This window comes from Cyprinus carpio, chromosome B16, assembly GCF_018340385.1.
Source record: "Cyprinus carpio isolate SPL01 chromosome B16, ASM1834038v1, whole genome shotgun sequence".
Taxonomy (NCBI): Eukaryota; Metazoa; Chordata; class Actinopteri; order Cypriniformes; family Cyprinidae; genus Cyprinus; species Cyprinus carpio.
The window spans coordinates 9,033,937-9,106,025 of NC_056612.1; the positions used below are offsets into that span (position 1 = coordinate 9,033,937).

Sequence of the window (72,089 nt, forward strand, 5' to 3'; positions counted from 1 at the left end):
AGACTGATTCACAAGTATGACTGGAGCAGGACATTTCTCAGTGGTAAGTGTAAGTGTTGACAAGTTTGTGGTAATTATGAGATGTGATCAAACAAATTTACTCTCACAGTGTAGAAACATCGTCTTCTCGAAATGATGTTAACCACATAGAAACTTTACTGTTTGTAGGCGGGCAAGTTGGCAACCTAAAACGTGGGCGGACATTATGCAAATGTGCTACTTCGTGACGTAGAGCCGTAACAGAATAAGATTCAAATTCCTGACGACTCGTTTCGGCAATTGCGAGTCGACTCTTTTTTTTTTGACAGATAATATCTTTATCTATCGTGCACTGTCGGTGTCACAACTTTGCAGATAGTTTATGTTCACATACAGCTACATGACACACTGCATGAAAGGAAATAGTTGAAAAGGCATAATAGGGGCACTTTAAGATTTGTTCATATTCAGTCACAGTTTTGTTTGTGCATGAATCAGTGTTTTTGAATGAATCGGTTTAGTATGGAAGCTCGTTTCTGCCAGTGAATAAAAAATTGATAAAAACTTTTTATCTCACAATTCTAACTTTTTTTCCCCCCAATTGCAAGTTAGAATTGCACAATTTGTATCACGCAATTCTGAGAAAAAAGTCACAATTGCGAGAAAAAGGTCACAATTTCTTTCTTGACTTTTTCTCAGAATTGAGATATAAACTCACAATTCCGAGTTATAAAGTCAGAATGTAGAGACAAACTCAGTTCTGAGAAATGAAGTGAGAACTGTGAGAAATAAACTCGGAATTCTGACTTTTTTATTTCAGTTGTGAGTTTATATCTCAAAATTCTGAGAAAGTCAGAATTGCGAGGAAAAAAGTCTGAATAAAAGTCGCAATTTCCTTTTTTGTTTTTTTATTCATTGGCAGAAATGGGCTTCCATAGTTTAGAGATCCATTCATATACATCGTCTGTCACCATGTTGTTTAATAATGATTCAAACTGCAGAAAGTTTCATTGGAAAATCCCATTGGTGTTGAACTAAATATTGGCTGCATTCGCATTAAGACAGGAATCCAATGTTTCTGTAACTTCTGAGGTGCCTTCATGATTGTATCATTGATATCCTTCACTGCCTGTGATATCCCACAATCCTGTGTGCACAGGGCAGTTGGTTGTAAAAATACATAAGGTGACTCATGGAGGGATTAAAAGGATTAAATTATGACTCAATTTCTCCCAAGAAATAAGCATTGTGGCCATGGAATATCTGCCTGGTTATGACTAAAGCTCACCTACATTCTGGTAAGGTCATTTGATGTCATGAAACCAGAGTCCTAGGAGTTCTCACACAAATACACATCCTGTGAAGTCATAACAAAAAAAAACTCTGAATTTGGTTTCGGTGTGAAGGTTCACTGATTTTGGCTCCAGGTACGGCTGGCGGGGATATCTCAGATGTGGAAATGAGTTATAGAAACACTAAAATATCAGCAACTACAGAGCTGGCCCTGATTCAGTCTTACATTCACAAACGCAACATTGCTGGTGCTAACGGCCTTGGATTGCCCGACAGTGCTGGTATTTCTTCTGTTGTTGAGTCAGACATGGCTTTGTTCCCTTGGACACACAGTCTCAACATAAACAAAATCATGTGGCATATATGCTGCACTGAGAGCCTGGGAACTAAATCCACTGTTTTCATCTATTCTGACATATCTTAGATATAATACTGTCATGAGACCTAAATTAAATGAAAGATATTTACTAAATTAATAGAGCAAAGTATGAGTTGCAAAAGCAAAATGGGTCAGTGAAAAGAGAAGTAAAATAAAACAACCTCAAACTATATAGGGAAATGCACAATATTATTATTAAATTAAAGAGTTCAAATTAATTTACAATTTAAAATCACAAATAAATTGTAAAAGCCTAAAGAAAATAGTTGTGGATTAGATTTACAAATATTAGAAACTCCAATAAATTATTACACAGTTGATTACATTCACAGTGCAATTCACCAGTGACTCAAGACTGAATACAATGGTTCAACACCAAATTCATAATTTATTCTACTTTAATCTGTCTGCGATGAAGTGATGAATTCAAGGATACACAAAAGCTTCTAGTCAAAACCATGTAATGTTAACAGTTGATGAGGATCTCTTGTGCCCAGACGAGCTTCAGGATAATTTTTTTTTTAAATCAAGTTTTCTTCCTTATTCTAACATTAAAGGGAGTTTCCCCTTAATACAAGGAAAACAGAAGGAAAGGACATCTGATGCCGTCATTTCAAGAATGCTTGATTGTCTTTTTAAGATCTGCTATGAAATAAGATCTTTGTATGACATTTACTGAAACTAATGTTGCAAACAGTGCTTCTGAATAGTGGCATAGCCTATATGTATAGGTCCAAATGGCCCAAATAATTACTGCTGATATGCAGAACAGCACTGTGTGATAATGCTTTTACACAACAGTTCAATCATATATGGTACTGAATTACATTTTAGACACATTGGCAGTTTTTACCTATTTTTTACTCCACAAAGAAAACAGTTGTCTCACTAAGTGTCTCATAGCAACATTCAAGTACAGCTAAAATTAGTCAACATTATTGAGATAACGATTGTAATTTTACAAAAGTAATATAATTGTTTGACATTTTTAAAAGCTCAAGTGATTAACTTGTTTTTTTTTTACATTAAGATATGTCTAACCCTTTATTTTAACTGATTACAAAAGCTGAAAAATAATCAACGATTACTTGATTAATCATTCTAGTAATCGTTGGATTAATGGATTATCAAAATAATCATTTGTTGCAGTCCTACATTCAAGCAACCTTCAATAAATACATGAATGTTTAGTATTAAGATTTGTTCATATTCAGTCACAGTTTTGTTTCTGCATGAATCAGTGTTTTTGGATGAATCGGTTTAGTATGGAAGCCCGTTTCAATAAGTTCTTTCAATAAGTTCTGTTCCCCTACTATTCCCTATAGTCTGTTTTGAGGTCTCATAGGGATAAATTCACCCCATTGTGTTTGCGTATGACAAAGCCTTTCTAGTCTGCTGTGATTCAGATGATCCCGTGTTTAAACCTAATGAAAACCAACAGAATTTGGTTTTCTTTTCTTTTTTTTTTTTTTTTGAGAAATGTTGAAACACATTTGTTTTGGTGCAATTCTAAGAAATAACACTGTTGTGAGTCAGTGAAGTCACAAGTCAGTGATCTATAGACATGTAAAAACCATTAGAAAGTGAGTGGTAAGGGCTGTGTGACATCTGTGTGAGTCAGTAAAAATGTAGAAAACAACAGATTTCAGTTTTTGCTTACAATTAAAAGGAACGGGAAAACACTTGATATTTTTCCTGGATACAGTCCCAGCCTTTATACTTTTCAGAAGTTTATTTTAGGCCTTTTCTGCAAAGCAACACAACAGATATTGTGAATACAAACAAGTATTTATGCTCCAAAACAGAACAAAACCAAAAGAATAACAGGGTTTCATCCACTGTTTGAGTGATAAGTTAAAGTTGATGCAGAATACAACATGGAACAGAAAAAAATAAAAATGCACAGAGTCTTCTGATAAACACAGATTTATAAAGCACACATACTCCTGCAAATAAACATATGGTCATTTGTTTATAGGTTTCCACAAATTAATCAGTGCAATTAAGACAAAATAGAACTGTTGTCAATCTAAATGTCTACACAAGCATATTGAATAAGAGCATTATATTTTATTCCATAGAAGTATTCGATACATTTTTAGACCTTTGAGCATAAATATTGTCAAATCCATCTGATAATTCTTCAAATGATTGAATACACAGAGAAAATCCAAAATCACATCTTAAGATGGTCTGTTTGAAGGGAATGGTGAATTCAAAAACATGATCCATGAATGAAAGATAAGCATTATAAGTGCCAAGACACCAAAAAAAGCTGATACATAAGGTGTCAAAATAGATTTAAATTAATGCAATAATGTAATAGGCTATGAGTAGCAGAAGTCATTAAGCATTCATGTCTCTGTCTGTACTGCCTGAGAAATCAAGGGGGGAACTCTAATGTTGTAAAAGAAGCTTGAAAATCACACTACCAGTTCTTCAATGATGCTTTGAGATCTGCAGATATCATTTGTAATCTGCTGTTTGCTGGTCTCAAAACCGATCAGCTTTATAAATCACATTCTAACGATCAGAGCTAAAGCTCCTATACACCAGCTACGATCATCAACAACTTCAAAAACATTAAAATTCAAGTTTAAGAGTACTCAAACTGAATAGCATTTGTAGTAATATTTTGCTTCTGGCCTACAGAATAGAATTTGCACAAAATACTGCATACGTCTGTTAATATTATTTTCTGTTCTTCTGAGAGTTACAAAAATAGATTTTATTTCTTCAGCAGGTAAATAATATATTTAGATCTAGATTGCATACACTATATGTAACTGTGTGTGTGGTGTCACAATTTGCAAATGAAATGTGCCTGTGTGTGTGTTCAATGAGTGGTCAGCGTCTGTATATCCGTGTCAGAGCCGAACAGCTCTTTGTATAGCGGAGGGAAGAGAGAATGCACCGTGAGAGGGTAGAGCTGCCGGAACCATCGCAGTTTCTCAATATGCAGCGCACACAGAGACTTCAGCACTGGGACTCTTTGATACAGCTAGGAACATACAAAACCACAACATTAAAGCCGATATATTTCTTTATTTAATTCCTTCAACCATTAATTTTCCTCCAGCTCTCTTACCTTATGCAGTAGACTCTCCTGATTGTCTCTGTGCAGAATGTGATTAAGGGCGAGCTCCAAATCTCTCCTGGCTCTCTGCACTCGATCTCTGTCCTCCAGACACGGTCGATCTACTCAAAATGGAGAGAAATAATGAGAGATTAAGGCCATTCTACTTTAAAGTCAGAGTTTCTGCAGTAATGTGGTTTTGCTGTGCTCACCTGCATTGAGGAGGACCAGTGCAGTGAAAACTGCCATCTGCTGTTCAGTCAGTCTCAGCGCACACAGATTGTGAGCAAAGTCAAAAACAGCAGCTATCAGATCACCACATGCTGGAGAACAAACACAGACATTCAAAAACAGTTTCAGTTGCATTGCCATTACCTTCTGGAAGGTAAAAAATGACTGTTAATAAAAATGAATAAGTCGCAATGTCAGTGAGTAATTATTCCTTGTGAGAAGGGAGTGTAATCGTATAGAATGTGTACTTGCATATATAATATTAATGGAATAAAAAGGCAACTTAAGTATACTTGAAGTACACTTTCATGACTGTTTCTTAACACACTTAACTACACCTTTGAAAAGCACACTTTGTAGAAATGTCAAATAAAAAAGGTACACTTATTCTGATGGGTGACTAACATACTAAAGCGTTTTATAGTTAAAGTTAATACTTTTTAAATATACTAAATTGCGACTTCATTATACAAAAGTAATCCAAATTAAAAATATATTTAACATACAAGTTTCAATAGAAATTACATTAAAATATATTTGAGTTTACCATAAATCTTTGACAGTATATTTGGCAGTACACTTTAACCACATTTCAAAGGCAATATAATTATGTAATTACATATAGAGAAGTATTTTAGTACTACTTAGGTTGGTCAAAAATTAGGACCTTGTTACACATATTACATGTACTTACTTTTAGAATAACAATAAATTATGCATAATTGGATGCAAGTAACCCTAAGACAAACCCTTATCCTAATTTTAACCACATGTGACCCTGGACCACAAAACCAGTCACGGGTATATTTGTAGCAGTAGCCAAAAATACATTGTACGGCTCAAAATGATCCATTTTTCCTTTATGCCAAAAATCATAAGGATATAAAGTGAAGATCATGTTCCATGAAGATATTCCTTCCATAAATATATCAAAACTTAATTTTTGGTTAGTGCTATGCATTGCTAAGGACTTAATTTGAACAACTTTAAAGGCAATTTCTCAATATTTAGATTTTTTTTGCATTCTCAGATTCTAGATTTTCAAATTGTTGTATCTTGGCCAAATATTGTCTTATCCTAACAAACCATACATCAATGGAAAGCTTATTTATTATAAGTGTAACCTAAATTTAAACTTCATGTATGTACGTAACTACAACTTAATTTAATTGAAATGAACATGCCTTTAAGTTCCCAAAAACATTTTATCCAGTTTGCAATAGGTATATCCTTTTAAAATATATTATTTGTTATTAGTACTTCGTACGTATTAGTATTATTCACAAGATATTAGACAAATATGATTCAATTCAGGTTTTTAAAAATATTTTGACAAAAATGCTCTTACACTGGAAGTCTATGGGGCGGTCGCTGTAAATCAAAATATTCTTTTAACTCACCGAGGGATTTGAAAAGTTCTGTTCCTGCAAATTTGCCATCAAAGAATACTGTGTTGTTTTCTGTGTTAAACATCCTACTCATCCGGACCAGAACCACTTCCATGGACCCTAATAAGAATGAGAGAAAGGGTACGCACAGAAGAAGGCAGAGAGGAGAGAGCAACATACACAGAATTATAGAAACAGGAGAAGACAAAGCCAGAAAAGTGAAACAGGACAGAGAGATGAGAATGGAGATATTAACCTTGTAAACCTTACCAGCCGTAACTAATTAACTAGTATGTTGTACGGACAGCTATATCTCACCACTCTTGAGGAGAGCAATTTGATCATTCTGACAGAGCTGGCGGAATCCTGGGATACGTTTAGCAAACTCCACCACGTACTGAACAGCATCTGTCAACCGCACTGCACAGTGCTGCCACATCTCATCCACCGACTGCAGAGAGGGGAAGAAGAGATGGAGAAAGTGAGAAGGGGCACATTTTTGGGTTTCTCAGCAGCGGAAGTCAACATAGTTGGGTTAACTTGCAGAGCAGTGAATGGGATTCCCATTTTTTCAAATAGCAAAAGAAAAACTCCACGATTGTTTTTTCACGACTTTAAATAAAAGTGAAAAAAACCGACAGAGATTGACAACGGCAGTCAGAGGAGAGAACGATGTCAAATTTACCGTCCCTCCCATAGGCGCTGCATTAGAAACACCCTCGCATTAGCGTAAACTAGTTTTTTTGTAATGTGATGCAAAGATAATATAATACAAAGAATAGTGTTATAAAGTACATGCATTTAAAAAAACTACAAATATGAAAAACTTTCGAGGTTTTACGACACAGATGACCATTTAATGCGTCATCACAGTCCACTGAGATTTTAATTAATTAAATCACAAAGAGGAATGTTTGACTAATGACACACAGTTTCACATTGTCATCAGTTACAGCTGTGCTAGTTACATAAGAGTAGAGAACATGTACTTTGCTCTGGTAAGCGTGGATCTCCTCCCTGCTAAAAACCTTCCATCTGAGAGCCTGCAGCTCCTCCGGTCGATACTGAGTCGTCTCTCTGTGGGAACGCACGATACTTGCAGAGAGCTCCTCTGTCAACAAACACAAAGAGAGACGTTAATCCAAAAGCTAAACAGTACAACACCACTTAGTACAACTCCTAAAGGTGTGATCACTTAATCGTAATGTGAGCACACTTTAACTCTGTTAAAGAGATAGTTCACCCAAAAATGAAAATTCTGTCATTAATTACTCACCCTCATGTCATTCTAAACCCGTAAGCTCTATGTTCATCTTCAGAACACAAATTAAGATATTTTTGATGCATTCCGAGAGCTCTCTGAGCCTCCCATAGACAGCAAGGTTACTATCACGATCAAGGCATGGAAACGTAGCAAGGAGATCGCTAAAATAATCCATGTGACATCGGAGGTTCAACCGTAATTTTACGAAGCTACGAGAATACTTTTTGTACGCAAAGAAAACAAAAATAACGACTTTATTCAACAATTCATCTTCTCCGCATCACTCTATAGCGCAATTTTGGAGAGTATCACACACGCAAACAACTTATGCAATGTATGTATGCGGATACGTTGTTTTCATTCAGATCAAAGCGTAAACAGTATATCCGCGCTATATAAAATTGCGCTATATAAAATAAAATTGCGCTATAGAGTGATGCGGAGAAGACGAATTGTTGAATAAAGTCGTTATTTTTGTTTTCTTTGCGTACAAAAAAAAAACTATTCTCTTCACAAATAAAAATTACGAACCAAGCCTCCGATGTCACATGGATTATTTTAACAATCTCCTAGCTACGTTTCCATGCCTTGATCGTGGTAGTACCCTTGCTGTCTATGGGAGGATCAGAGAGCTCTCGGAATGCATCAAAAATATCTTAATTTGTGTTCTGAAGATGAACAAAGATTTTACGGGTTTGGAACGACATGAGGGTGAGTAATTAATGACAGAATTTTCATTTTTGGATTAACTATCCCTCTAAACCACTTTATAACACCACATAGCTCTCATGAATCGTGTGGTTCTCACCTATGTGCAGAGATGTTGGGTAAGAAAAGAACGAGCTCTCAGGGTCAAAAGGACGAATACCCATTTCACTGCCGCTCATGTTCAGAATAGCCTCTGGTGTAGACCTTGTGGAGTCAAATCCTGAAAGAGAGAAAGAGAAAACTATACACCACAATATCATCTGAGATAAAAAGTACTTCCTACAGTGGAGAATTTCTCACCTCTCCCAGCTGACAAGCTGTTGCTCTCACCTCTCCTGTGGGAGCCCCTGTAGGCCAGACTCTGAGCCTGGGCCTCGCCTATGCGACACTCCAGGTATGGATGCATCTCTGGAGGGCAGCCTTGCAGTTCAGGCTCTACAGAGTAAGGGTAAGCTGGAGGTAGAGGTGGGATGAGATGTGATGACTGTTCTCTGGGCTCTTTGCTGGATCGGTAGGCTGGAAGAGGCTGGGGCTCTTGGACTGAGTTGGCCTGAAGACGCTGCTGCTGCCGGTGTCTCTCAACTTCTGCAAACAGAGAGTCTCTCTGGCGCTTAGACATCCGGCCAAACTTCACCGCTGAGGGAGATGAGAAAACATCACAAAAAATATGGAATTAATCATTCTATATAATCCATTCAAGCATTCTTCTATCCATCCTTTCTTACCATCACGGCTCATTCCCTGAGCGACACATTTTTTGAGACGGCAGCTCTGGCAGCGGTTACGGCTGGCACGGTCAATAGGACAGTTGCTCTGTCTGGAGCAGGAGTACTGCACACTGGAGGACTGACTTCTGCGGAAGAAGCCCTGTAGAGGCAGAAGGTGTTGGACAGTGGGTTGGTGGGGTGTAGAACAATTAGGGGGAAGTGTACTAAAGAAGCAGAATTACAATGAATATTTGACATTCTTTTTCTTACCTTGCAGCCCTCACAAGTGATAACTCCATAATGAACCCCTGAAGACTTATCTCCACAGATCTTACATGGGATCACCTCAATCTGAGCTATAGACACAAACAGAACAATAACAACAAAAACCTAAATGAATGAATGAAATGAATGAGGCATCTATATAGGCATTAAAGTCTTGATCATGTGTTTTAACATAAATGTGTTGAGCTGTCACATCTGATTTAAATAATTCCCAATGCTATTAATCAGATTATAATTCTAGCCAGCAGAGGGCAGCACAGCCCAGATCAAATAATTGTTATTACCTATAGCCTACATTATTTTTTTTTTTTATGAAAATTTAATTTTATATTTATTTTTGTTGATGAACACGTTCTTTCAGCAAGGATGCATTTAACTGATCAAAAGTGACAGTTTAAAGATATTTATAATGTTGCAAACTATTTTTATTTCAAATAAATGCTGTTATGTTGAACTTGCTGTTATTTATTTATTCAAGAATGCTGAAAAAACAGCTCAAATGTTTTAACATACATTGATAATAACAAGAAATGTTTCTTGAGCACCAGATATCACCAGCATATTAGAATGATTTCTGAAGGATCCTGTGCCACTGAAGACTGGAGTAATAGCTGCTTTGAAAATATATTAAAATGAAAGAGTTGAAACTATAATCATATGTCACAATACAGCTGTTTTCATTGTATTTTAGATCAAATAAATGTAGCCTTGGTGAACATAGGTGACTTGTAAAATATTAAAAAATTGTATCAAACTTTAATGTTTGAATGATAGTATATAAACATATTTTAAAAAGTAAAGTGATTATATATTTTTACTTAACCCAAAAATAACTCAACCATGTATCAATAATGACATTCAAATAAAGCACAGACATACCAACATTTTAAGTGGTTTAAGATGTGTGTTGATGCTTTAAGATGTTAAAATCAGTACAGTATATTGTGATGGATGAGTAGACTGATTAATATGAAGAAATGAAACACTGGATGGCTGGTTCTTTTTGTAGTATGTCCTTAAGTGAGTTGGCTGTTAAATACACACTCACAGTGTACAAGTGTACAAGTGCAAATACACAGAAGTATAAATACACAAAGCTGCTGAAACACAAACACACACTGGTTTTGTAACAGACTAAAGATAATTCCTAAAAGCCACATTAAGAAATCCTAATCTAATGAACAGAGGGAGAGAAAGGATGGGGGAGGGTGAATGAAAGGAAAGAGAGAGGTATGAATGACGTGTAGCTCTACTGTTGTGCTGTGAACACAAACACATATGAACGTCCCTAGTAAAAAAAAAGTAATGTATTTAAAATACATTTATTTTATACTAAGTATAGTTCAAATCTATTAACCTATATACTGCTTGAGAATTACTGACATTAAAATTATAATTAAACTTTATTTGGCGTACTTCTTGTGCACAGTGCACATTTCTTAATATTAAGCCTAAAATGTGTTTTAATGTCATTATTGTATGATCTTTGAACAATATCCATCTTTAAATGCAAGATATTTAAAGTATGCCTGTAATAGCTCAACTTCGGCACAATATATAAATATACAGTTCATCTTTAGTTGGACTTCAGCACTACTTCCGCACAATTAAAGTGCATTAAGCACAAAATTAGTTATTCTAATAAGCAATTTAGCAGACTTTAAGTATTCCAGTTTAGTAAACTAAAAGTACAAATGCAGGGTATTTTTATTAAGTACATAATATGTAAATGTATTTGTAGTATAGTTAGCATGAAATAAATGTATTTCAAATAAATTTTAGTACATTTATTTTTCACTAGGGATATATGCATATTTTTGTCATGTTAGGAACTTGGTGTCTATTTGTATACTAGGTTAATTATATTTTCTTTCCCCCAAAACATGATTTAATAAGTTTATTATGTTTTTTTCTTCACAGCGACTGTTGGGTTTTGTCAGGTCCCTGAAATGTAGCTGATTTCAGGTTTTATACTGGGGACATTTAGTCTGAAAATGTAGACACAGAAATGCACAGCATTAAAAGTGAAATTACAGTGTATTTAACAATAATATCAGAAACCATATGCAAAGGGACAGGTCTTAAAATACATTAGTGTTTAAAACTGCGATGTAACAAAAATAGTGGCAGATTTTTTTCTTTTGTATTACCCGAGTGAAACAGATTATCAAAAAGAAAACCATGTACAACGGGGACTTCCTTCCACATTGTTGAGTGGATGGAGGCGGATCTGAATGCAAGCTTCTGATTAATTATAAGAAAGGGATGGTGTTAAAAAAATATGAATGAAAAGAATTTTGCAGAAGTCCAGCGCATGTCACCAGCATATGTTCCAGATCATATATTTTGATTAAAAATTATGCATCGATGAATTGTTTATAATAAGATCAATAATATGCATTTTGAAAAAAAAGATTTTTTGGTTCATGTTCACTTGTATGTTCTGGTCTGGAGTCTTGTCATTTAGTGGTTTTGTTGCATTTCTGTCATGTTTGCAAGTCCCAAATTTGAAACTCAAAATGTATGTGTTCTGTTCATTAGTGTGTGTGTGTGAGTTTTCAGTCAAAATGACAGTAAGTCTAACCTACTTATTTCTTGGAATCCCGCAATGTGTGTGTGGCTAAGTGATGTGGTCAAGCATGCACACACACACATACACACGCACACACACACACACACACACACACACACACACACACACACATACACACACACACACACACACACACACACACACTATGAACACATAAAGGTGGGAGTAAACGTAGAGAAGGAAGTGAATGAGAGAATGATACAAGGTTAAAGTTCATAAGTACAAAGATACATTCCACTGAGGCTTATTACAAAATAAAATAAAATGCAATCATAAAATGATGTAAAAAGGTTTTAATTGAGAGCTGAACTAATGGGATTACACTTGAAATTGTTAACCAAGGGTCATATTTAATCCTAGCTTAATGTAATGCTCTGAGTGGATTATGTGCGATAGTGAGAGTTTTTACACAACATCTCAACTTACATTTGTAGAAAAGATATTTCATTGTCTAGAAGCATCAACACATTTCATTAATATATTGAATATATGAAAGGATCGTAACAATGCAGGTCAGATTTGCTGTTTGTGTGGCGGTTCAGTGGTGTTCTGCTGTTCACGTGCACAATCTTTTTGTCAGCAGTTTCTTAAAACAGCAACAATTTTATCTCATGTGAATTTAGTGTGGTTCACTTTGTGTTTTGAGCATTGTGTGGTTTGCTTATATACTGCATAGTTCCAATGCAGCACAGCAACATCAGGTTTATGCTGCTTCTGCAAAATATTTGTCTTTTATGCAAGTCCATTTTAGGACTAGAAACTTAAAATCAGCTAAAACAACTACATTTAAATATTTCTTTTTTTCATTATTAAATTGTGTTTAAATATTCATTTTAATTCTAATTATTTAGGTACATATTTTAATTTATGAAGAGTCTGTAAAGTAAAAAAAACGGTATGTGTATATATATATATATATATATATATATATATATATATATATATATATATATATATATATATATATATATATATATATATATATATTTATATATATATATATATTTATATATATATATATATATATATATATTTATATATATATTAAAGTGGTCTTTTGTGAATGAATGACAAATGAATGAACGATCAAACAATCTGGGCAAAAATAAAATAAAATAAAATAAAATAAAATAAAATAAAATAAAATAAAATAAATAAAATAAAATAAAATAAAATAAAATAATAAAAAAATCTCTTCCAATTCCCACGTTTTCACATTTTTCATACTTTATCTTGCATTACTAATTCACAACTATATCACAGCTGATGCCCTTCAAAATCACCCTTGTGAAATGCTGCTTAACTCAGGGTTATCTTGATGTTAAAGAAGATGTTTACTGGTTAGGTATAGTGTAAAAAGCCTATAACAATATTGGGTTCTCATCTGGGCCATGTCATTGTGCTGAAATGATCATCTAAAAAATCTGAAAAAAGGTGATCTGAGGTAAAGTGGAAGCCTGTGTCAGCCTGACCTTTTCATGTTAGAAATTCAAGCTTCTTTTGACGAGTTTTCCCACCTGGTCTATCAAAGCCCTTACAGTGGGTGAATCAAAGAAGGGCATTTTTTCTCACAAAAACAACAAAATCAAATAACACGTCACAAGAAAACAGGGAGATTCACTGTGACTGACTGAGACGGGGAATATTGAGTGTGAGGAGGTGGACATGAAGGTGTCAACCTCAGAGTCTTTTTAAGTGGTTTACTGGCTTCTCTTTCACTCTGACTTTCCCTCTTTCATGCATTATCTTGCTCTTTCTTTCCCTCTCTCTGTCTCGCTCACAAAGGAAGCGACTGCCAGTAATACGCTCTTTCATCTGTGTTTTTACTGCCAGGAATGTCCATCCCCCTCTTCACCCCGCCCCTTTCTTTCTCATCCTCTCTTCTCCCAATCCCGCATTCTCCCAAAAGATGTTGAGTGGAAATATTAATCTGATACAGCACTACATCACAAGAAATCTAAACATCTCATATTTCTTGTCTGAAATTGAATGCAACATTTGTCATGCAATATCATGCACATTTACACTGTTATTGTAAGTGATTTAATTAACCTTGTAAAGTCTGGCATATGAAATAACAGTCAGAATGAATAAAAAATCAGTTAATTGAACCTTTAGAAAAAAACAGGCTCATATAATATGATTAAGAAGAATATGGAGCTCACACCTGAAGATAAATTTTTTTTTATCTTTTTCTCTCAGAGGCCAACTAAGAGAAAAACAATGGTATCACATGCTGATATTATATGGGGAAAAAGTATGGTTTATTTCTAATGGCTTGTAATGTAAATCAACAGCAGACTACTTGCATAAAACGCATCTAAATATCAAATAAATATACAAATAAATGCTCATCAAAAGCCAAAAAAATCTGTTTATAATGTTTAATATCATATTTGATACATTTCAACATGTATGGATACAAATATCTAAGTTTCTTCAGCCCAGTGAGGATTCATTTAGAAATATTACTAATATAAAAGCTATTTCACAGCTTTTTACTTAATAAAAAGATGGCATGTAGATGTGTACAACAGGTTTTTCAGCAAAGTTTTTATCATGTTGATCATTAAGAGACCTAAATGGGTTATATATAAGAGACTTTATAGGGTTATATACATCTAAATGTATTAATCCAATATTTATCTATCATATTTATATATGAAACATCGTTTGTGTGTGTGCATGTTTCTGTGTCAGTGTGTTTATGTCAGTGTGTCAAGGTGTGTCTTGATTTAGAGCACAAAAGGAAACTCCCTGCAGCAGTTTTTGCAAGAGTGTGGGTCTCATGTCAGGAGTGTGTGTGTCTGGAGGAAAGGTGTCAATGTGGGTTGACATCCTATCTACTGCATGCGACATTTGCAGATGCGATTTAAAAACTGCCATGTTTGCTTGTGGGCGCTAAATTCTGCAGCCAGATTTTTGAGCCAGTCAATAACCTAAATGCCATACAGTATGACTAATAACTCTGGAGCTAGGTGAATGACAGCATCACACCCCAGAAATGCACATATGTGATAGGATGATCTTTTCCATATGCAAATGCGTGTAAAGTACAAGCCTAGTTTACATTATAAATAATAGTTTAACCCTCTGGAGTCTAAGGGTATTTTTGGGGCCTGGAGAAGTTTTGTCATGCCCTGACATTTGTGCTTTTTTCAGTTTCTTATAAATATCTAAATGGCTAAAGTCTAATCTCACTGTAATCAGCACAAACTAGCCTATAATATATGTGAGCAGCCATGTATGTACATGATTGTGTTTTGAGAGAAAAAAAAATGTTATGCGTGGTTAGTGAAAAAACTAAAAATGTTAAATCACTTGAATAAGGCAATAAAAACACATACAGAAAATTGGTTCCAGATATTTTGAGAACTGGAGCTTGTAGCCTAGAATTTTTTGTTTTCTAAATGATGTGAAAATCATCTGTGTTTATCACTTACAGAAAACAATATATTGATTTAAATTTCTAAGACACTTTTTGTTGGTAAAAAGTCATAGCGAGTAGGCGGTCACTATCATGAATTCACACCTGAGAAGACAAAGGCCTGCATAATGATGAGCTGCATAATGAGCCATTCAGTCAGCTGTGTCACTGAGAGGGATGAGTTACAAGAAAGAATGTGAGGACAAAATAAAATCTATATAATTTTATGTTTGTAGTTTATTTAGAATATATTTAATTATCCCACAACCTAATTTAATATTCACTTGTGAGTGCAGTTAAACAGTTTATTAGGAAAAATCAAAGCTGACTTTCAAACTGAATTTTTTGCATCATTACTCCAGTGACACAATCCTTCAGAAATCCTTTTAACACATTTATTTTTCTACAAAAAAACATTTATGTTATTATTATCATCATCATCATTATTATTATTATTATGTTTATTATTATTATTATTAATGTTGAAAAGAGCTGAGAATTTTTTTTTTTAGGTTTTTTTAGGGGGGTAAATTGAAAGAACAGCAATGATTGTTACATTTGTTACAGTTACATTTATGGTACATTTATTATTACATCAAGCTTTTGAATGGTATAGTACTGTATATTGTTATTGAAACTTCATAATATTTCACTTGATTATACATTTAGTCAGGAATTATAGTTTGGAAAAAGTCTTTGGAAAAAAAGTCTAACTAGTAAAATGTTTACACGTTATGTGAAAACTAGTACAAGTATATAAATAAATAAAAAGAGACTTACTCATGTTTATGATCTCTGCTGAATAAAGTGCTTCATTCTTTTTTCTGAGGAAATCCAAATCTCAAATCCTCAACCACATCACATCTTTTTGGGGTTGAATTATGTCTTATTCCTCTCATCGCGATAAAATAATAAAAACTTGAAGAACAGTCTCACTGCGTTGTCTTCTGTTGTTGGGGCGTATTCAAAAGCCGCGCGCTTCAGTGAAACATTTGAATCTCAAAAGCGCGCTCGGCGCCTTTCCGGGGGCGTGGTCGCATTTGGCTAGAAGATAATGAAGGGAGACGTGAAAAACGGACATCGCGTTGTTTTCAAATAAAAAAAACTATCACAAAAAAATAAACCTCAGCAGCACTTGTTTAGTTTAAAAGTAGCATGTCAGGCTTTCTCATAGATATTCTCTCTCATGTCTCTTCGTGAGTATTCACTGCGTTACAGTTCATTTTAATGACGCATTTGTCCCTCTGAAGATCAGCGCAGACAAAGGCTGCAGACAGCACTCCTTGTTTGTTATCTTTATTTTATAAGTGCACAAAGTTTTGTTGTTATTATGTCTGTATACAAAAAAAAAAGTAGGCACCCTTTACAGATTCGATTGATGTATTGCACTTAATCTGTAGCGATCAAAAATGAACTGAAAGTGTAATTTAAGTTCTTTTCGGGGTTATCAGGAGAAAATACCCAAAAATGAAATACTTAATCGACTCCAGAGGGTTAACATTCAAATACATTGCGTACGGAGCCCCACACATGACATGCAAGAAAAAAGAAATAAATTGTGCGCACGATTTACTAATTCGTTCCCTCAATGTACTAAAACGTGCACACGATTACTATTGCGTTCCCTCGATTTGCAAAATCGTGCACACGATTTAGCAAATCGAGGGAACGAATTAGCAAATTGAGGGAACGAATTAGCAAATTGAGGGAACGAATTAGTAAATCGAGGGAACGCAATAGTAATCATATGCACGTTTTAGTACATTGAGGGAACGAATTAGTAAATCGTGCGCACGATTTAGCAAATCGAGGGAACGAAATCGTGCGCACAATTTATAAATCGAGTGAACGAAATAGTAAATCGAGGGAACGCAATAGTAATCATGTGCACATTTTAGTACATTGAGGGAACGAATTAGTAAATCGTGTGCACGATTTAGCCTACTATTTTTTCCTGCATTCCATGTGCGGGGCTCCGTAATTGCAAACATGGAAACATTTGGATTTGTGCCGAATGAAATGTGAGCAATAACCTCCAAATAAATCCAGTCAAACCCACGCTCACGCCGTCTCGTATGGACACATGCACTGTCACGATCTAATGCACTGCAAATGCCGGATTTTTAAAAACAAATAGGCCTACCGGAAAGCAAAAATTCAAAATCTGACATTTTCCGGAACAGGACCAAGCAGCATCAAATTAAGTACTTGTCATAATAATCACATAAAAATGTTTGATGTGAGCAACAGTGTGTTTTACCGCAGCAGCACCGATGGAAGCGGTTCACTGACTGCGTAGCACAGCCACACGCGCCACAGTTATGTTTGGGATAATTTTATTTTAAATGCCATAATGTCAGTTGAAAACATTGCAATTGTGTTTTAAAATACAACAACAAGCACCACGAAACCATTTAAAGAGGCGCCTTCAGCGGTCTCAGTGCCGGGACAGAAAACAGTCAACAAAGTAAAAGGATCTCAAACGTATGGCGCACTCTCTTCATTTTATCAAATGATCTTAATCACATCTATTCAATTTTTAATCCTGCTACTAGCATTTTATTCAGATTAAACCCCCTTAAATCAAGTGAGAAAGGTTTTTTTTTTTTTTTTTGAGTGGCTTTTGCACATCCTGTCATGCCGCTGCAATAGACACGTTTTGCAGCATTAAGGTTAACGATTAATCGATTAATTGATCATTAATTTAAACGACGATCGATCATGGAAATGATCGATAATTGACATCCCTACATGCTACTCAACATTTTTAACATCTTCATTTCTTCACTAATGAGGCCTCTCTCATACACAAGGCCTGTAATAAAAAAAACAACAACAAAAAAAAAACAATCTCTTCCTGGGTTCCTTGCTTGTGTTTAAAATACACTGATACCAACATGTTCCCTTGCACACACCAATTCCAAATTAAGAGAAATATCTGCATAGAAACAAAAAGCTATCTCTCTGAAACCACATGCTGATAAAGAGAACAGTTTTCTTCTTCTCTTCTCTGCTATCTGTTCACCTAAACCACACGCTAACACTGACTAAAAAAAGCCTTCATGTTTCTCATCTCCTCTACTCAAATTGATGAAAAGAAAATGAAAAAAGACAGGATTAGCCCTAAATTCTGTATGAGAATTATTACAGAGGTTTACAGAAAAATCTGACTCACAATCTAATGAATTAGACAATATTAGGCCAGTAAAAATACAGTTTTTTGTTGTTGTATTTTTTTTTTACATTAGATTAATAGCACATGTGATATTTGCTAATGTAAAATAAAAGTAGAATTAACACAAATGACAACTTATTAGCAATCTTTAATCCCAGAGGTACTTACCACAGCTGAAGATCACAATAAAGTATTGATGTATCCATTAAAATATATTTCTCCAAAATTAAGCCAAATGTTCGCAATGGATAAAAACTGACTTGAACAAATTTCTAAGCTGCATTATTTGAACTAAAACTGAACAAAGTAAAGTTTTCTTTCGAATTGTACTTAAATTTGCACAATAACTGTGAGAGACTAAATGTATATCTCTCAGATCATACAGGTTTCCAGAAATGAAGATACTATCTCACCTATATATATATATTGCTGCTTGACTGTAAGTAAGATGCAAGCTGAGATATGTCGTAAATGATTATCTCTGATGTACCACTGATAGAGAAAAATTACATAAAACTATACCGCAACTTCAGTATTTAGGTCTGAAAATGCCACTGTAAATGGTGCAGGTCCTCCTACTTTTTAGGATTTTTTTTTTTACATTTTATAGTGTGTAAAAATATACAGAATACTCAAAATTTGTTATAGACTCTCTTCAACTTAAACAAAAATCACAAACATATAATTTCTCAAGTTTACTTTTTGTTGATAATTTTTTTCATTTCTCTTTATTACTGAGAGATTTTTTCTCCATTTTAACATGCAAGTTTTGGAATCTCTGTAAGATACTCCATTAAATATATATATATATATATATATATATCTATATATATATATATATATATATATATATATATATATATATATATATATATATATATATATCCTCACACTTCTGTTTACACACAAAATAAAAACAGCAAAAACAAGCATAAAAAGGAGTTTCTGACAGGTTGGATTTATGATGACAGTGACAGTGTATGTTGTTTTACCATATTCTCTAGATGCAATAGCTGTTCTCAGGACCACAACGGTTTAATGAAATGTTTAATTTGGACAAAGAAAGCAGAAAACGTACATAGAATCCCCAAAGACTCATCTTAAGTCCCGTAGCATATGCATCTAGCGGTTCTGTTTGTTCTACTCTTGAAACAGCATTCTGCACTGTAAACTAGTGAAAACCTCAAGGTTCCACTAACGGAAATCCTCGAGTTGAATGCAAGAGTGCTGTGACAGGACAAAAAAAAAAAAAAGAGTCACCAAGAGAAAGAATGAAAGAGAGAAAAAGAGAGAACCTGGAAACATCAAGAGCTTATAGCTTTCAAAGAAACAACTCATAAGACAAACTGAGGAATTCTGCAAAATCCTTATTTAACTTAACACAGCACATTTGTTTAATGCACATCTAACTGAATAATATATCTAATGCTAAGACTTGCCAATAGAAAAATTATATATTCACTGAAGTATGAGTTTAGTTTTATATTGTTTCTATAACAGCTAAATTTTTTTATTAAAAAAATTACATGCTTTAATAAATGATTAATCTTTACGTTTTGTAATTATACTGGTTGTGAAACCATTTAAAAATTAGAAAAGAACAAAAATTTGAATGTGTATTAAAGTATAATTAACGTAAGCTATTTCTGAAAGAAATATCTGTGTTTCTCAAATAAAACATGAATTAGTAATTAAAGGATTACATCTCTAAAAATAATTCACAAAGCAGCACAGCCACAAAAACATCTTTTGTCACAGGAAAGTGCTAGAAGATAAGATAAAATAAGCTGAGTTTGATAAGACATTTGTGCTTAGCATGCGGTTTCAGACACACACACACACACGCACACAAACATACATACACATTTATCCATACACGCATACACACAAACATATATATGCATTTAAATAAATCTTAGGTCTGGTCTGAATGGAAAAGCTTTGTGAATCGAGGGGGAAAGAATACCTCTTTGATTTTTAAGAGTTTAGTCACTGAATGTATAAGTCATGATTTCAGAGTCTTTGAAGATTTAAAGACATTTAAGAACAAGAGTGAAAGAAGGAGTGAAACCCCCACACAAAAAAAGCGGTAAATTTATACACATATAAGTGTGCTGAGCACATTTACGAGTTTCAACTTTCCTTTCGTTACATTCAGTTTCATAAGGTCTATATGAAAACAGATCAGATATGATTTTAAATTTTTTATATATATATAAAATATATATAAAATTCAAAAAGTCAGTTCTTAAACTTTTGTTCTTTTTGATTGCATTGTTTTACTTGGTAACAGCGGAGAAAAAACAAGCCAAAATGTAGGTGATGGAAAAACAGCATTCAAACAAAAGCTCTGCACGCACACCTGTGCACATACACACATATGTGTGTGCCGACATACACACAGACTCACACACAGGGACTGAACGGGTGACCACAGCGCAGAATAGAGCAGTCTTGCAGCTGGTGAAGTGTTCATTGGCAGTAAATTCAAAAAGTATGTGTGTGTGCAGTTAGAATCTAGTGCAACGTTGCAAAATGCCTCACTCTGCATGTTTTCTAAATGTGCGTATAAAACCAAAAAGTGTATTCAATAAAATCCACCAATTTTCTTTCCAGTTCCGTTCATCGGATCAAGATCAAAACCGCTATCCCGGAAGGTCTCTCTGCTCGTACCTTCCTCTCTGCCTCAGTCTGACTGACTAAAGCAGTGCTTCTTTCTGTCTTTCTTTTTACGGAATTAAAACAGGACCTTTTAGGCCTTTTGTGCATTAGAACCATAGTGAACTGTCCACATAAATTTCAGATAGCTTCTGATTCTGTTCTTAAATAAGGCTAATTTTAACAACATATCATCAAAATTTATTCTTTAAAGAAATGCTTAAACATTAGCTTTTAATAAAATATAAACAAAGTATATAATATATTAGCAGTCTGGACATTTTCAGTGTTTTTTAAAAAATACTAAAGTTATTCAAATATAAAGTAACATATGGAGGTATGGGAATTATGTGGTGACTAAAATATTAAATAAAATCAACTATCTTTTATTTCACTTTCTTCAACTTTGCTGCTCATTCTCTCAACCAACTACACGAGGTGCATCCTGGGATGTTTTTTCAACAGTTTATGTTTTATTAAAATTAAAAAATTGAGCTCATGCTAAGAACTTACTAAGACATGGTTTACATCTATCCAGTATTTAAGCATTTTATTAAGATTATGAGAAACAAATGAATTTTCACGCGATCGTTCACAATAGAAAATGTCAGTTTTAAATGAAAATCAGTGCAAGAGGTAAGACAGACTCAGTTGTGGTTGGAATCTGGAATTCTTATACGGTGCCTTAAATACTTTCTATAATCACACTAAAAAAAAGCTTTCAGCAGGGTGTTGGACTCCAGCGAGAGCTTCAGTGCAAACTGGCATCAGATAATGCAAAGTGATGAGATACAGCACAGCTGAGTGCAGCAAGTCCTGCTTGAATTGTAGCAATTTTGATGAGCAGATATTTAACCACATAAGTGATGTGGGCTGCTACGGAAAATTCAGTTTTAGGGGACTGTACAAAAATGCCTATTTGAGAGTCATTTCTGAATAATGTCCACAACCACAAGCCTCACAAACAAATGTCATCCGATACTTTCGGGGTCCTCAGTTTTGTCTGTGTGGGTTTCAGGACAAAGTAAACAAATATAGAGGGCGAATTAAAGATCGTCTTTAATAGCAGTCACTCTGTGTTAATTCCGTTTAGGCCAAACACAATGACTCAAATCTGAGGATGTTAAATTCAGAGAGTTTCTGAAAGCGAGACTTTATCTTGCAGTGTTTGTATTATTAATGAGATAATCTGCACGTTAAACCCTTTATCTGTAGTCATGTAATCATATCTATAGTTGTGGTACTAATCATAACAGCCACAAAGCACAAGATAAACTAATAATCAATTTATCTGACCATTAAACAATATTGTGGCTTGCCATGTTTGTGACTGAACTGATTACTTATCTGCATTACCTGTCACTGTCTCTGTTGTTCAATTATTGTGAGTTTATGGATCTATATTATGTTTATATCTATAAAAAAAATCTAAATAATTATCTGCCTTATTTTTGTTGAAAAGCACTGCGCAAAACTGTGGAACTGATAAATTCATAATTAATTTAGGATATATTCGCATAATTGAGTAGACTGCAAGAGTTACAAACATAGTGTTTTTTTGTATGTTTGAACAGCTTTGCATAGAAAAGTCCTGTTATTTCAAATCATTTATAAGACTTTGTTCAGATTCAAAGAAAGAACCAAGTTAAAAAAGGATACTTTCTACATCAGTTTCCAATGTGATTATTCAGTTTTTCATGATTTTAGACTAAACTAATGTTTTGCCTTAGGCTCAAAGGTGAATTGGAAATGAAAATGACATATTTGATGTTGAATGTGTGAAAATCCCTATTACTAAACTCACTCTCAAAGTGAGAACAGCTAGAGTCACACACCCACGCCGGACCACTTCACACTTCACACACACATACACACACACACACACACACACACACACACACACACACACACACACACACACACACACACACAAGTCTGCTGTTAAATCCATCAATAAATTACATAAGGTAAAAGCAAACATAAACCAAATATGAAAAATAGAATTAGAATGAAAGTAGCTGCATGGCAAATATTTACGAATTAATTAAAGTGAATTCAACTTTCCTTCACAATCTTCTTATCAAGTCAATCTGAACATTTAAGAACATTTTAAATTATAAAAGGCACATACATTCTCTTAAAAAAACGTTGATTCTTATGCTGTGCATCAGGTTCATCAGGTAATGCAATGGTATTTTAAAAGAAATTATAAATAAAAGTCCTGATTTCAAAATCAAAGCACATCAGATCTACACTGCTTTCTGAATTCCCCCAAAATCCTGCATATCATCCCACCCCATCCTTCAAGATGTCCATGATGTGCATCATCCATCTCTGAAGTCTCGGACAAGTTAATATGGCGGAATGAGTCGCGTACAACTCCAAACAACTCTGAAAAGGTCAAACGGAGAGCCTGAAAGCAATGGATATATAATCACTACGTCCTAAACTCGAGTTTGATGAGCGAAACGGAAGAGTAAAATAGACACAAAAGTGATTCGCAAGTTAAAAGTTGCTCTAACCAAAATGAAACCCATTACTTTCAAAGACACAAGGATGCATCCAATGTGATGTAAACAAACATTTGTCACACACCCACACAAACATCAGTAAAAATACATACTTATTAGGCCAAACACAAAACATAAACGCCTACCTCGCATCATCTTCACAGCATGTGTGAACTGCTGTCTTTCTCTGGTGAAGCTATACTTCAGAATCACTCAATATGATTGACAGCTCTGTCTCACAGTTAATCAAACTTCTGAACAGATGATGCTGTCGCAGGGTGGGAGATGACTGAGAGATTAGGTGGTTTTCAGCCGGTAGGTGACAGAGAGAGAGAGAGCATTTGTGTGTGTTTCTATCCGCGAGTGACAAAGAGGGAGAGGGTCTGTCCCTTTCAAACTGTAAGGTACACCTCTCTCTGTCGCACACACATGATGTCTCTTCGAAATAACTTTATGTGCTGTTTCTCTGTCCGTCTATAGGTGGACTCTACTTTCTCTTTTCATTTCAGCAGTGTGAGCAGCTCACCTCTGTATGTTTGGCTTCATTGCATCCTGAATTCCTCACTCTATCCCTTTCCTCTAGAGCACCCACAACTAAAAACTCCCAAATAGTATCAAACCATCCTGAATAATTTCTGTTCTTCGGATTGTGCTTTCAGGGAAAAAAAGGTACAAAAGCTGTCACTGGGACGGTAACCTTTCGAAATGTACACTTTTAGACTTTTTTTGGTTACACTTTATTTTAAGGTGTCCTTGTTACAGTGTAATAATACATTTAAGTACTGAGTAATTTTAATTAACTACATGTACTTACAATAGGGTTAGGATTAGGGTTTGTCTTAGGGTTACTTGCATGCAATTATGCATCATTTATTGCTATTATAATATTAAGTACATGTAATGTGTAACGGACACCTTGAAGTGTTACCCTTTTTTTCTATTCTTTAAGGGTGCATATTAGTACATTGAAGGTACATAATATTAGTACCTAAATGTTACATATTACTGTCTTTTGAAAGGATACTGCCCCTCCTTTCTCTACTTGATTAAAGGAAAAAGCAGCATTTAAATGGTAAAGTATTGAGTTGATGGCTATTAGGAAGCGTTCAGAAAGGATGTGAGGCTGGTCTGATAGGTGGTAGAGGGTATTGGTGTAAACAAGCAGGTTAAGGTCGTCATGTGATATTGTTGCCGCAGCATATGGCAGAGAGTTGTTATTGCTTGTCATTATGAATCATGGTCCAACCACGCTCCGTGTGTTTTCTAATCCACCTACAGTCACATTCAAATAAAGCCAGTACACTAATATGATATGAAACAAACTCACTTTTTTTTTCCTTTAAGGGTTTCCTAATATTTTTATCAAGTTAATTTGATTGAGAAAATATTTATAAAAGGACCTTAAAAGATCAAATGACCAAGTGGACATTGCCACCAAGTTCAAATTTAAATGCAAAAACAAAAAATTAAAGGAGATAAGGAAGGAAAGAAAGAGCAGAAGACTTACACAATTCACGCTTGTTATCAAATACAAAAGCGGGAAGAGTTTTAAACAGCATCTTTTCACCAACATACTCTCAGATCTTATCTTCATTCAGATGCACACACCCATAGCGGTGCACACCTGTGCGTGCGTGTCTACGGTAGCTTTGCTCATGTTTAAACCTACAGCTTTTGCGGCTGACGTAAAAATATATGTGGATACAGGTGCATTGTGCTTGTGTGTTTGTTCTTTACAGGTGTAATAATGCACCGCTTTGCTACACTGATACAGGCCCCCCTCCCTGTAACCACAATGGAGGGGTTCTCTGATATGCAAAAAACAACATGCAGAGGGGGTTAAACAAGCCACCTTTCAAAGCACGCACACACTAGCAAACTGCTATTGTGCTTGACTACACAGCATACTTGTACAGCTACACAGAGTGAACAGACAATGTATAACTGAATGGTTGAGATTCTCAGTTGTACTTACTTAGATGGGATTTCTTGTGCACTGGACTTCCTAAAGAAGGGCACAAAACAATAGTTAGTTAGGCAATTAATATGTTTCATGTAATTACATATGTTCTAAATATGTTAAATAAAAAATTCAACATAATCGTGATGTAGCATGAAATGTAACTAGCTGTAAACACATCAAATGTCTCTCTGTCTTGAAATATTAATTTAGGCCTGTCACTTTATCAGACTCTATTGAAAAGACGAGATCACACCACAATGTCAAAATTTTGACATTATCTGATTTTTTTTTAACGTAAATTCATTTATTTTAATTAATTATTAAAATAAAATGATTTCATTTTAATTCACGAAAATGAGCTGTGTCCTACTTGTTGCATTTGTTAAGCTTTCAACCTTGTTAATCTATAAATCATAATTATCAAGGAAATATTTTTTTCTTATACAAGTTTATCAATAACTACAAACCAAAATTTGACAGACCAACTGAGTGACAGCTTAATTTATAGTAAATTAAAATTAACAACTTGTAACTCCTTCAGATTTTTATTTTATTAGATTTAATTACATTTAAATGTAATTTAAATTTAGATTTAATTTAGATTTAAATTTGGTGTTTATTTAATGTCGATTGCTAAAAATAACATGTCTCAAATTTGTTAACAGCAATTAAAAAAAAAAAAAGAAAAGAAAAAAAAAATATTTTAATACAATTTTTAGTTTAACCTATTGAAGTTAAAGGGATAGACCACACAAAAATGAAAATTCTGTCATCATTTATTTATCAAGTTATTCCAAACCTGTGAGTTAGTTTCTTCCATGGAACACAAAAAATATTTTTTGATTTGGTTGGCAACCAAACTTGGTCCCCATATGGAAAAAAAAATACTATAGAATTTCATTGGGGACCAGCAACTGATAGGTTACCCACGTTCTTCAAAATATCATATTTTGTGTTTAGCAAAAGAAAGAAATGATCTCTTTAATAATTAACATTTTTAAGCACGTTTAAGAAAACTCAACATTTCTAAGAGTACTAGGGCTTAGTTAGGACCCTATTCATGGAAAGTGTCAGTGTTATTCACACACCTACTGTACACATACTGAACAACTAAAACTGTAAAATGTATGCGTGTATCTACACCAACATGTGTACACAAACACACATCACATGCATGCTTTTACAGGCATGAAAGCACAAACACACATCATCATTCACATGAAAAGCCCCCATTAACCCCCATCCCAGCCCACACACGAGCACAAACAGCAATCTCCGTTGCCTGACGTTTGACCACACTTTGAGAAAGTTCAGATTTGATGCTGTGTTGGCCGTTTCCGATGGGTATTTTTAGCAGTGTGTCTGTCTGAAGACAGGGCAGGTACGATAACCATCACTGGGAAGAAGACTTGGCCTCTCTCTCTTACTTTCTCTGTCTGTCTCTCACTCCGGCTGTCTCTCTCCCTCTTTGAAGGGCTTTGTGGCTTTTTGAAAAAGTCACTTTTGCTTATGTAGCGGAACACACACAAATAGGTTCCTGGTGACTTGCAGACGTACTCGGAAACAAAGACTCTCAAAGCAGGTATTTCACAACTCTGTCTCACGATTTGCCTAATAGCAAAAAAAAAAAAAAAAATGACCAAAGCTGTTTCCGGTATGATTTTTCGGTCAGTAGGATGCTCAGTTATGTGGATTTTCTCAAATTCTACAACAAAAATGCATTAATTTTTGAGTGTGTTTATGTTTATAGGCATGGTTCATCGTTTGATGGCAGATTAAATGATTCTCTGTGGCACCTGAATGATCAGGGTGATATAAGGCACCATGGTAACGGATCTAAATGCAGTTGGATAACCCAGACAAACCCAGATTACACTACTTATCCATTCATTCTGGCCAACTAGCACAGCTTGACCATGCAGCTATTACAGGACCAGAGACAAAGAAAGAAAGATTTTGTGTGCTTGAGTTAACGTCCTTTGAGAACAAACAATCACACATATTCAGAACTCACTATCACTACGTGTTTAGCATGATCGCTAAAATAGCATTTTAAAACATCAGGGATGCACCAATGTATCTGCCGATTTTTTTTTATTTTAAAGCCAGCGGCATATCAGAAATACACTCTTAAAAATAAAGGTGCTTCACAATGCCAAAGAAGAACTTTTTGTCTAAATGGTTCCGTAAAGAACCTTTAACATCTGAAGAACCTTTCTGTTTCACAAAAGGTTCTTTGTGGCTAAAGAAGGTTCTTCAGATTATAAAAAGGTAAGAAAGAGGTGATTGTTTAAAGAACCTTTGACTGAATGTTTCTTTGTGGAACCAAAAATGGTTCTTCTATGGCATCGGTGTGAAGAACCTTTTGAAGCAACTTGATTTTAAAGAGTGTAGCATGAAAACAACAAAACAGACACTCTGAAAAACACACAGATAGAGCAAACTGACATGTGGGCCTCTGTTATCAGTGCCTGACGTAAACTTATCATCTTGCTTGCATGGAACAACACTTGTCAGTAGGGATGGGTACAGAAACTTGGTATTTAATCGGTCCCCGGGCTAAATTATGAAAGACCGCAGTATCGTTAAGCTCTGATGTTAATGGTTCTGCTGTCGGTACTGGAGAAATTAAGAAAACACATACATTTGGTATTGCTATATAGATATTATCTTGCAAATTCTATCTCACCAGAGTTGCCAGCTGTTTTTATATGCAATAATATTCAAACATTTGTCTGATGCAATTTTGCTATTCGGCTATATGAAGCTACGAGCTTCAGCAAGCGCAAAATGAAAGCTCTGTTTGATTATGATAGAAGAGAACTAAACATTCAAACATCTTGTATGAGAGCTTGGAAAGTATTCACTTAAACACAGTTTTTGTCTTAAGGGAAAAGAACAGTTGGAAAAAATCTGATGTATTGTCTTAAAGTGACATGGCTTGGGCCATCAATGAGCTCGTTTACATGCACGTTATTAAGCCGATTATGCTTAATAATCCGAAAAATTTTGCACGGCATGTAAATGCAATAACCCGCTTTCTGTCGGCTTATTGAAGTGCGCATGTGTGATATGTGACAGGAACGCATTGTTAGTGCAGTAAAGAAAAAAGGAATATATATCACAAAAGCAGACTTTTTCAGTCACAATGCTGCATTTATAACTGCATGAGAGGATAATATACAAGCTGTAAGTTTCCCGACATGTTGGAAGTTGACATGCTACAAGCTTAATTTAACATCACAACTAATAAATGTATTGAATACTCTGAGTCAGATATGCAATTGATTATATTTTGACGTCACTACAGGGAAATAACCTGATTTATTAGTGAAGTCATGTAAATGCAGCTTATTTGTGTTGTCAGGTTACTGATGTACATGTAAATGGGAAAAACTGGTTATTTTAATAAACTGATATTTGTGAGTTATCAGCTTACTGGTGTGCATGTAAATGTGCTCATTGTTACACAAACAACAAAATGCAAAGGGAAAATCACTCAAAGCTCTTAATCGGAAAAACAACTGCTGTAATAAACATTAATTTATCAAAACATACAGTGAAAACTATGCAGTGTTAATTTACATTTACATACTTTTAGATTTATTTTGTAGGCTTTTACTTACCTGAACAGTAATGTTAGTAGACCTTCACTGAAAAATGAAATCACTGTTTATTTAATTTAATTTGTATATTTGTTTTATTCTATTTGTCAGTTTGATTTACTTTGTTTCTTTGTTCATGTTCTTACTGTATCTTATGTATATAAAGCACTAAAAATGTCTGCACACTGGTGCATTTACAAATGTTTTATATTCATTTAATGAAAGATTTATTTTATATTTCAGAATAAAAAGCAATGTTAATTCAGCTCTTAATTTGTCATAATATATATATATATATATATATATATATATATATATATATATATATATATATATATATATATATATATATATACATACTTATACTGTATATATATATATATATATATATATATATATATTTTGTAATTGCATTCGATGTCTTTGCAGTTAAAGTTTTTTTATGTGAAAGAAGCCGTTTTTTTTTTCTTTATTTTTCTACTTTCAATATTAAATAAAAAACGAATGAACGAAGGATACACAGATTTTGGTACAAAAAATCCTGGTTGGTACCAAACTGGTAACAAAAACTATTTAAACTCTAATAGAAAATAAAAATGTAAAATTATATTTCAATTATATGTCAATTATATTTGTTAAGTAAATACAGTAATACATTAAACCAGTGGTTCTCAAACCTGTCCTGCAGTACCCCCTGCCCTGCACATTTTGTATGTCTCCCTCAATTATCACACCTCATTCAACTCATCAGCTCATTAGTGGAGACTGCAAGACCTGAAGCGGGTGTGTCAGATATAGAGAGACATACAAAGCGTGAAGTGCTGGGGGTACTTCATGGAGAGGTTTGAGAACCACTGCATTAAACCAACAAAACATCAACTATTTTTAAAAGTAAACACTGCTCTTAAAATCTGTATTTGTACTCCAAGTTTTAATGCACAAATCTATTTAGACATGTCATAATTTTTGTCCAGTTCATTGCTACGATGATCAGTGTGTCACACTATTTAGGATTTGCGGGCATGCAGTACTAGTCTGAACTCGCGCTGAACAAAAACATCCGCTTTGATAGGTATGAAATGGATTCTTACTAACTTAAACACATCTAATTGGCCACTGTATTCATGCTCTTGACATAAATGTCTGTGATTGGCTGCAGTGTTCAATGCAAGTGTTCGAACACAGCACCTACTGTTACATTTTTTAGTTTCAGTATCAACTTGGTACTTTCAACAAAACTACCCCTGGCAAAAGATTGCCATCAAACATTAGAATAACTAAAGAAATTCCAGTGTCAACCTCTAAAGACTTGCTCAGAGAGTAAATGGCTGGTCAATCACTCTTGGTGACAAAACAAATGCACTTGTACAGATGTTTTCTTCAACGTTCACATGAAGCACAGGTTGTGGAAATCTCCTCAACCACCTGGATGATGCAATGGCACCCATAATGCCCTAGAAAAGACAGAGTGTCCCCATTAGTATTAGTACCCACGCAGACCGCAGGGCCCCTGCTGACTTCTCTAAAGCCTCTTCCTCTGCAACCTGTACAGTGGTGTGAAAAATTGTTGGCCCCCTTCCTGATTTCTTATTTTTTTGCATATTTGTCACACTTTTTATGTTTCAGATCATCAAACAAATTTAAATATTAGTGAAAGATAACACAAGTAGACACAACATGCAGTTTTTAAATGAAGGTTTTTATTATTTAGGGAAAACAAAATCCAAAACTACATGGCCCTGTGTGAAAAAGTGTTTGCCCCCTAAACCTAATAACTGGTTGGGCCACTCTTAGCAGCAGCAACTGCAATCAAGCGTTTGTGATAACTTGCAATGAGTCTGTTACAGCGCTGTGGAGGAATTGTGGTCCACTCATCTATGCAGAGTTGTTGTAATTCAGCCACACTGGAGGGTTTTCGAGCATGAACCACCTTTTTAAGGTCATGCCACAGCATCTCAATAGGATTCAGGTCAGGACTTTGACTAGGCCACTCCAAAGTCTTCATTTTGTTTTTCTTCGGCCATTCAGAGGTGGACTTGCTGGTGTGTTTTGGATCATTGTCCTGCTGCAGAACCCAAGATCGCTTCAGCTTGAGGTCACGAACAGATGGCCGGACATTCTCCTTCAGAATTTTTTGGTAAACAGCAGAATTCATGGTTCCATTTATCACAGCAAGTCTTCCAGGTCCTGAAGCAGCAAAACAGCCCTAGACCATCACACTACCACCACCATATTTTACTGTTGGTATGATGTTCTTTTTCTGAAATGCAGTGTTACTTTTACTCCAGACGTAATGGGACACAGACCTTCCAAAAAGTTCAACTTTTGTCTCGTCAGTCCACAGAGTATTTTCCCAAAAGTCTTGGGGATCATCAAGATGTTTTCTGGCAAAACTGAGACGAGCCTTTATGTTCTTTTTGCTCAGCAGTGGTTTTTGTCTTGGAACTCTGCCATGCAAACCATTTTTGCCCAGTCTCTTTCTTATGGCAGAGTCATGAACACCGACCTTAACTGAGGCAAGCGAGGCCTGCAGTTCTTTGGATGTTGTTTGGGGTCTTTTGTGTCCTCTTGGATGAGTCGTTGCTGCTGTGCTCTTGGGGTAAACTTGGTCGGCTGGCCAATCCTGGGAAGGTTCTCCACTGTTCCATGTTTTGGCCATTTGTGAATAATGAAATTTAGAAATGGCTTTATAACCTTTTCTGAGATCTATATATCTCAATTACGTTCTTTCTCATTTGTTTCTGAATTTCTTTGGATCTCGGCATGATGTCTAGCTTTTGAGGATCTTTTGGTCTACTTCACTTTGTCAGGCAGGTCCTATTTAAGAGATTTCTTGATTGTGAACAAGTGTGGCAGTAATCAGATCTGGGTGTGGCTAGAGAAATTAAACTCTAACAGTTCTAACAGGGGGCAAACACTTCTTCAGCCAGGGCCATGTAGTTTAGGATTTTGTTTTCCTTTAATAATAAAAACCATTTAAAAACTGCATGTTGTGTTTACTTGTGTTATCTTTTACTAATATTTACATTTGTTTGATGATCTGAAACATTAAAGTGTGACAAACATGCAAAAAAATAAGAAATCAGGAAGGGGGCCAACACTTTTTCACACCACTGTATCTATGATGTGTCCAAGCTTCCTATGACATGAATCAGTATACTATGAACCACATTAAGGCACTAGCAAGGACCTTGATCATCGTTTTTTGTCACCACAGCTGATCATCATTCGTTTTGTTTATAGTGCATCTTACTTAACTGTAATAAAAAGTACGGCAATGCTGAATATGAGGTCGTCCTAAGTCTGATGACTTGACTTAGACTGAAAAAGACAATAAAATATTTCAGAAAAAATAAGTACAGTGAGGAGCCGGTGTTTACTAGTACATTCAGGGAAGTTCTATAAGGAGCAACGTTTTAGCGTACTGTATTTTTGACAATGGAGCAGTCCTAGAAACTTCCAACTCCCTGAACAGTGAAACAAGAGGTTAACTATCCAGGTACTAACCAGGCTTAACCCTGCTTAGCTTCAGTGGGTAACCAGTCAAGAGCTGCAGGAAACATGAACTGTGAGGTGGCAGTTGTCCTCTGTTTTTCTATAACAAGAAGTCTCTGAGGACCCCTGCAGCTATACAAAGGAAATCATCAAGTCAACAACATCCTATAAAAAAAAAAAACTGACCCATCCTGAGAGACTAACTTCTAAAAAGTGCTTTGAACTCAACTAGCTGTGAATGAAAATGAATCTACATGAATAACTGTAAAGATACAACAACAGAGCATCAAAGTTATTTCAGTTTTCAGTTGACAAACATTGACATTATCATGAGTCTCAAGATTTGCCTCATCTATGAAAATTCATAAACCGCTAAAAGGTAACACATGCCATATCGTCGTTGAGTGTTTCAATACTCTGTGGTTTCCTTTTGTCTCGCACCCATCTCTTTCTCTGTTCAGTCTTTAAAGTTCTTTCTCACTCCCACCTGTATAAAATCTCCCCCCGTTTTGTCAAATGTCACACTCTGCCTTCGTACACACTGTATTCACATATCAGCTTGGGAAGAAACTGAAAGAGTGTTGCAATGTGTGTGAGAGAGGTTTGTGTGTGTGAAAGCAGGTAATCCATGTAGTGGGGTAGTGGAGGTATAAGCTTTTGGATCTCAAATTAGCCAATCGGCTTCTGGAAATAGATCAGGAATCCAAAGACACTCACTAAACACTAATCTTTCCTTTAATCCAGATTATGTCCTTCCTTACCGCACACAGAAGTATTAAAAGTATTTCTGGCAAGGTGATATGAGGGTAAATTAGAGAGAATGAGAGAATCAGAGAGAAAAAGCTAAATAAATAGTGAAAGAAAACGCTTAAGTAATAACACAGTTGCATCTAAGTGGTAAACATTAGAAGAGTCTGAATGAGATTTCTGCATTCAGGAGCAGAAAACTGTGGATGTGATATAAAAAACTAAAGGACTCCAGATGGTTAAACCCTCTGTAATAAGGTTTACACACACAGCCAAAATCTTCTCATGAAAGCTGACTACTTTGCTTTCTCATCAGACTCACAGTTATTAAAACATTAAGAAAATGTGCGGGGACCAATATAGTGATTATTTGATGACTCTACTGTGTAAAGAGGAAAGATTCGAAAATCATGAAAGAGATGCAAAATACATCTGATGTAGGTTTTGAATAGAACCAAGAATTTTACTACCTGATGCTGTAGAATATTTATAAGCTCCATAAAGAAATGAAAATTCTGTCATCATTTACTCACCCTCATGACATTCTAAACATGTGACTTTACATCTTCTGTGGAACATAAAAGAAGATATTTGAAAGAATGCTGGTAAACATACAGTATAGTTTTGGTTCCGCTGACTTCTACTGTATGAACAAAAAAACCCACTGAGACATTTCTCAAAATATCTTTTTTGATGTTCCACAAAAACAAAAAAGTCATGCAGGTTTGGAATGACATTATGGTGAGTCAATGATGACAGAATGATCCTTTTCATGAGAACTATCCCTTATATAGGGGATTGTTATTGATGCTACTTTGTAGCTTCTTCAGACCACCATATTAACATCATCCATTAACAGGAGAAAAATTAATGGGACTTTTAAAGGAATGCCAGTGATATGCGGTTAATTACCAAAGATAGTAAATTCAACTTGTACTGAACCCGGAACATTCCTTTAAAGAACCCAGAAGGGTCTTAACCTATTCTGTGAAGAAGCTGCAGTAAAGAGCATTTAACCAATTTAAGAACAAAACATTTTTTTTATAAGAGGCCTGAAAGAAATTTTGATTTTTAAAAGTCTAAGGGTCTGTGACTGAAAATATAAAGACGCTGATAAGCACTAGCATGTGCACAGGTGAGCACAGGGATGAGATGTTGACTCAGAATGGGAAAGTTAAGCTTATGATATACACGAAAGATATAAAGTGCAAGTACACAGGTGCAAGTGGGAGCTCATCAAAGAACAGAAGCAGACAGAACAGAACAGAAAGTGAATGTGGAGGAGTTCAAAACAGAGAGAACGTGTGTTTAGATGATACAGTGAGAAGAGCAGAAAAGGAGTGTCAGATAAGGGAAGTGTGAGAACGGGGATAAATGTTTAGATAGTAGGCTGCATGAAGAGAGAGTGACGGCGATAAGAAAAAACAGAGGTGCGTAGCAAGAGGTTATGACACAGGGTTTATACTTAATATATTGATTATATGCGTTTCTAATTGCTACAATGTATAACAAGTCCTGCGTGTACTGTTTGTGTATGCATTGTTTGAGAAGGCGAAAAATATATTTTAAAAACATTACAAATACTGTTGAAATGCAACACTGAGCAAACTAATCTTGCATAATTCAATATATTAAAGTGCAAGAACCTTTCATGCATTAAGACTAAATAATGACATCAAAAATAATTGAAATTGATTATTTTATACTAATTGAATTAAATAATCCACATTCCATGTAAAGTTTTGCCTTAACATGTATTGCATAAAAGGGGTTAATGGTTAACAAGCTACACATCGGCGGTAACTTCCAGTGTACACAGAATAAGGTCACTGAACAAACTGATCTCAGCGAAAGAATGTCGTAAGAGTGAAATAGCCAAAAGTTCAACTTCAGATAACCCAATACACCAGGTTCCAATTAAAGCAATACTCTTTCAGTTGAATAAGGCCCTAAAGAGACCTATTGGGTTGCAAGATCCTAATAAGACACCCCTGAGGGAATTTCATTTCAGTAACTAAAGTATAGTCTTATCTCTGTGCTGCTTCGTCAATGGGTATCGCTTTCCATTCCCTTTTTTTCTTTTATTTCCCTTACTTTTTGTTCCATCCATGTCTTTGAGAAACACTCAGGCACACAATTAATAATGTCCACAAATATTAAGGAGATAGAGCCTAACTTAAATATAATTACAAAAATTTGCTCACTTTTATGTACTATATAAATTTATTCATACATATATATATATATAGTATTTAAATAACAAGTCAAGAACATTTTAATAATGGAAAGGACATTTTTGCACTCTAAAAAACATTTTGGAACGATTCCATCATTGTTAAAGGTTCTTAATGGAATCATTGATGCCAGTAAAGAACCTTTACTTTTTTTAAGAATGTAACGTTCGATAGAATTTTTCAAACTTTACAAAGATAATTTGTCACACCACAAAGTTTACCTTCCAAACTTGAAGACGTGACACTGCACGTTCAAAAAGAAAAGACAAGACAGCACAGCACACTCTCGTGAATGCACGCTGGATCAGAGGGAGAACTGACAGAAGTCACAGAGTTGTGGTTTCGGCTCGCGTGGCACAGGCTTGGCACAAGCGCTGTGGGTTAGTGTAGGACTGCTGGCGCACAGACAGGCACTTCTGTCACATAAGGGGGGTATTTTTAGAGTGCCACTATCATATCTATGACTGAATGTGTGTCCGAGTTTGTTCCACGTTTCACAAGTGTGTGAAACTCCCTCTCTCTCTCTCTCTCTCTCACTCACACACACACACACACACACACACACACACACACACACACACACACACACACACACACACACACACACACACACACACACACACAATCTGAGATCATTTCCCACTAATGCAGCATGTAGGTATGTAATGGGTTAATGCAGGACACGCTTACCTCTTTTACTCTGAGTGCTGTCATGGCTCGGGTCCGGTGATGCAGGCTCATCATTTTCCATTACTTTCCAGTCAAAACTCTGTCCGCCAACACACCTCTTTACCGAGTCGTTTGTGGCTAGTGGTAACTAAATTAAATTAATTCAACTAAAATACAACTTAAAATAAAGATAACAAAAGGAAAATGACAACTGCTGACACTTTAACGACCGGGACGCCGCAAACGTTTTAACAAGCACATCGCCATCTTCAGTTATTCCCTAAACGTTGGCGCGTCTGGTCAATAAACAAACAAGGTTTATGTCAACACGTTTCTCCGTTCCGCTGTCGTTTGAATGAAACTAACTGACATTTCAAAGGGAGAGACAAATCGTTGAGCGGTCCCGGAGAGAGTTGGAGAAAGAGAGAAACGGACAGACACTTGTTGGATAAATCGACCGAGTGGCCTCCGGCTCGCGCAGCGCTCGCGCTGTCCCGAGCCAGTACGGTGTTATGTCATCAATCATTATGTAATAGGCGCTGAAAGCGAGAGAGTAATGCTTTTAACTGGAGACTGAAGAGCAGTTTATGAGGCTTTCTGTACAGTCCACTTTAATGTTATGTGCATTATTAAAATGTATAATAACATGACACTACACTACAAGAGACATTTTTTGCAAAAAATCTGTTCTGATGTCATTTTATATACAGTAGCTACCAAACTAGTAACTGGATAAAATAATAATTTTTAAACATTTTAATGTAACTCTATAATTTATCTCTCAGGTGTCTAATATTTATTTTTTCTTCTATAAAGAGAGGAGTTTCACTGGTTTAAGGCACAAGGCCAATAATCCTAATGTGTTATGTAATGTCAATTCAGCACTGACTGAACTGTCACTGGACGATAGGAGGCAACTAAACTCTTAAAAATAAAGGTTCTTTATTGGCATCAGTGGTTCTGTGAAGAACCTTGAACATCCATGGAACCTTTCAAATGCAGAAAAGGTTCTTTAGATTCTTAAAATGTTCTTCAAATGTTCTTCACCTAGAAAGGACCTCTACAGCCCTGAATGTCAGCGGAGACCAGGACAACAAGATGAGCCCCAGGTACAGATCCCCTCTTAAGACCTTGTCTTAGACGACCACCGGGACAAGACCACAGGAACCAGTTGAGTGCTCTGATTCTTTGCTGCAGCCTGGAATTGAACTGCTGGTTTCGTCTGGCCAGAGGAGAACTGGCCCCCTGACTGAGCCTGGTTTCTCCCAAGGTTTTTTCTACGTTCTGTCACCGATGGAGTTTTAGTTCCTTGCCGCTGTCGCCTCTGGCTTACTTAGTTGGGGACACTTCATTTACAGCGATATCGTTGACTTGATTGCAAATTATTTTACAGATATTATATAAACTGAACTGAGCTGCATGATGACATCACTGAATTCAATGATGAACTGACTTTAACTGTCATTTTGCATTATTGACAGTTAAATGACAATTAATGTTGTTCAGTTGCTTTGACACAATCTGTTTTGTTTAAAGCGCTATTTAAATAAAGGTGACTTGACTTCAAAATGGTTCTTTTAGGAACTGATAGTTTAGGAAATATCTATGGCATCAAAAACACCCTTTTGGAAACTTTATTTTTTAGAGTGTAGAGCCCACACACACTATAATGCATTCCACCGGTAAATATTAATGACATTGTATCAATGTACACCTTAATCTTTATCCACTTTCCCTAAACTTATTTTATGGGTTTAGGGCATAGAAATATACAGTACATCCAGCATTGGTATTGATTTATTAAAGGGATAGTTCAATGAAATTTCTGTCATCATTTACTCACCAAGTTGATGGTAGCCAATGACTTCCATAGTACTTTTTTTTCCATATTTTGGAAGTCAATAGTCAACTGACTGGTTGCCAACATTCCTCAAAATGTCTTCTTTTGTGTTGAACAGAAGAAAGAAAATCATACTGGTTTGCAACATCTTAGGATGAGTAAATAATGAAAAAATATTAATTTTAGGGCATTCCACCCCTTTAGGTCTATATTTATTTAGACTATGTCTGTTCCAGACTTTCAAAATTGAGATTACTATAGGAATCCTCAGCACAAACAGTGCAAATAACCACAAGTGTCCCCAGTTATTGGCACCACTGGGTGGGCCCTATACAGTATACTGCATTGGGCCCCTCTAGTATAGCGATGTATGAAGCGCAGCTCACACAGAACTCACTTAAAAACCAAGCAGCTTTTTGTTGGTCAGTGCAGCAAATTTGCATCTCCAGCTTGACCCTGATGTGAAATCTGCATAAGATTTGAAAAAAAAAAAAAAATCCTGATTACATGAATTCCTGTTAAAACGATTCTATTTCACATTCGAAAATTTGCTGAACAACAGTAAATGTGATCGCACCTTAAGGGGTCCTCCAGCAGAGAGTTGGTTATTTATTGTTATATTTATTACACTCTTAAAAATAAAGGTGATTCACGACTTCACAAGAAGAACCTTTTTGTCTAAATGGTTCCATTAAGAACGTTTAACATCTGAAGATCCTTTCTGTTTCACAAAAGGTTCTTTGTGGCGAAAGAAGGTTCTTCAGATTATAAATAGGCAAGAAAGAGATGGTTCTTTAAAGAACCTTTGACTGAATGGTTCTTTGTGGAACCAAAAATGGTTCTTCTATGGAATCCCTGTGTAGAACCTTTTAAGCAACTTTATTTTCAAGAGTGTAATTACGTTTCTAATTATTAACAGTATAAAAAGCTGGGATGTCTCGGCAATGTCAATGTAAAGGCTAGGTTTTGACTAAAATTTTTGAACTGCTAGTAAAATGGATCTCAGCGGAGGCAACGGTGAGATGATGGAAATGGCATTTTGGTCAGACCCAGGTTTGAACGTTAACACCACACATGGAAAATATCTCCCCGCAGAGCTATGTTGAAGTGTTCCCACAGAAGCCATCACGCAAAGCCCACTTGACCAGACACTCAACACCTCTCCATAGATAGAAACCCACCTCAGACTGTGTCCTACATACATCATATGCGAGAGGCCTGTGGGAGACTGCAGGGGCCACCACAGAGATGCAGGTCTAGATGTTTCTTTCTATCTATCTAAGTCAGATTTCTATGAGGATAACAAGGAGATAAGACAACAATTATACATGTATTTTTTAGTAAAGCTCCAGCTTCACATGCCCATGAGTGGTAGCAAGGCATATGAAGTCACACTGCACCGCATGACAGTATTTACACAGAGATGCTGAGTTTAAAGTCTCCACATATGAATGTACACTCCTCTGATGTGGACAATGTGTCATTCATTACCGTAACACTGCGGTGTCAGTCAGTTCTCTTTACTGGAATATATGCAGAATGTGAAACTCAGACCAAATGGATTTCACGCAAGCACAATATGGATACGATGGATATCTTGCTTCTTTCTATAGGAAAGACAAGTGCATAGAGATTACTGGCGCCATTCCAGCTTAATACAGGTTTAATGTGCTTCATTTGGAAATGTCAGTGTTCAGACTTGTTTTCATAGTTAATGCATTTAAAATATTGAGCCTAATACTGATTGGTTGATTGACTGACTCGTATATAGACAGCACTCAGGAAAATAAGAAATTTAAATGCTAAGAAATCTAATTAAATTGTACAAAAATAAAAGTCATTCCTAATAATACAAGTGAAAAATAAATATATTATTTTGTAATACTCTTAATACTACAGAAAACACTTCAAAAATTCCAAAAACTATAACTCAAAAACAAACCAACAAAGCCATAACTGTCAGGTAGTTGGACCATTTTGCACGTTATTCTAGCAGAAATCGCTTACAGTGCTTTTAAAACAATTATGTTTATTGAAAATAATAATAATAATTTCCGGAATATGAGTGAGTGGTGTGATAGAGTGGATTCGGTGTAGTGCTTACATGTGCACATTTCTGAATATCCTATTCACAGAGATTAGGTTTAATATCAGCTAGATCAGTTGGTCACTGCACACACACACCCACACCGCCTCAAACACACACCTGCGATCTTACTCACGTGTATAGAGATGTGTGCACGTGCACATGGCCTGTGGTGGAATTTTGGCTGCTTTCAGTTCGTGCTCCAAATAAATAACCCAGTTTTATTGACACAAATAGAACTACAAGGAGTGAAACAGGGGAAGAGAACGAGTGTGAGAAAAAAACAGAGATAAGTAGATAAGGTACAAGTTCAGTTTACTAGGTAAAATCCGCAATGCATTTCCTCTAATGGAGTGTACGATGTAAACGTGTCTAGAATAAAGAGAGTAAACTTAGACTGATGAGCACAGAGCAGGCAGATAAGTGTGTGTTAGGCAGAAATCTGTAATGGGAACAACCCACAGGTGTGCAATGAGCCTGTGTGGGTGTGTGGATAAAGTGGTTTCAGGTAGTCAGTTTTGGTTGCGTATTAATGCATATTTTCACACTTAAGTGCATCAATGACATCAGCTTGTTTTCCTTCTTACATAATATATACAGAGATATGAGAGTACGTTTACCTGCAACCTCAGTGGAGAGTTTAGACTCACCAGTGCTGGACACTTTACAAGTGATGGAAGTTTCTCATCACTTTCTGATCTGATCCTGAGTGCAGTAGATGAAAAGCACACTACCCAGAGGCACTGGACTGGGCAGAAACAAAAAGAGTGTCTGATCCCTAAAACCACGCAAACCATTGAACAAATAAGGGCAGTAGGATCAGCACTCATTGTGTCAATCATAGTGGTTATGCCTCCCATGTAAATAACTGCCACACGGGAAAATAATCTGACTTCCTGTTCTAAGACATAACATGGGACTCCCCCATCCTTCACATATTAGTTAGGGTTTACTGTGCCTTGAAACTGTGCCATTCATATTTTGAGGTGCTAATACCCTAAAAGACTGAGCTACAATATTTCAAATACATTCTGAATGACACCTTGACATTTTTATTTTACATGAAGTGTTACATAATTAAGTGAGTGAAGCACTTGTTTACCTAGAAGGCCTATCCAGTGAATGTCCTGGCTAAAACATACAGGCTGCCCCACTCCTTTTCCTGCCATTTCTGGTGACACTCTACGGTGCATTACGTACTCAGTGCATCTGTGCACTCCTCGGTGAATTGAGAACGGAAACAGAGACATCTTCTGAAGAAAGAGCGACACTGCAGCTAAGCGTCCTAAATGTTTAGAAGCCTTGAATTTAAGGCCAGTGCAATTCCTGCAACACACCGACAAACATACAGACACAGAGCCTTACATGGAAATTAACTGTAAATAAAATGAATTGAAAACTTTCAGTATCTTTTACAAGAGAATGTTTAAAACAATTCTAAAAAGAACATTGCCATATCCACTTGTTGTAATTGAATTTCCCACATGAAAACTGGCCAGTAAGGCTGCACAAGCATCAATGGAACATTATGTTTCTCAGACTGTAACTGTGGGAGGCCCCATAGAATGTGCTGGTTCTGTAAATTGTGGCGTCATAATGATATGTGAAGGAAAAAGTCATGCAGCTAATGGAGAAAAGATGAATATTGAGGGTGATGAACACTACATTTGGAGGCACTTATGAGGGGAGTCATCTGCTGGATAGCTTTTAGTTTTCATTTTTAACTTAAGATGCATTTTTTAATCAGAATTTGTCTTTTGCCTGCTTAATGTGTGTATGTATGTATATATTACTTATAACATATTACAATAATTTTTCAAAAATTTAATCTGACCTCTTAACATATATACATTTTAAATAATTCTTACACAAACCGTTTGCTTTGTAAGTAAGACAGAATTTTGTGGAATAAAGGCTGTGCTCTTTATAAATCCACACGCTGAGAACATGCAGTCCACCAAAAAAAAAAAAAAGATGAATAAACAGGTAATAAAGATAATATAAACAGATGATGAGGATGATATCAATGCATTAATTCCTACAATGGGCAATGTTTCAATTTTGTCAATATTCTGAATAACAAAAGGACATTTTAAAACAACCGCACAATTTTTAATTACAGACTTTAATGGCATTAATGAAGGCAGTTATAAATTTTATTCCCTAGAAATAACAATAAGATACTTTAAATGCACAACATTCCATTTGTAACAAAAGTCAGATTCTCTTTAACAAAATATGAAATACAGTACTGCTAAAATATATTACAGAAGTTTTGGTTATATAATACTTGTAATAGCCTACCAAATACTGTCCTCATGATCAATACTGTATCAATAAATATACCAGGTTAACACATTTTCATTTTAAAAAATAAAAATACGAGGCAGCCATATGTAACTGAATGCATCACTCAAATACATGTATTTCTGAATAGCTCATTCAGAGAGCTTGATCTGTTGTTCACTGTGCACACACACTCCATCTGCAATCTCCTTCATGTGTGTACAGATATGCACCCACATGCTGTTCATGTCTCAGTGGTGGATTCCAGACAGCTTTCAGTTTCGTGATCCAAATAAATGGCCGACACCTATTGAAACAAATAGAGCTGCAAGGCAAGAAAGATGAGGAAAAAGAGAGTGTGAGGAAAAATGAGGAATTAAAGATAGTACATAAGCATGCAGGACTGTCTGATGGCAAGGGTCAGCATGAAAGACTCTTGGAACTGTTGACGTAATTTCACTGGGCCGATTAAATCACTATCATGCTATAATTTATGTCTGTATTAGTTCTTATATTATTATTAAATATTTTAATGATTTTAATAATGTTTTAACTTTAGTCAGGCTAGTAGTTTCTGTTGTTGTATCAAAATTAAAAACAAAACATGTTCATGAGCACAGAGCAAATCAGTAATGTACTACAGGATAGAGTGATTTTAGGTTAAAAGAGCCGAAAAGCATAATGTAAAATACTAATAATTGACTTGTGAAAAAGGAACAACTGTGTGACACAGCAGTAACACATGATACACGTCTAACTGGTATATCAGCTGTGTTGAATCAGCTTGCATAAGAAAATGTGAAAAGTCAGTCTACAAGGAGGTGTGCATGATGTGGTTTAAAGAGCTGACTGACATTCATGCATGTTTTCACACTTATACTTCACACATATAAACATTCACACGTGGTCAGAATTGTTGGCACCCTTGGTAAATATGATCAAAGAATGCTGTGAAAATAAATCTGTGTTGTTAATCCTTTTGATCTTTTATTTTAAAATATCACAAAAATCTAACCTTTCATTGGAGGATAAGAATTTAAAATGGGGGGAAGTATTTTTTTGAAATGTTTTTTCGTTTGCGTGTTTGTGTTCTCTACCTGTGGCTTCTGTGTAGAGTTTGGACTCATCAGTGCTGCTCACTTTGCAAGTGATGTATGTTTTCCTCCTCTCTTTTCGATCCAGAGCACTGTGGATTAAAACCACACTACCCAGAGGCATTGGACTGTACAGGAGAACAGAGTTTATCAGGTGGGATCACAGATGATCTAAGCCAGTGTCATAATTAATGGTAACTGTATTTGAAAGACTTGAGTACTGAAACATTATCTCACCTGCGGTAGTCTATGTTGAGATTGGCAGTCATAATTGGTCCTGAGAGGAAACCGGCAAGAGTACCTGTCACTGTGTCAATCATGGTGGCTATGGCTCCACCATGTACATGCCTGCCACACAGGAAATAGGTGTAACATCATCTCCTGTTTTCCCATTTTTTATAACTGAAAATGTGGGATACAATTTCAGGTATATTATACACATAGAATAGAGCAGCTCCTTACCCAGGTGCACCTTCTAGTAAATGTCCTGCCTGAAAGACACAAACACATCTCTTCTCCTCCTTATTGACAAACACCACATACTCAAACGTAGCGCCTTGCTCTTTAACATTTCTCGTGAAAAGTCGAGCTTTGGCCTGAATCAGTTTGCTGAGGTGAATGCCGCCTACGGGACAGAAACAATGTGATATTCGCTTTTACACTAAATTGCATTATCACACCATTTATTTGACTGATAACAGTGACTAGAATAAACTATGCAAATACATATGAATCACTTACCAGCTGCATATTTAATGGAACGGTTGTAGCTGGGCAACTTCCTCCACGGCCCCCTTTTTTCCTCACCATTTTCGGTGTCAGGGTCACACAGAGTATTATAGTGGTCGTAAACCTTGCGCATCTCTGGACTCCATGAGGAGTTGGGCTGGCTGAAGTCCCGTGGCTGAGATGAGAATGGCCACAGTGACACCGTCTGGACAAAGAGTGACATTAAAATACTATTCTTATATATGTGACCCTGGACCACAAAACCAGTCATAAGTAGCACTGACCTTCGCCTGTTTATCTGGATAACTCTTTTGGCTTGTGTCTGCCTGTTTCTATTATGCTTTCTGAAATAAATTTTGCACTTGGATTCCCACTTCGTCGTCATGACGACTCCTTTGTTACAAATACATTGTATGGGTCAAAATTATAAAAAAAAAAAAAATCATTAGGATATTAAGTAAAATGTTCCATGAAGATGTTTAGTAAATTTCCTACCATAAATATATCAAAACTGTATTTTTGATTAGTAATATGCATTGCTAAGAAATTCATTTGGACAACATTAAAGGCAATTTTCTCAATATTTAGATTTTTTTTCACCCTCAGATTCCAGATTTTCAAATAGTTGTATTTCAGCCAAATATTGTCCGATCCTAACAAACCATGCATCAATACTAGAACGCCTATTTATTCAGCTTTCAGATTATCATAATCTGCTTTTTTTTCATAATAAGATTTCCATTTCCATAATATGTATAAATCTAAATTTTAAAATATTGACCCTTATGACTGGTTTTGTGACTGGTTTTGTGGCCCAGGGTCACATATACAGTACTATTCTATACAATTAATATATACTATTCTTTCAATTTAGAGCAGTGTTATAACCTAAAACTAAAAGTATTAAAAAATATTTTTGCTCATTTAAATTAAGATGAAATACAACAACAACAACAACAACAACAACAAAATGCATTGGCTACTACCTGTATAAGAACTAAAATTACTAAAACTGAAATAATAATAACAATAAATTAAGGATAAACAGTAATATTCTTCTAGTTTGAGAGCAGTGTTGTTATTGTTAAATAAAACTATTAAACTATTAAAAACTGTTTTTACTAATTGAAATAAAACGGAAACTTACTTTAAAAACTTTAATGAAAAATAAAAATGTAGTCTTGTAACTAAATTAAATTGAAAGTAAATTAAAAGTAAATTAAAAAATGTACTAGGAAACTAAAATTACTGAAACTGAGAAAAAAAAACACATTAAAGCTTAATAAAAATATTATTAAATAATCTTATTATAAAGTATTTTAAACGTTATAAATTTAAAATATCAATACATATATTTCAAAACACAACCACACAATTTTTAAATACTGGCATTAGTGAAGGCAGTTATAAATTAGTTATTATTCCTAAGCAATAACAACTAGATCATTTAATATAAATAAAAATAAAATGTATCTAAATACTAAAAAACACTGTCTGGGGAGAGGAGTACAGTAGCCTGGTAACATTGCTTTTTTTTTTTTTTTTACTTGAAAATACAATAACATTTTAATAAAATTGTAATATACGTGACACAATGTAACCATCCCTTCATGGCAGCACACAAAACAAAACACTACACACAAGTCCTGCTTATTAATATGACTTCAGAATGAATGTGAATTAACAGCAATATAAGAATGAATACTTCACCGAGATGGCTCTGGTGTTCTCGAGTGAGGTCTGCAGGTGCCCGTGGGTCTCTTTAGAGAGCAGCTGATGAAGACGGACGCCCTTCAGTCCATTAGAGAGCTGCTGCATGCGGCCAAGGCTTCTCACTATCTGTCCTAACATGACTGTAAATCAGTCTTTCCGGGCAGAATAAAATCCTTAGTGTCTTATTGCTACAAATGAATATGAGTATCTTGTAACGTTACATGATGCAATTAACTGAAGGCATTTCCACCTCCCAGATTTCCACACACGCTGACTGTCAGTTCTTTTTCATCTAAAAACTGAAAAACGATTGAAAACATATGAAAGAAAGCCTTTATCAAATCAATCAATTATCAATAGAATACTGTATAAAAAGACAGACAACTTTAAAGTGAAGATACAAGACTAGCCGGTGAACAGAACAGTGTGACTTTCATCAGAGTCACGGATGTCATCGGTGATTGGCCGGTTCTTGCACGCGGAGTGGAAACGCGTGTCATTCTAACCACGTGACGCAGATTCCTACGTCTGATTGGTGGGATGAACTGTTACAACATCCTGTGTGTCTGTTGCCACAGCAACTTTGTAGTTCCAGTACTTTAAGCTCTCTCGCTGCTGGAATTTACTTTTTGTAATTTCACGCTCAGTTGTTGTTTATCGTCCTGTGAGGCACAATCATGTTTGAGCGAGAGGCGCGGCGTTCAACAAACAAGTTTGTGCAGAAAGAGAGGGACAGAATAAGGGTACAGAACTGCTGTTCATCTTTTATAACTGTATAGCACCAATGCTTAGTAGTAGCGTTAGTAGTAACAGTAAAATAATAATAATAATTTTGTATTATTTTTGAAAGATCATGTGACACTGAAGACATTTAATATTTTTTAAAGACATTTTGAGACATTTTAAAATATATTAAAATAGAAAAACTTTGTTTTAAATTTAAAAAAATATTACTTTTTATCAAATGAATCCAGTCCGGGTGAGCAAACTTTTGAACGGTATGTAACACAGCCTATAATTAAATGTTTAAAAATGTTATGAAAATTTAAGTTGTATATCTGCACTGACTCTCAGGTTTAAACCCCTTGTACAATTACATGTGTATATTTTCCTATTTTTAACAGAAAGATGGAGAGATCGCTGACAGAGCTGCTGAGCTGGACAGGTGTGCTTAATCTTAATCTTTACTTTTAAGATTTCATCACATTTAAAAAAAAAAAAAAAAAAAAAAAAAAAACATTATGACACAAATTGAAACCCTTTGCTTTTAGAGTTGCAGCAGTGAGTATGTCCTGCACTGATACTCTGTTCTCGTTCCAGAATCAATAGTGTGATATTGAAGGCTGAATTTGAGTGCCTTGGCCTTAATTATTATGAAAAGGCCCTGAAACGCAGAGAGAGGATCCAACAGAGCGAGATGGAGTTGTGGATCACCTCTCTCACTACGGTCAGTGCAGACATTAATACAACTCAGTGTGACTTTCCTGAAAATATCTACTGGTTATCTGAAAATATCGAAATCTTCATTTGGAATATATGAAGCAAATAAGTGTAAAAAAAAAGACTCTTAACTTTATGATACAGGTTCATTAATGACTTTGTTTCTTTAGTTGCAATAGCAGTATATCATCAGAAGGGGGTAATATACGAACACGAGCGTTAAAGCAAATTGAAACGGAAAATACGACTGTTCTGCTGGATCTTCGAAGTTCATAGGTGTCTTTTTTTGAAAGCCAATTCTGCTAAATTTGAACAGCCACAGTTTCCTCGTAATAATTTTCAGTGAGCAGGTTTATATAGTCCAGCTATAGAGAAAGACATAAAACCTGCTGTAGGCTGCAGACAATCAAACAGTTGTATAAGACAGACAGCAGGTGTCAAATGATTCATTACGCTTGGAAAGGATTAATATTTGAATGCCAGAAGGAAGTTAGTCCCGATAGAGCCCTCAGATATGTTCTTGATTTCATAACAAACAAAATTATCTAGAGGGCTTATCCTTTTTGTAGTAATCCAGCTTCTATGACAGCAAATAAACAAAATAACTGAAAGAGAGAGCCGGAAAAAGTAACTAAAATGGTGATTGTGCCAAATTTTAGTGCTTGTTGAACTGTTGACATCCGTTTTTAAGGTTGATGCATTTCAAATGTACACTATGGACAAAAGTATCGGGACACCCCCTTCTTTAGAACAGAAAAAAAGGAACTTCCGAAACTGTGCTAACAAAGATGGAAACAATATGTTAGGCTATGTATTTAAAAATTGTATTTCCATCTCTGCTGCAACTGTTTTTTTTTTTTTTTTTTTTTTTTTTTTTTTTTTCTGATATGACTGTACCCAAGTCATTGGTGTTTGGTGATGAGTTTTTGGCTGCATTTAAAGTCACACCAATCAAGTTCTTCCACACTGACTCAGTCTATTAATTATTTTTGAACCTTGCCTTATACACAGAGGCATTGTTATGTTAAAGGCTCCTGTCCAAACTGTTGCTATAAAATTAGAAGCACACAGTTCCCTAGCATATCATTATATGCTTAAACATTAAGAGTTGTTCTCATGGAAATTACTAAAGTAGTCAAACCTGTTTCATTAGAATGGGGTGTCCCAATACTTTTGTCCATAGAGTGTATGATAAATTGCCATTTGAACTGTAAATAAATAAATACATATGCTAGTTAACTATAAATGTGAAATATTGTTAAAATAAATAAGAGCATTTACCTTTAAACCTTTGAAACAAAATATAAACATACAGTTTAGTCAATGGCAATTATTATATAATAATACTTATTAATAGCATATAAAATTGGTTTAAATGTTTTATAATTGTTATTATGTATTATATTGTTTAATATTTGTTATGGGACATCATTCTAAATCCAACAGCCAGTTTAAAAATACCTCAAATGTCGGTATTTGTTAGTGAATCGGCCTTCAGTGATCCAGTTCTAGTGTTATAAAAGCTCCATTATGTGCCACTCCTCATCAGTAGTTGTCTCAGCTTGTTGTGTGGTATTTGCTTTAAAAGAAGATTCAAATTTTGCTTTGACTTGTAAATGTTGTTGATAGTGTTGGCAGCAGGAAAAGGTTGTTATATCGTGAGTGGTGTTGTTACAGGTCCGGAGAGAAGCGTTACGCAGGATGCTGGAGCAGGAGAGACTACTGCATGTCAGAGAGCTCAGCAAGATTGGCCGGGCCATTTATCAGCAAAGAACATAAACCATTGAAACACATTCCAATGCTAAGCCTTCACATTCACTGCTTTATATACATGTGACTGTACAAATTAGTTCTCTCTACGATTATTTTATCCTTAAGTTTTCTTTACATTTGTTCATAACTTACATGAATCAACTCCTGTGATCACTGGAAACCTTGTATTAAGCTCTTTTTTGTTTCTTTTTTTTTATTATAATAACATTGAAATCAGTAGTGCTATTTTTTGTAGAAAGTGTGATTCATTTTTTTTTATTTCGGGATTCTTTGATCAATATAAAATGCAAATATTTATTTAAAATAAAAATCATTTGTAAATGTCACTTTTGATCAATTTAATGTAAAATGAATATTAATTTCTAGTAAAAAAAAACTCCAAACGTTTCAATACTATCATTATAAAACTCATCGCATAATTTATTTTCATAAATTAATCAGTCATTTTACTTAATGCATTTGTTTTCACTGCATCACATATCCAGTGAAAAAATTACCTGGAGGAAAAAAAGCAAAATCATAGAAGAGACTAGACTTTAATAAAAGGCTAAATCATGAGCAAACACTAATAACAATCATTAAAAGGTGTTTTTTCAGGAATTAATTCATGGTGAATTTGAAAAAATGTATGGCCATGTAGATGTTTCTGTTTTTAATAATCAGGAATTACAGGTTTCTTTTGTGGCTGTTGGAAAATCTATTGTTGCGTATATTCTTTTAAAAAAAAAAGAAGGTTAAACACTGTTCACATTAGAACAAGTTTGTGTGTTCTGTTCTAACAATACACAGTTAGCAACCATAAAGAAAGATAGTATCATTTGTACTGTAAATATGCACAAAGTGACTCAAAGGACTTTTGTAGAGACTGACTGGAAATGGAATGAATGTGGATAAACAGGTTAACAAAACTGAAGAATGTAAAAATTCCACACCTAGACAAATACACAGTCCATTCAGTATAACTACAAAGCTCACAATACAAGTAACTGCTAATAATGACATTAAATCTGCCAAATACATGACAAAGACTAATGGTTGTTCAAACTGTACATGACCTTTAACATTCTTACAATAAAACTTCATTTCTCATCTAGTCTACCTTTTTTTTCTGTCTTTTTTTAATTAACCAGAACAGACACACCCCATCCTCCAACCCTCACGGATCCAGTCTGGCCAATTTTGTGCAGACCAGAACACTACACACCTAACTCTCCAAAGAATCTTTAGTTTAAGCCGTAGATAATTGCTCAAGTAAAATGATGCAATACAAACAAAAAACATCACTCAAGGTTGAGTTAACAAAGTCAAAAGAGCAGTGTGAAGAAAAACGCTATACACAGTTCCATTCCGAACATTTTTTCTGAACACTCCAATGGACTCCAACAAAGCTCCTTCAAATTGCACCTGTACACAACTTCCTGTAAACAGACAAGAAAAAAGACTTTCTTATGTGGGACATTAAAAACAGCAAAACTATAGACGCTTTTCACATTTCTGGGGTTCTACTACTACAGTGGTGAACGGAAACAAAGCAAAAAAAGCAAAAATGATAACGTGTATGAAACTTTCCAAAGGAGAAAATAAAAAAATTGAGAGCTTGATTCATGTTGTCAGAAAAGAGAAAGAAAGAAAGAATTGTCCCCACTCCCTCAGCTATTTTTTTAAGGTGTAATTACGGCTAAGTTAAGGTTGCTCTGTGCTTGCACCGAAATCTGTGTAAATGCACAATACCGCACAAAAGACCCAATTCAGCCCCTGGTATCAACTTATACCGTTATGCAGTAATTGCATTGAAGATGCATTAATGCCACTTCTGAGCAGCATTACACAGTCTGTGTAAATACACCTAAAAGCCACTTCAGGGGCACTTCCCTGCCACCTTTTTCAGTCTACATTTAGCATTAGAAACACTCATGCCTAATTTACACAGCAAAGGTGATATAAATGGGTCTGAGCTGGCATATTTTATGCAGTATTACACTTTTACACTGAATTTTAAGCAGGCACAGAGCAGCCCTAACTATTAACTTTAGTTTTCTAAAATTGTAGGTAATTAGAGGGTTATTAAGAAAAAATGTAAGTATAGTGTTATAAATGGACATTACTTTTAAAAAATGTTAATGACTGTGAAAATTAGGTCAATTAGGGTTAATTTAGGTTGCCATCATATTCAAAGGAATAAATTCAAATCAGTCACTCTTACTTTGGCTCATCCAGTGCAGTATCCACAAATTTGCAGATCTTTAAATCTCTCTGTAGAATTAGCTGTTTCAGACCCTCAATCTCCTCCTCAGCTTTCTTCCCCTCAGCTTCTTGGTTTTCTGCACAACAACATGAGAGACAAAAATGACAGCAATGAGCATTAATATCCACACATCTTCATTCCAATCAAACCCAAGAAGCAAGAGTAACTCATATTTACCCTTTAGTTTCTGGAGTGAATCTTTCGTTTCTGTGCTCTGCTTCTCTAATTTACCCTAAGAGAGGGAGAGACAGAAGACGACTGTGTGAGAGCACTTGCATGCTTAAGGTTTATACAGCATGGGCAGATAAAACTGGAACACAGGGCTCGGTTTAACAGTGAACACAGTAATAGACCTGTCACAACACTTGATTTGCATAAAAGCAGTCAAATATCCACCGCAGGAATGTAACACAAGACTGCAAAGAATCCTGAAACATTATCTCAGATTGCATGTTTCAACATGTTTCATCATGAGATATTATTACAATTCATAATATTGTTTTTCTATTTATTAATTATGAATTAAAAATGCCATTTATTCCTGTGATTTTAGCAACTATTTCTCTAGTCTTCAGTGTCTTATTACTATCAATGTTGAAAACAGCTGTCCTGACCCAAAACTTTTATACCCTAATGCATGAGAGGGATTAAATTAACATACTGTAATACTAATATTTCTTTTTTTTTAAGGAATACTTCCTGATCGTCTGTCTACTGGTTCTTATGAAAACCTGCAAAACTGGAATAACGATGTTCTATCTACTAGTGGTAGAGTAAGTGCAATGCAATTTAATGTGTGAATACCTCATTTAACTAAAAACCAACACTGCTAAAAATTCGGTCCTACTGACAAGCAGTTACATTCCAACTGGATAATGTTGCAGTATCATAACATTAAATATCATCATATAGAGTGCAAATATAAACATACTTTGTACAAAGATGCAATAAATGACAGTAGAGACGTTGATAATAATAAGAAATGTTTCTTGAGTATACCAAATCAGGATTTTCAACACTGAAGACTGGAATACTGGCTTTGCCATGCTAGAAATTATTACATTTTAAAATATATTAAAATTTAAAAATTGCAATAATATTTCACAATATTACAGATTTTACTGTATTCTTGATCAAATATGTGCAGACTTGGTAAGCATAAGAGACTTCTTTCAAAACCCATAAAACATCTTTTCAACTCCACATTATTGTGTAAAAATGTATACTAAAATGAAATGGAATATAGCATGATGTAATGTGGAATATAGCATGTCATGCTGCAGGACACTACCTTCTCAGCTTGGCAGGTGCCTAGTTCCTTTTCAGAATTAGCATTTCCTGTCTTAATGTCGTCCTTCTGTTTTTTAAGTTGATCCCTCTGTGTGATCAGAGGATTAAGACTTTTATTCATCTCTTCCAATTTCGTCTTGGCTCCCAAGATCCCATCCTCCTTCAGCTTCACCTGATTATCGGAAACTGCAATGCGTGTTTTCAGACTGCGGATGTGGAGCTCCTGCTGTACGGCCTGGTAGATTATAACCAGCAGCGCACATAAGGCCAGAAAAAGCACTGCCGATATGGCTCTCATCCTGAAGGAAGAAGAAAGGGTAGAGCAGACTAAAGGAGTTCCTCGGGGGAAAGTTGATTTTGTTTTCTTTCTCTTTCTCACGCCCGCTACTTGGTTCTCATGGCAGCAGCGTCTATGCTGTTGACTGAATCCAACTAGACTCCCTGTCCTGTCTTTGTGGAAAGCTATTGCTTTAAGACAGTGATAGGTAAGCCTGCTTTACCTGTCTGGGTTAAGCAAACTATTGTGTGTGATAGAGAGAAAGAGAGAGAGTGAAACCTTAACTTCCTTGATACTGTTGCTGTGATCTCTGACCAACTTTTCCACTCTCTCCACCCTCCTTTGTTTTGTCAAAGCAGCTGAACAAATATAGCAGAATACACATCAACTCATCAACATTTTTTTGGTGTTTCTTCCAATTAAAGAATGTAACAAGTAGTCCTTCTTTATCTCTTACACAAACAACTCAACTAGGGGACTAAAGGCTTGCAGGTGTGGCATCATAAAACTCATCAAAATTGGTCAATCATTACAACGTGGTTAAACAGGATGGACAGGGATGTTCTTATTTGCATGATCTAACCAACATGATCTAACCAACATGACATTAAAGTGCATGTCGCCTGAGCATCGACACCCCTGTTGTTGTTTTTGTTGTTGATTTTGTCCATCATTGTACTTGGATTTAAATTCAAGTGACAAGTTTCAAGCGTGCATGGTTAAATGTAATTTCTTCGATATCTTCCAATTGTGTCATAAGGGACGTGATGACACCGGTTCACAGAACCGTGCTCGAGTCACTGGACCGACTCACTGAACGGAGAGTCGTTTCTGTCGGTTAATAAATGACAGCGGCTTCTTCTTGATTTTTATGGCGGTTGAACTCAACCTCGATAGCACTTACTGTACATACAACAAACACCAGGTTTATGCTTAAAAAAGCAATAAAAGAAATATCTAAAATCCCCTACCAATAGAGTTTTGAACCTGGCTTTAGCCAATGTTCAATATTTTGTTCTGGAAATGTATGGAAATTAGTTCATATTTAGATCAAGCCTCATTTATCATAGCCTCAATAATATTTAAGATATTTTTAAGAAAAAATAAACAACTTTTATTATTTAACTTAGCCTGTGATATAAGCATCTGGAGAACGCATGGTGATATCCATTAGGCTAGTTAATTATTTATCCTTTTCACCTGTAGTGTTAACCTTTTCAACTACGAGATGTAAATTATATAGGCCTAGGTTGTAAATTACGTAATATACATTATTTAGCTATGCGCTGATATCATAGCTTAACTGGGCGACATGACATTACAACAGCATTTATACAAATATAATCGAGAAAACGTAATAATGACTACATATGACTTCTGTAGAAGGCTAATGATGTAAAATAACTGCTGGATCATTTAAACCGGTTCAATGAAAAGAACGGTTCGAAAGAACCGATTCGGAGAAATGAGTCGGACGAACGTCGTACGTCTTAATAGGTTGACGTCACTGCAAGTGTACGCCAATGAGTTCGCGGGATGGGCGTGGTTTTCTATAGGTGGGCTGTGTTACCTGTAGCGACGTCTCCACTCCTTTCAAACACCGTTCAGGTGAGCAGGAATCTACCGATCGGTAAAAACATCAAAACAAGGAAGGAAGCAAACTGAGGATCACTTTATTATTATTATCCTACTTTCCGGGTGCGTTAAGGAATTAACGTGGACAAGATATTGTAAGATCTGTGTTAAGATCACGGAGAATACACAGCGTTTGCTCTTCAACATAATGCTACAGTTTTGTGGGAGGGGCTAGTTTCAGCGACAGGTACCTCTGATTCTCGGTAGCTACACCTGCACGCGCAAGACTTTGAAAGGTTGTGAATCCGGTCCAGCTTCTTCTTGAGCCCTCCATCATGAAGTTTCCTGCACTGCTGTTGGGTTTTCTCTTGGTGTGTAGCCTGGGTATCGCTGGCTACATCTATACCAGACGAAAGCAGGTGACGCAACTGAGTAAACAGGCTTCATTCCTAGACATTAAGTTCAGGGTGACCAGAGATGTCCTGGGAGAATACCAAGATCAGCTGATCCAGTCCAAAACTCTGATAGACAAAACTAAAAAAGAGGTGGACAGTCTCACCAAAGATCTGTCCGTAGCCAAGACCTTTGCAGAGAAGAAAAAAGGCGACATTGCTACATGTAAAGGAGACAAGGTGAGCTGTAGAATGTGGGATGTTTAATGTTTTGTTTTTATGTGCTCTCAAGTATTACTATACATCTTAATTGCTTCATTGTATTACCATTGTACCTGATGGTCCAGCTATTGTAACTGACAGTATGCCTTCAAATCCATGAATAACCTGTTTTTTCTTCTTCAGAAACGATTTACAGATGAAATTGCTGCTGCAGAGTCAGAAAAGAAACACATCCAGAGTGAGTGTCTTTGTAACTCAGATTAGCTAGATTTGTCAGTTATAATAGGATAAAGCCCATGAAAATATACTGCCCCCCTGCGGCAACAAATGCAAAGCCAGTCACTCATGCCTGGATAAATGTAGCTAATGGTGCATGTTGTAAGGCATTGTTAAGTACTCCATTTGTACAACTGTGCAAGTTTCTGATAATAGCCTACATAATTGCTCTAGTTACACTCATTGTTTGCTTTAACTTTCTTACCTCATTAACACAAGTTATAAAACCTCTACTGTGTGTGTGTTTGTATGTATATGTGTGATTATTAATATATAAAATTCCCTTTTCTGTTCACAGGTGAGTTTGCGAAGGAGAAGTCACATTGGGGAGTAGAGGTTGAATCTCTAAAAAACAAAATGGAGCAGTTGAGCACACTTTGCAAGTACATCGACAAGACGTCTGAGGAGGGAAAGTGAGTACATTATTATAATAAAACTATTTTCTATGGATCTCCGATCTCACGGAGCTGTCAGATGACGTTAGCTGTGTTTAAATGGGTGCTGAATCTGTTGATTGGTCATTGAAAATGTGAGGCTGAAGGGTTAAAGCTCTGTACATGTTAGCTTTTAAATGAGGATTTGGGTTCATTTATGTATTAAAACTATTACACTGTAAAATTAAAACACTCATTTTTAAAATTTAAATAGGAATAGATAAAGTGTATTTCTGCTGAGTGTTAACATTGCTTAACAATACTCCTTTCCTTATTCAAGAAACTGTGTAAAATAACCGAAGAGCCACAACAGCCAGAGGCAAAGGCCAAGGAAATGCAAGAGGAAAAACCCAAGGCTGAGGAACCAAAAGCCGAACAGCCAAAAGTAGATGTGGTGTGAGGAAAAACCAAGTGGATGAGAATGTGTGTGTTAGGGAAGTGGAGAACAATAGCACTTCAGCGTCTGCTGGAGAATTGTATGGGACGATTAACTAACTTGAACATCTTGCTTGGGTTGATCTCCAGCATTCCAAAGGCATCCCTGAAATGACACACACTTTGGGTTCAAAGTTTGACTGACAACATCACACGTGGTCTGTCATATTCCTCCTGTGTTTTCTGACAAATAACAAATAATTTTATGATTAATATGAAAATATGAATATGCATCAATAGAAATTTAATTTCCACCTCACCCACAAATAATGAAAAACATGTATTTATTTTTTTTCGTGTCATTCCGACCCTCCCTCAGGCTCATTCATACGTCCCGCTTGTATCGACCGATGGGAAAACTCTGACCCTCTTACTGTCACACCTAATCATCCTCACTCTGTTACCCTGGTTACTATTGTTATGCAGTCCTGACAACACCGAGTTTAACTAATCTGAGCCTTCAGTGAAGCAGAAAACCAGTTACGAAGTTGTAAGAGTTGCTTAATCTTGCTCTTCTTTGTTGTAAGTTTTGGTTTTATGCTGACATATTATGATGTTTGATGTAAAATAAAAATAAAGTCAGAATATGATTGGACATCTCTTTTATGTATTCTTCCAGTAAATGGACATTTACCACTTAGCGATGTAAAGCTATTTAAAATGCTTGTCTAGTCAATGTAGTCTGCTTTTAAACTTACTTAAACACAGTGGCTTGACAGTTTAATTTGTTATTCCAGGCTGTTTAACCAGTTTGATGGGTATGTAAGTTATGTTGGGTGTTTCGGGTGCAAGGTTTGAGACGAAACGCAACAGCAGATTTAATATAGTGTACAGCTCCACCTTCTGACAAATCTTTTGACAGTGTTTCTACAATTAATCTGACATTTTAATTTGGGTTTTAAATTAATATTTTGGGTTCATTAGAAGTTAGGTTCAATCAAGAGCATGCTATGTCAGAACTGACCATATGCATATGTGAACTTAATTGGCTCATATCTGCTCACATTGTGTGTATACCTCCCGTCCCTTCTCTTTTCTGTTTCTCTCTCTCGGTTTTCTCTTTCTGTTATCCCTCAGGCTCACAATTAGGGGAAACAATTAGTGTCTCTCTTCCGCCCCATATCGTTCAGAAGGTCACCGCGTACAGCGGGACTCAAAACTGACGATAACATCTGCTTCACTTCTGATTCTCTGATGCCCCAGTATTTTATTTAGGGCTCAACTTATGTAACATTTAATGTGCTTAATGTGAAATTTAAGCAATATAGAAAACAACAGTTTCAGTGCTGCTACAGGAAAATTATGTTTCCGGATAGCAGTCCAAAAATAATAAACAAAGTAGAATAGATGGTAGTAATTGTGTTTTTTTTTTAAAGGAAAAATATTTTTGTTTATGAATGTTGCTTTTTTTAGACGATTAAATTATATATACACTTTTTTTTTTTTTTTTTTTTTTTTTCAAATAAATATTTGGTAAAATGTTAATGTTATGTTATATATTTCTGTGTATAGTGCACCTATTTAATTGTTGTAATTGTTCAATAAAAATTATAAAATAATAAGATATAATACTGTCCCATGGACAGTATCAGCAAAGGAGGAAAAACTGTTTTTAATTTCTAAATACACTTATTTCTGCTGGGTATTGAAGCAAGCAGGCTATACATCCAGACTGATTCCAAACCAGTAATTCTTCAATAGTAAACTTTGGAGTGTAACACGTTTGTAACAGTTGTTTTATGTTTATGACAATTGTTCAAATGAGTAATATTAGTTGATTTTGATTTGTCATTTCAATTATTACATTAAGCAATTAATGATACATTTTCCAAGTATGAATTACATGAGAGAAGAAGAGTAATTCATGAAAAAGATGATCTTTTAAATTAAGTTTAAGTTTTGCTAAATTTCCAAGAAATTACATGGAAAATGTGTATAGAAATATTAAACATGCATCCAGTTTTATCAAAATATAAAAATATCATACAATCTCAGGTGTCTAACAAAAGCACAAATTCACAGTGAAGTGTAACATGAAATCCAAAATACCTATTCTTACAATTTTTCATGGCATTTATTTATCAGAACTAAACAGATGGTTTCTCCGGAGAGCCGTGGACTGCATTGGGTCACTTGAGGAAGTTATGACAGCGACAATGCAAATGAATGTTAGAGTGGAAAGGACGTTTAGGGTCAGGTCAGCAAAAGCAGTGAATTCAGCCTTTGTATTTATTTTGGGGGAATTTAATTATGGTAAGTCAAACACAAAAAACTGGAAACTAAATGAAGTCTTACACCTTGTTTTACTGCAGAGTTGTGCACAGTCATGGAAGGAAACCCCTTAAGGCAAGCAAAAGGACAAATGGGTTTTTATGTAAACCCATACAGTATTTCTCACCTTAGATGAACTTAAAAAAAAATAAAAATCATCGTATCCAGTCATAAAGAAGTTGGTAACCATTTACACTCTCGTGCCTTAAAGCCTGCAACTCTCTTAACATCATAAGCAAGATTTCACCAACACAATTGTACACATATAAATAATATTGGTAAAATGTTCCTTATTATTTTATTGATGATGATAATGCCAAACCATGGGTTACAAGGCATTTGGAATATTATTTGCATTCATGTAAAAGGCTTTTTGTTTTACATCAATGTTCTGCATGCCTCTTAAGGGCATGTCTGCAATTATTGCAGATTGGCTTTGAGTTCAATTTTTGCATTTAAAGTACAGTTTAATATGATTTGAGAAATATAAAATCTGCTAGATCTATAAATACAGTTGATGCTTTTATGCATTCCATACACTACTGTTCAAAGATTTCATGTTTTGTATCTTATATGCTCACACAGGTTGCATGTATTTGATCAAAAATACAATATGAACAGTGTTATTATTACAATTTTAAAATAAATGTCATTGCTGTAGTCTTCAGAGTCACATGATCCTTCAGAAATTACTTGAATATGCTGATTTGGTCTCATATTTCTTATTATTATCAATGTTGAAAACATTTATGCTGCTTAATTGAAAGGTAAGCCTTTATACTGTCACTTTTGATCAGTTTAACGTGTCCTTGATGAATAAAAGTACTGACTTCTTAAAATCAAAATTTGAATGATATATTGTTCCCATTTCTAATCTTCAATTTTAAATGTGAGGCAGACAAGCACTGTTGTAAGTAACACAATTGTGGTGTTCTCCATTAAGTAAAACCAAACAGGTGATGCTTTTCCCCAGTCACTCTGATAAACATGCATCATTGTTAAATACGTGTTGTGGGTTTAAAACTTTTATTTGCAATCTCAGAAATACTGTATACTAGGGAGCTAGTTTGTTTGCCGATGCAACACAGGCTTGTGTGACTGTTGCCCTCTGTGTGAGTGTATGTGTGAAATCACATCTATTGATCAGCCTAATGCAGGAGGAAGAGCCGGCGGCAAGGTGATCAATGCGCTCTTAATTAACCCCTGTGAGAGCGCATGTGTGTGTCTATACGCTGGGGTTTAGGAAGGGTGCTAAACTTTGGTCAGGGGTGTATAAATACACCCATCCCAACTGAAACTTGTGACATTCATGCACACTTTCTTACTTACTGGCTGCGGTGCATGACATGCATACATGCAAATTATAACAGAAGACACTTTCCAGCAAAACTGACTTAAAAACATTTAGGATGTGAATGATTTCAGCCTGGAGTCTCAAAACTGTGAGTATTTTGGTGTGAGTCTGTGTGTGCCAATGCATTTGAAAATGTTCATGTTCATTACATAAACAACCAGAATGATGAAACCTCTTAATTTATCTTATGTGTTTGTTGGCCAGGTAAAGTATCTATATATTATTGAAATATACTATATAACGGAAATATAAAAAGTAATAGGTTTAGAGGTAGGGTGAAAGCATAATTAGCTTTATCTAAATATTGCCGCTTTGCACTTTATTCCTTTTATTTTGTCTCCTAATTTTTCTAACTTCATTTCCATTTCAAAACATCTGTGTTCTCTTTCAGACGCTTGTATGAGAAGATGGTGAGGTTCTGATACGTCAGGGACTGTGTGATATGTTTGATATTCGGTTGCTTTCCTTATATCACGTCAACTAAATATCAGACATATTCCTACAGACTCTGGCACAAATCTTCCCATTCTCAGCCTCTCTTCATTCACCATCTGGCTTCATCAAAGATTTTGTTATTTATTACTTTCATGATTGTTCCTTGAACAGGTTTATAGCATTCAGTTTATAGCATCAAAACGCATAGTAAGACATGCAATAACAGATTTATTTATGTTTTTTATGTCTTTACTTTCATTTCTTCACAAAAACTTTCTGTTCTGCTCATTTATGTTTTGACAATTCTTTCTTTATAATATTTTTAATATTTAAAGTTACTTTGACTCTGAATTGGAAATTTGCAACCGTGCTGGCTTAATTGCTCAGGTATCATACAGTTTAGGTTTTCACACTGATGCTATGGAAGAACCATTTTTAGGTCCCCGACGAACTATTACATGAACAGTTATTTAAACAACCTTTTTTTTTTTTTCTGAAGAACAATTTGATAAATCTAAAGCACCTTTTTCACAACAAATAACTTTTTGTGGAATGTAAAGTTTCCATGAATGTTTAAGGTTCTTCATGAAATCATGCCAATAAAGAAACTTTATTTTTAAGAGTGCATTGTACAGTAAGTCCTCAAGATCCAGTTTTGAATTCGGTGTTCTTATTAATGCTGTCTAACTGAAACTAAATGGCTAACTGCACTGTAATAATTTGTATTTACTCATCAATTTATATAGGTATAACAAAGACACATTTATGTCAAGAGAAACTCACATATGAGAAAATATATGCAATTATTGTTTAATACAAAAATTTTACTTTTCATTGAAATAGTCAGGGCTATTCAACTTTTTGTAGTTCTAGTATTCAACTTGTAGTCAAAATATGTGTGTGGGTGTGGGGTATCTTTGCATAAAGGTTGAGGGTTTTTTTCTTTTATTTGTTCACTCTAAATAAAACACCAGTGTTTATAGATCTAATTTTTAAATTGTCATGAAAAAGATTTTGACCTAGGAAATTGGCCAACAGGCTGCCGGTTAAATGGGCTTGGTCTAATTTAACAATACTCACACTACTGGCATCCACAGTCTAACAGGATGCATTATGGGCCATCAAATTTCACAATATAGTCTGACTCAGATCAAGGGCGATGACTCTCTTACAGACCAACTTTCTTTGGTCCTCAAATCATTTGAATCACTATCTGATTTAGTTTGTATGTAGTATAACCAGTAGCATTTGTGTAATAATAATAATAAATAATAAATCTGTGTGTGTGTGTGTGTGTGTGTGTGTGTGTGTGTGTGTGTGTGTGTGTGTGTGTGTGTGTGTGTGTGTGAGAGAGAGAGAGAGAGAGAGAGAGAGAGAGAGAGAGAGAGAGAGAGTGTGTGAAAGTATCAATGCTTGATTTTAACGTTTAACTCATGACTCAGAAAGTCTAGAGTCCATGCGCTCAAATTATGTCAGCTATACATTTTTATAAGGAAACTGCGTATGATTTCATGCTATTTCAGTCTGAAAAGTGAAAATACATAATGCAGAAAGTACTGAATATGCCTGAAGCATTTGTTTGGTCATTGCTCTTTTTTTTGGCATCATGCGATCGGTAAAGATGATTTAATCATTTAAGGTCTTTTCTTTGCCTGTTTTACTCAGCTGTCATACAAAAGTAGTTCAATCAATATTCTTTTTGTTTAAAAAAAATCCTGGTTATTAAAAAAATAAACAAAACTGTAATACATCTAATAAAGCACCATTGAAAAAGATATATCTTGGGGTGATGCATTACACTCAATTATACAGATAAAATGTCATAAAAGTTTAATTTTGAATATATTGTAAAACATGTTTGTACACAACTATTAGAATAATAATTTTACATAAGTCATTTTAAAATGGCCCCAAAATGTCTTTGTGTTTTCACTATTTTATAACGTTTTTAAAACTAAATTTTAACCCTGAACACAACAGAAGTGGATGAGGTTGTCAGAAAAAGATTTGTGGAAGTATTTGTTATTGATACACACAAAGCTCAATTTTATAATCTTGTCCAAATTCACTGCTCATGTACAAAAAAAGGAGTATAGCTTGAAGGGCCAAAAATAGGACATCAAGGATGTATTCATGCGTTTCACATTTTCCCCACAGTGTACACAGTTATTTATTAACACACAGATTAGTGTAGTTGCATACGCAATTACATCAATAAGACTGCATTAATATAAATTATGACACTGAGTAAATATTGTCATACCATTTTCAACAAGCTTGTTTTTGTTAAATGTGTTCATGTGCACGATTTAATTTAACTTTTTGATTTTAATTTAATTGAAAATGCCTTTACTCTTAAACCTCTATCGCTGCAACGTCTAGTTTATTATTATCTGCGCACGAAAACACAAAAATAATACGCATTGTTTCTTGAAGCAACATAAATTCAATTAACTTCAATTAAAATTAATAGCTTTGTGTATTAAATGCATAACATCATATTTATCTGTGTGCATTATGGTTAAGTAGGAGGGTCAATAGCGCAGAAGTACAGTATAAATATCAGAGATCATGAAGCATCATCACAATAAAACTCAAGAGACTCTTAAGGAAACCACAGGAAAGATCACTATACAAGACAAGATTCACAGGGAAAGGTAAAATCTTTATTTCCTTGTATAAAGTCTTACATTTTCTTTTTACATATTTGAATATGTCTAGTCTGTTAGTTAGTCTGTCAGGAAAAATAAAGATACATAATGAAAAAATTATAAATTATATAAATGATCTAAAGCAATAACTACAGTGATAAATAATAATAATGTTTTACTATAAGTTATGTTTTACTGTAAAATAATAATAAAGTAACACCAAAAAACAAGATTCAAAGGTAAAAATTATTTGTTATTAATTATCTTTAAAATTTGGACAAAAGTTTAGTAACCAAGTAAAAAATGATGTACCATTACTATATTTCGAGAGAGATGAAAGAAACATCATATATTCTTTTTGATTAAATGCAGTGATGCTCAAAACAGTTAGAATTACAGTTCAAGATTTAAACAAAGCTTTGAAACCAAGTGCTGCATACAAACTTACTCTTCACTCCAAATGATATGTAATAAAGGCTAAATAATAACTGAAGAGCTGGATTTTTACAGATGGGTTCAAATGGTCATATACTGCTGATCGCAGCCTGTCTGCTGAACACAGTTGCTCCAACTCTATCAGCGAACAGAGGCGGAGAGTGCACATTCAACACCAAAGGTACATCACCACACTTCAAAGAAATGGCCTTACTTTGTTTGTGTGTGGCATTTATGTCTAAATACATAAACCGTAAGTCTTTGTGCTATTTTTAGGCACCTGTGAATATCAAGGACAGGTGTTCGGCATTGGCGAGAGTTGGGTTACTAAAGACTGCTACCAGTGTGTGTGTATGGAGCCCTTCGGCGTGGGCTGCTGCGATCAGTAAGTCTGCACTTCTGAGCCTACAGGACGGTTTTTATGGAAACTTTCCAAGCTGTTTGCATGGGCTGAGAGCAAACCTACCCATTAACCTGCACTTATCCAGTGTGTGTTTTCTCACCCTGACAGCAACTCCCTACCAGTGGATTATCCCGAGTGGTGTGAGGTCATCAGAAAGCCCGACTCCTGCACCAGTGTGGCTGTGATGAGAGCCAATCACAAACTCCCTTGTCTTTATGGGAAGTGGGGCAGGATGCGACCTGAAACATGGAAGTCTGACAATGATTTATTGTTCTAAACGAAATGTTAAATATCACTAATGTAGGTTTGCTATTTTACTTTTTGGGAATTGAAAAGCATCAGCCATTTAATGGTTGTCTGCATCAACAGATGTTGACACTGATGTTGAAATATGTTGATGTTGAGAACCAATATAATGTCACTATAGCTTTATCTGTTTAAATAAGGCTGCTATACACAGGATTTCTTTTGGGATACAATTCTCAGCCATTTCATTTCACTTCACTGAGAAGGTTTTCTTATTAATGGAACATGCCACTTTATAAAACTGCATATAATAACAATATCATTATAATCATAAGTTCTTTATGTTGTCTAAATAAAGATTAAATACAGTTAAAAATGCAGTTGCTCTAAATATACAGTAACTAGGATGGGCCTATAATTTCAGTTTACAGACAAATTAATGTGTGATTCCATAATTGTTGATGCTTGAATATTTAAATAATTAAACAATTGTCGATTTCACGCTAATATTGTTATTCTTCAGGCTGGTTTATTTTTATTTTTTTTACTTATTTTCCATGGGATTGCCATCTTTGAAAAAAAGTGTTACCAAATATGAGGAATGTCTAAATACAGTTTAAAACTTAACAATATTATACATATATACATTAAAAAAACAAACATTTAAATTAAATATAGACAAAATGAGTAAATTAAATCCAATAAATTAAAGATTATTCATTTTAATTTATTAATTTATTTATTTTTGCAACAAAATAGAGAAAGGTTTTAGCTTGACAATTTGTTCTGCAGTTAGCAGAAAAAAAATATACAATTAGAAAATATGACAAAATATTGCACTTTTGGCATTAATTATTATAAAACAACGAAACTTTTTACTACAATGAATGCAATATAATTCAAGAAATAATTTCAAAATGATGAGGTTGTTGCCGGTGTACCGTGATCGTCCAGTGTGCCCATTACTGTTGTGTTGAGAAGTTTCCTCTCCTCCTCAAGCAGCGGATGAATCTGATACAGTGTGTCGGTGAGTCGCTGCCCATGGAGCGTCCGCAGGTCATAATAAACATGAACGCACACCTAAAAGCTAACGGTGGTAAACTCGGTCAAGATAAAACCGTTCAACCTTTGATTTTCTAAAACCTTTTAAACACACACAGGAATGTGAATTATTTCGCCAGGTGTGTTTGTTTTTCTAACCAGAAGTCACATGATAAGTCTGAGCCATCACGTGTCAATGGTCAAGTTTCAGGAAAGTTTTCATTTCTCGTCGGAGAAACCCCGCCCATCCCCCGTCGCTTCTGCATACTTATTGGTTCTCATTCAGCGATCTTCTTTTTGATAGGTCCAGACTAACGTCACTCAAACCGCTGACGCTCTAACCGCGCCTCCTTCTTTAACCTGGTTTAGAGTAATAGATATCGTTTCTAAAGCGAAGGACTTGAATTTCATTCGCATGAATTTATAGACATGGTGTCCGAGCCTCACTAATATGTAAAGGTGAGTTGATAAATATGCTATAATCACAATAAATAATCGTTCAGTGGTGAAATGTACCGCTAATTTTAGTGTCAATGCAGGCACAGGCAGCGTTCAAGGTGTTTGCCGACGTCACGCAAAGTTTATTTGCCTTTCTGGTGAAAATTAAAGTTTATTTTTGTACTTTCTATTCATGCGCTAATGTTTCTTAGAGTCTGAGAGACGTGTTTGCCTTTATGGGGCAATAAATGTGTGTGCGTGCTTATGCATGTGCGTACAGTATGTGCACAAATTTGCATGACGTTGTATTTATTTTAAGTTTGTCGTTTAAATAACTTATGCACTAGCTTGTTCGCTATTTTGGGGTGAACTAGACAAAGAATATAAAAAAAATATATTTACATATCTATGGAAAAAAAAAAAAAACAAAAACAGATAGCTGAGCTTATCACGTATTTCAGTAAACAATCATGAAAACATACAAGATAAACATAAATCTGTTAACATTTATGTAAACATATTAGAGAAACATACTTTAGGTTGTGTGACTGGTTTCCACATTTTATGGTTCACTTGAATAGTCCAAGTAGTCTTGCTGTCAGTGTGGGTTATTAATAGTGCATAAATGACAAGGTGTTCAAAATGGTTTGTACTAATGCATGTTACTACCCTTTTGTATTCCACCAGAATGGACACCAGAACACCTCCAGACATGAACAGTGCCGACTAACTCCGATGACTTCAGTCAGTTTCGTTTTTGAAAATGAATTTGAAACAGAAAACGAGAAGCATGGAAGAGGAGGAATTAACTGGAAATACCATGTGGCTTAAGAAAATAGTTTTGCTTCTCAGGTAGATATTTATAGGGGCAAGAAGAGATATTTCATTGGATGCTCATGCTGTCCCTAACACACTACCATACTATTTTCATGCTTGTTTTAGTACACGCTGAATCCATTTTAAGGTAGTGAAAACGGTGTGATAAAAAAGGAAGAGGTTTAGGTTGAATAGCAAAACTGGGGGTACAGTCAAATTAAAGTGATATTAAATAAGCCGGTCAGAGAACGGAGAGCTGTGGAACATGGATTATGGTGAAAGTGCTCTTTGTGGAAGTGGAGAACTGGAGCTGGATCCAGACATCGTGAGCGAGGAGGCGGGGAAACTGTATTCGGAGCTGCAGGTAACCAATTCAGAATATCCACCTTTATTCACCCACCACTTAAAATAACTCTCAAGGCCTGTTCACACCAACGATGATAAATATCATGAGAACGATAGGTTTAAAACTCGTTCTAATTCTGTGAGAATAGGGAAATATATCGATAATAACAGATTGTCGGAATCACTTTCAGAACTCTTTTTCCAGCTGATGAATGATAAAAACATTGACAGTCAGGATCTACTCGACTTCAAGGAGCTCGAGCATTTAAAGTTTTTAGATGACAACTTCAAATCACATTTATAATAAACAGAACATTGCTGTTCTCGGTGTAAACAGGATCTTTAGAGGCATTTTATCATTTGCCACTTCTCACAAGTGTTAAGTTCAGAGAGCAGATGTTTTGCTCACTTTTTGTAAGGGAAGTGAACCGTAGTATTTTTTCCCCTTTATAAGCACAAGTATAAGTAGCGCTCTTCCTGTGAGTGCAGCTGCCCACTAAGATAAGAGCATTACATGTGTTGGGGGAACACCGCTGCAAACAAATACGATTCAGACTGTTTCTTTGTAGTCGGTGGTGGAGACTCATGGAGCTGGTGTGGTGGAGTCCCTGCTGCCCATCCTCGTCTGGGTTCTGGAAGGGCTGGCGAGCTGCAGGGCTCAGCTGAGAGAGAGAGAGGAGGAGGCAGAGAAAGAGAAAGGAGAGAGAGAAGACCTGCTGGAGAGGTATCAGAATGAGAAAACCCTGAGGAGAGAGAACCAAGAGGTGAGAGACAACTGTGTGAAGGAAGAATTGAAGGTCTTTCGTGACCTTTTAAATGTTTAAGCTTTTATTAATTTTTTTTTTCTCCAAAAATATTTCAACTTTAAACTTGAACTTAGGTGCTCTAAATGAGTACTGTAGTTTTGGATTTTATATCGGCACCCATAGGCAGAGTTAGTGGCCCCTTAATAGCCCTTGTCCTGAAGAATTATGGGTTTGTAGGAAGCTTAATACTCCATGAACAGAATAAAGCTATTTGTGACCGGCTGGATAAGTTCTGTTCAAATTAGTCACATTTCTAATTGACTAATTGTTTTTTAATATCCATTATAATATTTTATTTTTAATTTAATTGAATTATGAATTAACATACATCCTATTAATTCAACTACATTGAGTTTAACAAGAATAATAATAAATTAAATAAATATGCATTTCACAGTCAACCATTAATAATATATCTTAACTGATGCCATCTCATGTGAGTGTGCATGATTTTAAACATATTTATTACGTATTTCATTGTGCAAAACTTTTGTAATTAGAAAGAAAATGTCAAAGTTGCACCTTTTAAATACCATCAGCGCTATTTGGAGTTGGATGACCAGTTTGAGCAAGAGAGGAGGGCAATGCGTGCAAGAGAAAAGGAGAGAGAAAAGAGAGAAAGAGAGCTGGAGAAGAAAGCCAGGGAGCAAGCTGATCAATGTGAGTCTCTCCGAATAAAACCTTTCACCCCTTTGTCCGCCTGGTGACACATTGGCACGGTCTATATAAATGTATGTTTTAAATATATAGCCATTGTCTTTTATTTGTAGTGATGGCTTTGGAGGAGCAGAAAGCAAATCTGACACGAGAGCTAAACTCAATCAAACACACACATAACAAGGTCTGTGCATCTGTTTTAGTTTAGCTTTAGCTTGTTGGTTACATTAAACTTCTCTTGCTAAAATATATATATTTTTTTAAATCTTCTCTTTTAATATGCAGTTAGTATTGACACACCGAGATCTGGTGGAGAAGAAAAAGCAGTTGGAGAGTGAAGCCTTCACTTTTAGGTAACACACACTTCCCCTTTCTTGAGTTGAGCTGAGAGGTAATGGAATCCCACAATGTGATACACACTTCTTGCTTAGCATGATTTGCAAAAAAAGACTATAATTTCTTGTGCATTTGAGAAGTTAAAAACTAGAGTGCTGTTATGTGACAGTTCAATTCTCTTTGTTTGCAGGAATCATGTGCACAGCAAACATTCAGAAGCTGTTTCTACCCACGGTCAAACAGAAACCTCCACTGAAGAGGTTCATTTATTTGTTATTTTCTCCAAACATTACTTTGCATATTTTTGCATTTACGTCTACTATAAAACAATAACTGTCTGTACTTTCATAACAGCATCCTTTTTATTTTGCAGCATGATCCAAAAGCTGGCAGGGCCCCTGATTCCATTGCATCAGAAATTAGCAAAGAGACCGATGCCAAAGCTAACCATAGTAACGATCAGTCCTTTATCAGTGACATCATAAGCTCCACCCCTGAGCTGGCTCATTTGAAGGGCTTTATTGAAACAAGGTACAGAAATGTATAAAGAGGGGCCGTAACATCTCATTGTTTTGTCCTAGACTGTTGCAATTTTGACAATATTGAATATGTATGATGTATATGAAAATTCAGCTTTGCTATCACAGGAAAAATTACATTTTAATATATATTATAATCGAAAACAGTTGTTTTTTTTATACTGTAAAGGTGCTTTAAGACTTAAGCATCTACGTATCAAAAGCTTTCTGACTTTCTTTTCTTTCTTTTTTATCTTCCACGTTGAGTTCAGGAAGTGAGTGGGAGTTTGTATCTCTTACTGTCTGCAACATCCTGTTGTTGTTCTTTAATTTGGTTTATTTTTAAGTCATGTTAGATGATTCATTGTGATTTTTTTCCTTCATGGAAAAATGAGAAGAAACAATCTGAGTTATTATCTGATTGTGTTTCTTTTATACAAATAACTAATCTATTTCCCATAAACATGTTATCTTTTTTATCTTTATTTTTTTTGTCTTTTCGTTCATGTCTCTCTCTTTTGCTCTCTCCAGCTCCTCTGTTTGTTCAAAGACAGCAACTTCTGAATTAAACTCCAGTTTGTTTGATGAAATGAAACAAGCCCAGGAGGATAAGAGAGAGGTGGATAAAGACCAGAAGGTGAAAGATGGAGAAAAAACGAAGGAGGAGGAAGAGCTGGATAATGACTCTGATTGCTTGGAGTGGGAGTTGAGAAATACAGACTCTGTGTTTTCAGAGTTATCTGAACTCAGCAGCGAATATGTAGAAAACGTCGACCAGGGGGCCAGTGTCAGAGGTACGATCGTGTGTTTAATTTTTTATTTTTGGAAAATAAACCATTTCAGGATCATTTCAAATCCCCTTGTTTATTTGAATAAGTTTATTTAGCACTAACAACCGACTGACTTTACATTATGCTTTACTTAAATATAGATCCATCACTGTCTAAATATGTGTGTGGTTGAACCTTTGTGTTTTTGTTTGGTTTGCAGATAGCACAGACCAGTTTGAGCAGATTCTTTCTCAGTATGAGGAACTGAAACACACTCAGTAAGATAAAATACAGTTTTTCTTATCAATCTGTTTATTGTCAAAGTTGAGGCTCTGATCATGACCCCATATTATGTGTTAACCATTCAGCTTTTCCTAAGTCTGTGTCTCTACTCGTGTGTATCCCGGTCTTTGTCTCTGTCTCAGTGAAATGGTGGATGCTGCTCGTAAGGCCCTTATATCCCGTGTTGAGGAGCTGACCAGTGAGAGATCTGCCCTGAACATGGAGCTTGATTCTTCCCGTGAAACCATCAGCCGACTGGAAGGAAAAACCAAAGAGATGGAGGATGAAATCAAGCGGTAAAAAAATGGTTCAAATTAATAGGGAACAGTTTGTTGTGCGTGTTTTGTTATGTATGTTTTTAATGAAATGGCTTTTTATATTTTTAAAACAGGTTACGAAAAGAGCTTGAGACAATCCAGTCAGAGGACCCTGATGTAAGTCTGTGGTAGATTTCAGTTGCACATCACTATTCTGGAAATTAAACTGTCCTCTATTTCTTAGAAACGTTGAAATCAGTCACTAATTCCTGCCTCGTTCTCTCTTGCTCTCTCCAGGCCTCGCTACCTACCTCCCTCCGTCGCTTCTCTCGTTCTGAAATGGCTCGGGTGGTCATGGAGAAGAATCAGTACAAAGAGCGACTGTTTGAGCTGCAGGAAGCTGTGCGGCGTTCTCAGCTTCAGAGGTGTGTTAAATTCCCTCATCCAGGATACGAATCTTATACTGACTGATCTGTTCACCTTCATCGTAAGTGGAGCATTATGGGTATTAAAGGGATACTCCATCCCAAAATGAAAATGTTGTCATTAATCGCTTACCCCCGTGTCGTTCCAAACCTGTAAAAGCTTCATTCATCTTCGGAACACAATTTAAGATATTTTGAATAAAAAACAAGAATACTTTGACTGTCCCATAGACTACCAAATAAATAACAGTGTCAAGGTCCAGGAAAGTATGAAAAGCATCGTCAGAATACTCCATCTGCCATCAGTGATTCAACCGTAACGTTATGAAGTGACAAGAATACTTTTTGTACACGAAGAAAACAAAAATAACGACAACAATTTCTCTCCTCTGTGTCTGTCCAAATCAGTGTAGCGCCATTTTAGCAATTCTGAGCAGTACGCAGGCAGTTTACGCTCTTCTGTATAAGCCGTGCAACAGTGATACGGTTTTTATGCGTATTTACGCTTTGGTTTGAAAGAAAACAGCGCATCGTTGCAGCGCGGCTGACACAGAAGAGTGTATGCCATCTGCGTACTGCTCAGATTTGCCAAAATGGCACTACGCTGATTTGGAGAGACAAAGAAAAAGTATTCTCGTCACTTCATAACGTTATGGTTGAATCACTGATGGCAGATGGACTATTCTGACGATGCTTTTCATACTTTCCTGGACCTTGACACTGTTATTTATTTGGTAGTCTATGGGACAGTCACAGGCCTCCCGGTTTTCATCCAAAATATCTTAAATTGTGTTCCGAAGATGAACGGAGCTTTTACGGGTTTGGAACGACATGGGGGTAAGTGATTAATGACAAAATTTGGAGTAACCCTTTAATGATGCAACAAATCATGTGGCTTGTCTGTATATATGCAACTTTGAATGAAACTAGTAAATAACTTCCCAGAGAAATCTCTCGCACCTGAGCACCTGAGAAACCACATTGTGGCAAATACCCACAACTACCTAGGAATATGACCTCTGCGCAACCAAATACCAGTCTTTTTTTTAAAACACAGAACATGAAAAATTGTAGTATACACAAACACTGATTTATGTATTCTGTCCTCCT

The 72,089-nt window shown here is 35.4% G+C and overlaps 4 protein-coding genes across 9 annotated transcripts in view; 2 read left to right on the forward strand and 2 right to left on the reverse strand.

Annotated features, from left to right (window-relative positions):
* Positions 1-3,338: 3,338 nt before the first annotated feature.
* Positions 3,339-36,890, reverse strand: LOC109091182 (nuclear receptor ROR-alpha B-like). Of its 6 annotated transcripts, none has more exons than XM_042740538.1 (12): positions 36,408-36,890; positions 25,649-25,678; positions 9,296-9,381; positions 9,044-9,185; positions 8,649-8,954; positions 8,419-8,538; positions 7,336-7,457; positions 6,665-6,797; positions 6,359-6,466; positions 4,940-5,050; positions 4,740-4,852; positions 3,339-4,652 (listed from the first exon to the last, which is right to left on the reverse strand). In XM_042740538.1, exons 1-12 carry the CDS (start codon positions 36,466-36,468, stop codon positions 4,488-4,490), a joined length of 1,497 nt encoding a protein of 498 aa, XP_042596472.1. In that variant the 5' UTR covers positions 36,469-36,890; the 3' UTR covers positions 3,339-4,487. The 6 variants fall into 6 exon arrangements, with proteins under 6 accessions (XP_042596472.1, XP_042596468.1, XP_042596469.1 ...); XM_042740534.1 differs by having other exon boundaries at positions 8,619-8,954; positions 36,408-36,887; XM_042740535.1 differs by having other exon boundaries at positions 4,740-4,849; positions 8,619-8,954; positions 36,408-36,886.
* A 5,528-nt stretch (positions 36,891-42,418) lies between these two features.
* Positions 42,419-46,600, reverse strand: LOC109105736 (acyl-coenzyme A thioesterase THEM4-like). The gene is made up of 6 exons (XM_019119012.2): positions 46,132-46,600; positions 44,434-44,626; positions 44,155-44,317; positions 43,930-44,040; positions 43,696-43,820; positions 42,419-42,923 (listed from the first exon to the last, which is right to left on the reverse strand). The coding sequence occupies exons 1-6, from the start codon at positions 46,270-46,272 to the stop codon at positions 42,874-42,876; spliced, it is 783 nt and encodes a 260-aa protein (XP_018974557.1). The 5' UTR covers positions 46,273-46,600; the 3' UTR covers positions 42,419-42,873.
* A 17,114-nt stretch (positions 46,601-63,714) lies between these two features.
* LOC109106392 (prostate-associated microseminoprotein-like) lies at positions 63,715-64,380 on the forward strand. The gene is made up of 3 exons (XM_042741879.1): positions 63,715-63,820; positions 63,916-64,024; positions 64,151-64,380. Exons 1-3 carry the CDS (start codon positions 63,715-63,717, stop codon positions 64,317-64,319), a joined length of 384 nt encoding a protein of 127 aa, XP_042597813.1. The 3' UTR covers positions 64,320-64,380.
* Positions 64,381-65,630: 1,250 nt separating this feature from the next.
* The window catches only part of LOC109105732 (C-Jun-amino-terminal kinase-interacting protein 4-like), a 13,557-nt gene continuing 7,098 nt past the window's right edge, over positions 65,631-72,089 (forward strand). The window contains 13 exon segments of the mRNA XM_042740542.1: positions 65,631-65,788; positions 66,455-66,947; positions 67,498-67,692; positions 68,274-68,394; positions 68,505-68,575; positions 68,677-68,744; positions 68,918-68,987; positions 69,101-69,258; positions 69,777-70,039; positions 70,236-70,293; positions 70,441-70,593; positions 70,689-70,731; positions 70,852-70,979. Of these exon segments, the coding sequence (XP_042596476.1) occupies positions 66,849-66,947; positions 67,498-67,692; positions 68,274-68,394; positions 68,505-68,575; positions 68,677-68,744; positions 68,918-68,987; positions 69,101-69,258; positions 69,777-70,039; positions 70,236-70,293; positions 70,441-70,593; positions 70,689-70,731; positions 70,852-70,979 (1,427 nt within the window). The 5' untranslated portion in view covers positions 65,631-65,788; positions 66,455-66,848.

Coding starts and splice junctions, on each gene's coding strand:
- LOC109106392 (XM_042741879.1), top strand. CDS start 63,715: ATGGGTTCAAATGGTCATATACTGCTGATCGCAGCCTGTCTGCTGAAC. Junction 63,821..63,915: donor GTGCACATTCAACACCAAAG/GTACATCACCAC, acceptor TGCTATTTTTAG/GCACCTGTGAATATCAAGGA. Junction 64,025..64,150: donor GGCGTGGGCTGCTGCGATCA/GTAAGTCTGCAC, acceptor TCACCCTGACAG/CAACTCCCTACCAGTGGATT.
- LOC109105736 (XM_019119012.2), bottom strand. CDS start 46,272: ATGTTAGGACAGATAGTGAGAAGCCTTGGCCGCATGCAGCAGCTCTCT. Junction 44,627..46,131: donor AGAACACCAGAGCCATCTCG/GTGAAGTATTCA, acceptor CTCTTTGTCCAG/ACGGTGTCACTGTGGCCATT. Junction 44,041..44,154: donor TTACTAGAAGGTGCACCTGG/GTAAGGAGCTGC, acceptor CCTGTGTGGCAG/GCATGTACATGGTGGAGCCA.
- LOC109091182 (XM_042740534.1), bottom strand. CDS start 36,468: ATGGAAAATGATGAGCCTGCATCACCGGACCCGAGCCATGACAGCACT. Junction 8,955..9,043: donor TCAGGGAATGAGCCGTGATG/GTAAGAAAGGAT, acceptor CATCTCCCTCAG/CGGTGAAGTTTGGCCGGATG. Junction 8,539..8,618: donor CAGCTTGTCAGCTGGGAGAG/GTGAGAAATTCT, acceptor TCTCTCTTTCAG/GATTTGACTCCACAAGGTCT.